Raw genomic sequence first — 68,662 nt, 5'->3', positions numbered from 1 at the left:
TGACCCTGAGGGCCTCCACGGGCTCTCCCAGGCCCAGGACCCTCAGGGATGCACACCGTCCTCCAGGTGCACAGGCCGGGAGGGGCTGGTCCCATGCAAAGCAGCTGCAGGCACCCTAACGGGGGACAGGCCATGGAAGGCCACACAGCCAGGGAGCTGGCCACGGTCTACCCCGCTTGCTGTCCCCCGTCACCTCAGCCAACCTGTGCTACCACAGGTCAGTGCCGGGGGGCCCCATCACCCAGGGTGGGCAGACCTGACGGGGAGACACTCCTGCCGTAGCTTCCGTGGCTGACAGGCCCCCTGGAACCAGGAGGCTCTGTGGGACAGCCAGGGCCGTGTGCTTGGGGCTGGTTCACCTGCTCAGCAGACACCACTCGCTCCCCCGCGCACACCTGGGCTCACCTGCGCTCACCTGCACTCGTCCACCTTCTCTCACCCATTTATTGCACAGTGTTTATGGGACCCCTCCCTCCAGCGCACACTGCGATTTGGGGGACAGACCGTTCACAGGTCGTAACACAGCAGTGTGAAGGGGAGATGCGGGGTCAGAACGGAGGGGCAGCAGGGCCCCCGCCTCAGGTGAGTCCTTCAGAGGCATGAGCCCAAGTTCTAGACCCCCACTGGGTCAGAGAGCAGGGGCTCACACCTCTGCCTGGACACCACGACTTTGGGTCTCCAGGGCTGGGAAGTCCTCTGTCCCTGGGGCAGGGGTGTCTCCCACCCCCGGCACACGTATGTCCCGGTTGCCTTCCAGGAAGCTGTGAGGATTCCATCAGCCCAGCCAGGTGGGGGTGGCCCAACGCCGGGACCAGAGCGGATGGGGCCAGATCACCCCGTCTGCACTGAGAAGCCCCTGCAGGCCTCGCCGGCCCCTCTGTCCGCTCCCCTCGGCATCACTGCTCAGAGAGTTTAGAAATTCCAACCCGAGGACAAGTGCCCAGCGGGAGGACTCGAGCCCCCCGCCCCTCCCCGCTGACTGGGCTCGTGGGAGCTGAGGAAGGTTGCCCTGGAGGGTTAGAGCGGAAATCAGAGTTCTAGGAGTGGGGGTGGGTCAGCGGGGGGCTGGAGGGTGCTGGGCCTCGTAGGAGAGAAGGCAGTGTCGTCTCCCCAGGCCAGCCCAGCCCAGCCTGGCACGGAGAGCAGCCGGGCCTGGGGCGGCTCTGAGGACACACAGGGCTGTACACAGCCCCTCACACGCTGCTCAGCTCTCGGTCTCAGCCGCCTTCGGCCCCGGGGTCAGGCCGAGGTGCACTGCTGATCTGAGGGCGGAACCTGGGGTTTTCAGGGACCCTAAAGCCCGTCCCAAGACCGTTGGCGGCTGACGCCGCCCCGCCTGGCTGCCCGCCCCGAGCCCACTGGCGGCGACTCACAAGGCAGCGGTCCCAGGGACTCTTCCCAAACTGGCAAGACGTCGCAGGCCGTGGCCCCGCCTGAGGGACCTGACCCTCTGCCAGTGGCTGTGCTCCCACTTCCCTGGGGTGCCTAGCAACACCTGGAAAGGCGCTTCCAGCAGGGCTGAGCACATCCAGCTGGGCCCACACTGGGGGCTGCAAGCCTGCTGCTGGGACCCTCCGTGTTTCTCGCGTGACCTTAGATCACGCCAGCCTGCTCGTTACAGAACGTCGGCCCCTTGCACACCTGTGTTCGCGGCAGTGCTACCATCACCAAGAGGTGGAGGCAGCTCAGTGTCCGTCCGTGGATGAGTGCGTCACAAAGTGTGGTCCGTCCACATCGTAGAACATCACTCGGCCTTAAGAAGGAAGGAGATCCTGACACAGGCTACGACAGGATGGCCCCTGGGGACACTACACTCAGCGAAATAAGCCAGACACAGAAGGACAAGTCCTGTCTGATTCCACTCCCAGGAGGTCCCTAGAGGAGTCCCATCCATAGAGCCGGGAAGTAGACGGTGGGACCCGGGGCTGGGGGAGGGGAGGGGAGTGTTTCACCGGGACAGAGTGTCCGTGTGGGAGGACGGAGAAGCTCTGGAGGCGGATGGGGGTGACGGTCGCACAACGAGAACGTGTTAGCGCTGCTGGCGTCTCACTTACAAGCGGTTAAGGAGGTGAGTTTATGTTGTGTGTATTTTGCCACAATTCAAAAAACTAATTTTAAAAATAACTCAACGCCCCCCTCCCCAAGCAGCATAACCTATAGGAAGCAGGGGCTCCCCCGGCGGCCCAGTGGTTAGGACTCCGCGCTTTCACTGCCGTAGCCCGATTCAGTCCCTGGCCCGGGAACTGATATCCCGCAAGGGAGGGAGGGAGGGAGGGAAGGAAGGAACTGTGTCCCGGCGCCCTGCTCCTGGCACAGACCTTGCCCCGTCCACACCGAAGGACTCGACCGTGTGGCTCTAGACCGGGAGGACTGAAGCCTTCCTGGGGGCTGCAGTGGACACAGGCCAGCTGACGGGGGGTGGAACCGTCCTTTCCTTTTCTCCTGCAGCAAACACTTGTCAAGTCCCACTGCGTGCAGGACACCGCTGTCTCCCAGAAACCTGCTGAGCAACCCAGGGCCGCACAGGGAGGGGCCCAGGCGGGCACTCCGGGAGGAGAGGACCTGCCCCGGGGATTAGTGGGGTGTTGCTTCCCTGAAGGAGGATTTCAGAACAGCCCTGACAAAGGCAGCTGCCTGCCCTCTGGGACTAATCCAGGATCGCTCAGCGCAGGGGCGGCAGTTCCCGTCGGGGAGCCTGAGTCACGCAGCCTCCCATGGGGCTCGCGGGCCAGGGAGCCATGCACTGGCTCGGTGGCAGTGAAAGGCCCGTCCGCTCACAGGAAAGGAAGAGATCCATTAGGGTCCCCTCCTCCCAGGTAGATCAAAGGCCCCAGGAAGGAGAGGAAGGAGGGAAACGCGGCTCAGAACGCAGCCCAGCACCAGGCCGCCTGCGGGTCAACCGGACGTCTCTGCAGCCACTGCTCCAGCCCTGTAAGGGGGTGCTGGTGGCAGCGGGGGAGGAACAACGGGGTTGGGGGCCTCTAGGTGCCCCACTCTTAAAGATCCCTCCTGGCAAACCAGGCTCTCTGGCAGCAGCTCCCGCGTCAAGCGAGGAGGCCAGGCTTCCCAGACGGTAGGGGTTCTCCTTACACACCAGCCCTGGGCGCGGGGCTACCCGGCGCAGGGTGTTCATCAGGGTTCCAAGGCCACTTCCAGGCCTGTGTGGGCAGGGGGAAGCCCTATCAATTAGCGACGCCGGCCCAGGCACCAGAGGACAGGGTGGCAGCCACCTGCAAGCTGGGGACGCGGCCTCCTCCAGCTGCCTGAGGCCCCCACTTCTGAGGGCCTCGGAGACCCTGTGCCTGGCCCGCTGCCCCATGGGGACACCTTCTTCTTGTTCCACAGCACATGTCTGCGGGTAGGGCTCGAGGGCCATGAGATGGGCACGGTCTGCCCTCCCAGACCTCACGGCAAACAGGTGGTGACCAGAGCGGTCAGCACAGAGTCTCAGATGACAGCCGCCCAGTGCCGGTGGGACGCTGGGCTCAGGGTAGTGGTCCTGCAGTCCCCAAGCACTTCCAACAGCCGCCTGGCTGGCCCACCCGGAGTGGGTGTCTGTGAATGGGGGATCGGCCCCCCACGGCTTTGCTCCCTCTTTGCCTTCAAGGCACCCGTGGGGCAGGAGCGTGGCCGTCCATTCCCTGCCCCAGGCAACATGCCTGCCCTCTCAGGGCCTCCTATGACAAGGCCCACAGGTAGGGCCTCAGCGGGCAGGACCTCTCCGGCCCCCCATCACCCTCAAGGATGCAGCATCGGCAGGACAGCTGGAGGCAGGGAGGCCGGAGGTTGCAAGATCGGGGTGTGAGGTTTGCAAGAGGGCTGAGGGAAGGGTTTGTACGCCCAGCCGGCTGTGCCTGCGCCCCACTGGGAGCACTGCGGGTCATGGCAGGTCCGAAAGCTGCGTGCCCTCTAAGGTCAGGTCACCTCCTCAGGGTCCCAGGGGAAGGGCGTGCGAGCAGGCCTGCCGAGGCCGGGAGGTCCTCTCAGAGGAATGGCTCCTCCTGTCTGCCCCCTCCCCGCCTTGCGACCTTGCAGGAGGGCTCCACGGGTCAGCCGATGGGGTGACGTGGCACTGTGACCCTTCCTCCTGGCACCCGGCCCTTCCCAGCAAGCCGTGAGACTGAGAGGCCCCTGGAACGTGGTGGGCTTGGCCCTGCCCGGCCCGTCTCCGGGAGGCAAGGAGACGTGCAGGGACAGATCAAGGTCAGGACAAGGCACATTGTCCCCAGCGGCGCTGAACACGTTCCCGCCCAAGTATCAAGGATGGAGGGTGGACATGGACGGACAATGGCCATGCCCGTGGCCGAACACCCCGCTGGGCAGCAGGCAGCTGGCAGCTCATGGTGGACAGAAATGCGGTAGCTCCCTGGCTCTGATAAGTGTCTGTGCTTTTCTGAAAAAGGCACCGTCATAAAGGGAAGCTCGGAAACCTCAACGTGCTCCCTGAGGGTCAGCGTGGGCCACGAGGCCACTGTGCCCCAAGTCTCCACACCCCAGGCTGGCAGCAGTGTCCCAGTCAGCCTAGGGTAATGGCAATGGCAGGCAGGCCTGTGGACCAGCCCACCCAGCATCTCTCCTCCTTCCCTCTCCTCCAAGCACCTGGGCTGGCCGGTCAAGCCTGTAATGGCTCCTCCCCCAGAGGGTTCAGGTGAGGGTCTGAGCAGGAGGGGTCTGGTCACGGGGAATGCGTCAAGGTGCGTCTGAGGGTCTGGGCGCATCCCCACTTTCTCCTCAGGAAGACCCTGGAGAATCCCAGAGCGACTGACAGCAGGCTCGCAGGCACTCATACGCCATGTTCACAGCAGCCCAGAGACAGAGGCAGCCCAGGTGCCCGTCGAAGGGTGCGTGGATAGATGCACAAAATGTGGTCCATCCATAAATGGATGTCAGCCTTAAAAAGGAAGGATATCCTGCCACAGGCTACATCCTGGGTGAACCCTGTGGACACGATGCTCGGTGAGCTAAGCCAGACACAGAGGGACAAATCCCATCTGATTCCACCCACATGAGGTCCCTGGAGGAGTCACACCCATAGAGACAGAAAGTGGACGGTGGGCTCGGGGCTGGGGGAGGGGAGGGGGTGAGTGTTTCATGGGGACAGGGTTTCGGTTTGGGAGGATGAACAACTTCTGGAGGTGGATGGTGGTGAAGGTTGCGCAGCAGTGCGAGTGTGCTTACTGCCCCGGAGCTGTGCACTTAGGCATGGCGAGATGGTAAATTCTATATTATATGTTTCGTACCACAAATAAAAATATTTTAAATTTCAATGGAGGTGGCTTCCCTGGGGGCCCAGTGGTTAAGGATCCGCCTGCCAATGCAGGGGACACGAGTTCGAGCCCTGGTCCGGGAAGATCCCACATGCCACGGAGCAACTAAGCCCGTGTGCCACAACTACTGAGCCTGCGCTCTAGAGCCCGCGTGCCACAACTACTGAGGCCCAAGCGCCTACAGCCCGCGCGCCGCAACAAGAGAAGCCACCGCAATGAGAAGCCCGCGCACCGCAACGAAGAGCAGCCCCCGCTCGCCGCAACTGGAGAAAGTCCGCGTGCAGCAATGAAGGCCCAATGCGGCCATAAATAAATCATTTTTAAAAAATTTTTTTATGCAGAGGAAAAGTGTTAAAGTAATAATGGAACGTTTTTCCCACAGTGGAAAACAAAAGGCCTCAGAAGGAAGGGACTCAAAGGCAGCCCAACAAGAGAGAAATGGAAAACAGCCCCTGGACACGACCCAGTGAAACGTCAGGAGGGCTGCTGGCGGAGACGGACCGTTCCAGGTGCTGGCCCAGCGCCGAGCTGGTGGAGCCCCCGTCCCGGCTGAGAGGACATGCCCATCGCCAGGACCACTCGGGAAACCGTTTGCCTGACGTGGGACGAAGCGTTTCCAAGAGAGACGGTGGCTGCACCACGCGAAACACTGTGCCAATGACCATTGCAACGTTATTAACAGTAGCCAAACACTGGGCACGGCCGCGAGCCCCGACTGCCCGAGGACAGGGCACCGGGCACAAGTGGCCTGATCAACAGAAGCCATTCACTCCGTCCTGGGGGCGGGGAGTCCCAGATCAAGGGGAGTGCGGGGCTGCGCCCCGCCCCGAGGCTCTGAGGGTTTCTGTCGAGCGCTCCCCCTCAGCTCTGGGGTGTTTGCTCCAGTCTTTGGTGTGCTTGGCGTCTGGAAGCATCACCCCGATCTCCACCTTCATCTTCACGTGGCATCCATCCTCCCTGGTGTGTGTCTGTCTACAAATCTCCCCTTTTAATAAACACCAACATACAGGATTAGGGTCCAGCCAAGTGACCTCATTTTAACTCAATCACCTCCAGAAAGACGCTATTTCCAACAAGTCCATTCCAAGGTACTTGGTGTTCGGACGTTGACATATGATTTGGGGGGGATACAGTTCACCCCACGGCACTGGGAGGAACCAGACGTCCACCAGTAGTAGGGTGAATAAATAATTGTGGTAAAGCTGCAACACAGTTCCACTCAGAAATAAAAAGAATGAACTTCTGCTACTCACAGCACGCCTAAATCTCACGGACAAAGGGTACCTACTTCCAGTTCTGTGGGCGTGAATCATAAGAACAGGGGAGACGGTGAGAGAAACCAGAAGGACCCTGCAAGGCACCCGCGGGGCTCCGGGTCCCGGGTCGGGGGACGGCAAATTCCTCAGGCCTCTTGCTACCAAGCCTCCATCGACCCTCAGCTACCAGGGTGCGGGGGGTAGAAGACGGTAGGATTCTGAAAGAGATGGGGTCGACCTTGAACTTCTCCATGCGCTCTGGTTACGGGACCGAGGAGTGATATGTTTAGATGCTGAAAGAAAAGAACTCTGAACTTTATTTGATATTTGAGCCGATAGTTGCTCCAAGTCGAGGGCATTAAAGGACCCTCGGGGTCGGGGATCCTGGGAGAGCTCGCCGCAGACGTGTGGGTGCTGAGAGCCCGCGTGAGGGGTGGGGGTTGTGACGCCCCGGAAGCACTCACCACCATCCTGGACACCGCAGCCAGATGCAAGGAAGAGCTAGACTCACGTGAGCTGCAATTGGAACTCCAGACCCTTGAGCATCGCGGCCAGCGGGCCGCTTGGGGCACCTCCACCCGTGGCCGGGCTGTGCTGCCCTAGGGGCCCTCACCCATCACCACCCCCGGACACCTGACGGGCTCTGGGCAGTGGCTGGAGATGCCCCCGGCACAGCCACCCAGGGGAAGCGACAGAGGAGACAGCCGTCCCCCACCCCACCGAGCGCCGGCCCTCAGGTTCAAAGGTGCAGTCGGCACTGGCCCTCCCGGCGAGCCTCTGTCGGGCCTCTCAGGAAAATATGGCAACACCTCACCGCCAGAAGGACGGGCAGAAGACCCCGCCCCGGGGTAACCTTCCGTGGTCTGGCGCTTGGCCCATCTCTGACCAACAGGCCCAAGGGCCCTGAAGTGCCTGCGGTTTGGCCAAGAGCTGCTGCTTGGGGGCTGGGTTTGTGTGAGCCCTGATTTCGCAGACGGGAGGCCGCTGTGAACACTGGTGTCCTCACAGGACGCCTCCCCCGAGACCCCTGTCCAGGCGTCGTTCGCAGGAAGAGTCCTGAAAGCTGACACTAAGCAGGGAGCACCCGGGGCCCACTTTGTGGGGTTCCCCCTGCAAGTTCTCCGTGTGGGGCCCCATCCTCAAGCAGAGGCGGTAGAGGGCGGCCCAGGCAGTGCTGGGGGGTGGGCGGCATGCAGGCTCCCTGGGGTGGGGTCTGGCCGGGCACTAGAGGCACGGCCTGCCCTGCAGCCTGGCCCAGAGCCACTGTCCCCCGAGCAGGAAGTGGGAAGATGACCGGCTCGCTCACTGCCCTGGAGATGCTGGGGAACGGCCGCTTCCTGGTCCTTGGGGCAGCCCAGGGACAGCCGAGAAGAGAGGACACTGCTGGCCCCGTGCCACCGGTGGGGGGCAGGCCTCCAATGCCAGGTGGCAACGTCCCCGATCTCCCTGGGGCCTTGTTAACAGGCCTGCTGACGCCAAGGACGTTGGGGATGGAAAATACCCAGCTACCCCCCGCCAGCCCATAGCACAGGAGGAGGTGGCCTGGCTGCAAGGCCTGGGTACCCGTTTCTCAGCCACGTGGTGCAAGGATGGCCGCGGGTCCCAGCTCTGCGGCGGGCGGGTGGCAACCCAACCACGGGAAGAGCGGGAAATCAGGGCTCGGAAGCACTTCCAGCCAGGACAGAGCAGGCGTTTTCTGTGGCATGACCGGGCTGGGAGGGGAGCTGGGGAGGCCCTGGCCTTGTCCCCAGGGCCCCCTCCCTCGCCCAGCCCAACCAGGGTCTCCGGGGGATCAGCGTGGTGAGGTGCTGCCTACCCCAGCTGCGTGACCCCCCGGATTGCTGGCCCACCTTGGCAGGTTTTGCCGTCTGTTAAATGAGGTGATAGTCAACCCCCCCCCCAACACCAAGATTGTCCCCTAGAGGAAGCTGCTTCACCCTCGGCCGGGATCACTGAGCCAATGACACCTCCCCTGTCACTCCCCGAGCTTGGCAGGGGGTGGACTCTCCGGGGGAACGCCAACAGGTGATGGCCCGAAAGCCCTATGTCCTCTCTGAGCGCCCATCCCGTCCACCTGGGTCCTCCCTCCGTGTAGCCGCAGGGTTGATCAGGGTGTGTTTCCTGGGGTGACTGGAGCAACATTGTTCGTTGTTTTTTGTCTTCAGTCCTGAGGCTGGAATCCCAGATCCAGGTGTGGGCAGGGCTGGGTCCTCCTGAGGCCTCTCTCCTCGGCGTGTAGACGGCCATCTCCTCACTGTGTCCTCACGGGGTCGTCCCTCTGTGTGTGTCTGTGTCCTGACCTCCTCCTCTTATAAGGACACCAGTCACACTGGGGCAGGGCCCACCCTCGTGACCTCATTTTACTTTCCACCTTTTTAAAGACCTCATCTCCAAATAGTCACATTCTGGGGTGCTGGGGGTCAGGACCCCTGTGTATGAATTTGGGGGACACAGTTCAGCCCACGACAACCTGTAAGAACAAAAGGAGAGAGAGTGATCAAAACTCACTGCACAGGGAGAAAATCCCCGACTCCTTTCAGGGACCGGCAGGCAGGTGGGGTTCAGGGAGCGGCCAGCAGAACCCTAAGCAGACAGGATCTGATTTGATGCCATCAGCAAACCCTGGCGGAGCTTCTCCTGAGGGTCCGAGGGCGCCATGAGGCTCTCAGAGCCCGGTGACGTCCGTGGGGCCCTGCTCCGGCCTCCTGGTCGCAGGCTGTGGGCTCGGCCTGGCTGGCTTGGGCAGGGAGGGACTGACCACACCGCCCTCAGCAGCCTGAGACCTGGGACGCCCTCCCCCCACCGCAGCACGTTCCCTGTGCTCCTGCCGCGGCCCCAGGGGCTGCGCTGGACGTTGCAGGGCCCACTCACCAGCTCCCATCCTCCCACCAGGAAAGATTTCAAACGTACCATCGAGAAGAGACGGACACATGGGCACCGTGTACCCGCCGTCCAGCTTCAACTAACATTAGCTCCTTGACCTTTGTGCTTCAGATATGTTTTCCATCGAGAAATAAAATCTTACGGGCAGAACCGGGTGCCTCTCCCCACCCACGCCCTCCCCAGAAGTGGCCACAATCCTGAATTCCATGGTTCTCAAAAGTTTTTATAGTTTCACCACGTTTGTAAGTGTGCAAGCTGTAAAGCAGGGATAACGCGCGAATCCCCAGTGATGCGATCAGGGTCAGCGCGAGCCTGCTGTGCCTCCGGTTCCTGCAGGTTTAGTGGCCGTGTTGCATTCTGGGGAAGGGTGGGGGTCTCACTCCTGGAGAGGGCTGTGACACCCGGCTCGGCCAGCGGCGGGACGGCCCAGGCAGAAGCGCCGGCGGGCTGACGCGGCTTCTCTCGCGCTTCCAGGATCCCTGTGGCCAAGCTTCTTGGCTTGCTGCTTATTTTCGTCATCTGTGCCTGAAGGAGGTGAGCTGCCCTCGGCCCCGAGGCAGCAGGTGGGCGCCCTGGACTCTCCGTCTAGGCCGTGGGTGGGCTCAGCCTCCCCCGTCCTCCCCTTCCCCTTCCTTCTCCTCCCCTCACCCCATGAGGGTCCAGCAGGTGGTGGACATCACGGGCATTCCTTAGCTCTTTGGACGCTGGTCCTCATGAGTCATCCTCACGGAAGCTTCCTTCCCTCTTTGGCCTGTATTTTCACTTTGTTAGGTTGTCTCTTTGCAAACAGGATATTACCAAGTGTCTCCATTGCAACATCGACGGCTTGGGATTTTACTGACTTGGTTAAGAAATCCTCCCCTCCCCTGAGGTCATAAACATCACGCCTTTAATTTCTCCTGAAAGTTTAAAAGTTTTGCTTTTCACATCTAGCTATTTAAGCCACTTGGTGTCTGATCTTAGTTTGGGGCGTGAGGTGGAGACCTCATTCCTACTTCCCCACTGAGAGAACGCTGTCCCAGCAGCTTCTACTGAAGGTCGCCCCTCCCCGCATATGAGGAGTCCCTCCCACCGCAGTCACTGTCCTGGCGTGGGGTCTGTTCCACCTGCCCGCTTGCCTATCCCTGAGCAAGCCCACTCGGCTCTGTGAGAAGAGACCAGCCTTCCCACCTCGTGCTTCTTTGAAAACTCTCAGCTCTTCTTAGCTCTTTGGTCTCACGTGGGCTGTTTGAGCAGCCTGACAAGTCCATGAAAAACTCTACTGGGATCGTGAAAGGCATTTTGTTAGGTTTATACAGCTGCTTGCCAAGAAATGGTTTTATTTTTCAAAATTGAATCTTATCATTCGTGAGCAGGGCATCTCTCTCCATTTAATAAGTTCTTCCTATTTGCCTTCCAGTAACTATAGTAATTTTCTCTTAATAGCCTGGGACATATTCTGTTTGACTTATTCTTAGGAATCTGCGTGGGTTTGTGGCTGTGTTAATTATTATTTTTTCTACTTGGTTTTTACTGGCATAAATAAATGCTACTGGTTTTGTGTACTTGTTTTCATTAACCTTGTATCCAACAATGTTACTGAGTTCTGATTGGCTTTTCCATCTTGATAATCACAGTATCTTTAAATCAGGACAGTTTTATTTTTTTCCAATCCTGATACTTTTTTTTTTTTCTTGTTTTGTTGCTTTGGCAAGAACTTCTAGACCCCATAGATTGATGGTAAAAGAATATGAAAAAGAATATATATGTATAACTGGGTCACTTTACTGTATAGCATAAATTAACACAACATTGTAAATCAACTATACATCAATAAATTTTTTTAAAAAAAGAAAGTAGTCATTGTAGACAGCCTCCGCGTCCCCTGACTTTCATGGAATGACCTAAAGCTCTAGCACTAAATCTGACGTTTGCTGCCGCTTTTTGACTGACACCCACTAACAGATGAGGAATGTTTCCTTCCAGTCTTAGTTTGCTTTAAAAAAAATGAAGACAAGCTGTTTGCTTTCATGGAGTGCTTTTTCTGCATCTCTTAATGGTTTTTCTCCTTTAATCTGTCCATGGAAATCGCCAAACGTTGCTGGCTCCCCTCCTGTTGGCAAAGCCACATCCCACATCCCAGCCCTGGCAGCTGGGATGACCCAGGTGACCCTCTGTTCTGAGGGTTTAGACACTGGGCAAGAGGCTCTGTGTGACAGACGTGATCTCTGAGATGACAGCTGCTCCATCACTTGAGGTCCTGGAGAGAAGATGGGAGCAGAGCACCAGTCCAGGGTGCCTGGAAACCTCTGCTGTCACAGGCCACCAAGATCTGGGGGCTCTTGTTCCTGCAGCACAGCAGAGCTATCCTGACTGAGACGTTACGTCAGTAGATCTTCTGCTGTTGAACGATACTTGACTTGCTGGGTAAGCCTCCTTGCTCACGGTTTCTGGGATCTTAGGGGAGCTTCATACACAGCCCTCCCCACCTGAAGGCTTGAACCAATTGAAAAGAAGGAAGGGGAGCTGGCGTGTGCAGGACAAAGCCTAGTTGCGTAAATTATAAATTCTTGGCCGGAGACCACGGATCGCGCTTGTGGGTAAGTCGGCTTCCTTACTCTGACCCCTCGAATTAAACAGACAGCCCTCCAATGGCCGGCCCTGACAAGCCCCCTCCTTGGAGAAGCAAAGGAGAGCAGGTCAGGCCCGGGAGGAAGGAAGAGAAGAGAGGAGGGATGCCCACGCCCTGTTTCTCTTTTCGGGTGTGGATTAAGCCTTTAAGCCACTGCGCTCTCTCTGAGATGGAGGACGTAAAGGACAAAGGGGCAGGAACAGAAGGACCAGCTCCTCATGGAAAGAGATGTGGCCGCAGAGGAAAAGGCAAGCCCCACAAGGACTAATACATGCTTCAGGGTGTCTGCAACTTCCTTTCCTTGGGCTGCCTTTGAGAGATTTTTGTATCACCGTTATCCTAGTTTCAGAAATGAGAGGCCTCGGCCTCCCACTTCTTCTGCCTTCTGGGAAAGTCTGTGTGACACGATGTGGTCCAAGGCCCAGCTGTTCACACCCCTGTATCCCATCCTCACCGATCTGGGCTTGCTGTGTCCATGGTAGTTATAGCCACTGGAACAGCAGTAAATCCAACACATGTGGAGGCACGAAAAGAGCTTGTGCCCTCGGGTCTCTCGTGCCTCTTGGGAACGGTGACCGCCATGGGAATAGCCACCTTCTTCTGGAGAAGGAGCGACTCATGGATACAGGCGCCAGTGACCCAAGCTACTCCGACCATGTCCAGTCCTGCAGACCCACCAGCTGACAGCAGACACGTGACAAGCAGCCTGATAACTTTTAGTAACTATGTGCAGTCATGTACTCACCACCAAAACCAAGATGGAGGAACTCAGAAAGCTTATTTGTGCCGTTTTGCAGCTGGTCCCTTTCCACATCCTTGGTCCCAGGAAACCACCGCTGTGCTCGCCATTCCCCCCAGTTTTGTCATTTTTAGAATTCTGTGGTACAAAGTCCTGCAGTCCTTTATACCTGACTACTTTCAATTAACACAATGCTTTTGATACTTACCCCAGTTGCATACAGCGATACTTGTCCATTTTTATTGGAGAGCAGTATCTCAACATACGGCTATATTGGGTTGGCCCAAAAGTTCGTTCGGGTTTTTCATGTTATAGAAAACCCGAGCGAACCTTTTGGCCAAGCCAATATTTCCATTCGTCTATCCATTCAGCAGTGGACGGGCAAGTACATCACTTCTCGTTTTCAGAAATCTTGAATGATGGTGCCTCAAACATTCACATACGTCTTCTTCAACCATGTGGTTTCTTTTGTCCTGGGTAAACATCTACGAGGGAAACTGGTGAGTCACATAGTAAGTATACATTTAACTTGGTAATGCTTTGTTTTCCAAAAGGCTGTACAATTCCACATTCCTTCCAGCAGCATCTGAGAGTTCCAGTTACTCCATGTTCTTGCCAACATTTTGTATTGTCTGCGTGTGGAGACCGACACACCTTTGTAGTTTGTGCATTGATTGGAGGACCAGTAACGCTGAACGTCCTACTGGCCGATCCTATATCATATTTTGTGATGGATCCTATAAATCTTTTGCCTATTTTTAATTGAGTTAACTTATTTTTATTGAGTTGTAAGAGTCTTTTTATATATTCTGGATGTAAGTTCCTTTTCAGACATATGTTTTGCAAAAATTTGGTAACCATGTCTTTCAAAAAGCAAAAGATTTTAATCTTAATAAAGTCTATTTTATTGGTTTTTTTCTTCTATACTCTGTGTTTTTTATGTCTGGTTTGAGAAATCTTTGCCTATTCCAATGTCATAAATATTTTCTTCTGTATTTCTTCTATAAATTTAATAGTTCTTGCTCTTGCACTTAGGTTATATTTGTATATGGTGTTGGCTAAGGGTCAAGGTTTATTTCTTTTCCACACAGAGAGACATTTGGCATTATTTGTTAAAAAAGACTACCTTTATCCTATTAATTACCTTTGTGTTTTTGTTTTTGTTTTTGTTTGCGGTAGGCGGGCGTCTCACTGTCGTGGCCTCTCCCGTTGCGGAGCACAGGCTCCGGACGTGCAGGCCCAGCGGCCATGGCTCACGGGCCCAGCCGCTCCGTGGCATGTGGGATCTTCCCGGACCGGGGCACGAACCCATGTCCCCTGCATCAGCAGGCGGAGTCTCAACCACTGCGCCGCCGTTCTTGGACTCTCTGTCTTGCTGCATTGATCTGTATGTCTATCTTTATGCCAATAGAACACTATTAATTATATAGGCTATATCTTTATAATAATATAATTAATATAATATAAATAATAAATAATATAAAACTGTATTTATACAACATTTTCCTGCAATCAGGTAATGCTAGCCCTCCAACTTTGTTCTTCAGAATTGTTTTGACTATACCAGATTGCCTTTCCATATGAATTTTAAATCATCTTGTCAATTTCTTCAACAAAGCCTGTTGGGGATTTGATTGGTATTGCATTGAATCTTTAGATAAATTTGGGAAGGGCAGCCATGCTCCCAATATTAAATCCTCCACCATGAGCATGGTATAGTTTTCCATTTACTTCAGCCTTTATGTTTTGCTTTGTACTGTTTTGTAGTTTTTACTGTGCACATCTCATACAACTCTTGTTAAATCTATTCCTAAGTATTTTATTTATGATGCTATTGTAAATTGAGCTGTTTTCTTTAATTTCATTTCTAATTGTGCATTTATACTATATAGAAATGCCATTGGTTTTTGTACATTGCCTTATATCCTGCAATGTTGATAAATTCACTTATTCTTTCTAGTAGATATTTTGTAGGTTCCTTAGGGTTATCGCCATACATAAATATATCATCTGCAAATATAGACATCTTTATAAAATATACCATTCAGATCTTTCCAACCTGAACATCTTTCATTTCTTTTACTTGTCTTATTGCACTGGCAAGGGCCTCTAGTTCAATGCTAAACAGAAGTGGTGAGAGCACACAGACTACTCTCCTACCTGATCTTGGAATAGGCTTTAATCTCTGAGTGTGATGTTAGCTTCAGGTTTTTGTAAATGTCCCCAATCAGGTTGAAGATGTTCTCTTTTTTTCTTAGCTCTCTGAGAGTTTTTATCATTAAAGTGTTGTGATTTTTTTCAAACACTTTTTCTGCATATAATATGATCATTTGTTTTTCTCCTTTATTTTATGAACGTGGGGAATTACACTGATTGATGTTCATATGTTATACCAATCTTGCATTCTTGGGGTAAACCTCACTTGGTATTAGCCTGTGTATGTATTGTTGGATCTGACTTGCTAATGTTTTGTTATGGATTTTTGCACCTATTTTCATGAGAAGAATTGATCTGTGATTTGCTTTACTTATGATATCTTTGGTTCTGTAATCAACATAAATACTAGCCCCATAAAATGAGTGGAGAAGTGTCCCCTCCTTCTTTATTTCCTGAAAGAATTTATGTAAGATCATATTGTTTTTTCTTTAAATACCTGATAGAACTCACCAGTGAAACCACCTGAACCTGAACTTTGTGGAAAAGTTTTTGAGTTTTAGTTTTCTAGAATCAACATAGGGCTGTTCAAGTTTTCAATTTCTTCTTGAACAAAGTTTGTTAACTTGTTTCCTTCAAGACATTTGTCTACTTAATCTAAATTATCAAATGTATTAGCATAAAGTAGCCATAATACTCCCTTACTATCCTTTTAATGTCTGTAGGATTTGTAGTTATGACCCTTCTTAATCTTGATATTAATCATTCATGTCTTTGCTCTTCTTTTCATGATCCACTAGAGATTTGTCAGTTTTATTTTTAATCTCTTCAAAGAGCCAGTTTTCTGTTTCGTTGACAATCTCCATTGGATTTTTGGTTTTGTTGTTTGTTTTGTTTTAAATTTTGTTTATTTATGCTCTCTCTTATTTGCTTCTTTCTATTTGCTTTGAGCTTCCTTTTCACTAATACAAACATTAAATGCATAAAAGTCCATCTAAGACATGCTTTAGCCACATTGCACAATTTTTGATAGGTTTTGTTTTCATCTGTATTCTATTTTAAATATTTCCTGATTTCTTGTGGCCTCCTCTGTCATTCATGAGTTAGTTAGAAGTATGTCTTAATTTCTAAATATTCGGAATTTTCCAGATATCTCTCTCTCCGTTGTTGATTTTTAGTTCAATTCCATGTGTCCCATGTGTGTAACATACTTTGTATGATTTTTACTGTTTTAAACATGTTTCCTTTTGTTTTGTGACTGGAGTACGGCCCATCTTTGTGAACAGTCCACGTGCACTTAAAAAGAACGTGCTTTCTGCTGTGTCAGGTGGAATATTCTATGTCAATCAGGCTCGTTTCCAGTTTAAGACACCGGGAAGTGTTTCCCTGGAAAGAGAAGCGAAGAGACAGCCATGGAGGGACTTGGGGTCCCCTGAGAAGGGAGCAGCCCTCCCCGGACCCCCTCCCTACTTGCCCAGAGCTGCTTCTCAGAGAAGGTTCTTTTCTGGAGTTCCAGCTGGAAAGCCAGGAACTGGTATATTAAGACTGTTCAGAGCACTGTCTGTTGAAGGAGGGGCCACCCCGGCCCCTCAGCACTGATGTCCCGCTTTGGGGAAGGGAAAACCCCAGGACCATTTCGATTGCAGGCGCAGTTTCAACACACTCCCACAAAGGAAGTAAAGTCACAAGATTTATTACCTATGGGCCCCAGAAACAAGGGGCGGCTGGTGCGCAGGGTCGTCTGTCCCAGGTCACAGTTGAGCAGCTAGTACTCACAAGGCTGTTGGGGCAGAGGTCACTAACTCTCACAGGCTCAGCTCTGAGTGGTCTTTTTAAAAGTGCCCCGGATGAGCAGGGAGGCCTGGGGCGGGCGAGTCCGCCAGGAGACTCAGCCCTTGGCTGCTGGCAGGTGGCCTTGACGGCTTCTCAAAGGCAGTGGCTCTGCCTGGGACAAGGCCCACGTGTCTGGGGCAAAGCGCCTTGGTTCGTTTGTTCACTTCCTTCATTCCATGAACCTTGTCTAAGGAAAACCCCACTCCTGCCAGTACTGCCCCCCCCCATGCCCACCCAGGGGCCCACTGAACTTCCAACTCGGGAGAGCTCAGGGGCCAGAATCTCTGCAGCCCAGACACCTGTCGGGGAGGACAGAGAAGGCTGGGCCACTCGTCCCCAAGGTACTGTGACCCTGTGCCTGGAGCCCAAAAGGGACACACAGCCCTGTGACGGCCTGTGGCCACAAGGTTCCCGCTCTGCCCCCACTTTGGCCATGGTGACATGACTGTGCCTCCTTTGTGTGCTAACTTTTCCCGTTACTACCTCGATATTCCCACTGATTTCCTTTCCTGTTAATGTCTTCAACTTTAAAATACTGTATTGAGAGCAGTTTCCTAAGTTACCCCGAATCCTATTCAGAACAAGCATGCTTCCCGAAGTTGGGATGGAGGGGAAACAGGCACGGTTGGGGAAGGCTTCTGTTCCAGAAGTGTGTGGGTGTGGAGCAGCCCTGCTCCACGGCGACTGGTTTTGTCCTGCTACGGTTTAACATTGAGGCATACTTGACATAACAAATGCACGGACTTTAAGCGTGTGGTTTGAGGGGTCGTGACCATGTCCACACGCGTGTGAGCATCCCAGCCAAGGCAGACGTGAACATAAAAGATTTCTATCCTCAGTGGTTTTTTTTTTTTTTTTTTGGTCGCACTGTGCAGCTTGCGGGATCCTAGTTCCCCGACCAGGGACTGAACCTGGGCCCCAGACAGTGAAAGAGAGCAGTCCTAACTGCTGGACCACCAGGGAATTCCCACATCTTCAGTGATTTCTGAAAAGAATTTCTGCTGTTAGAATGCGTGCTCATGGTAGAACACGCCGATTGTGCAGAGAAATCCAGGGCAGGATGTGACAGGGTCCCCTCCACGCAGCTCCCAGATAGAGGCTCCCCGCCTGCCTGGCGGCATCCCACCACCCAGACAGCCACTGCTCGCATTTCGGTGTATTTTCTTCTGTTTTTTGTCCATGCACCTATATACATATGTTAAAAAATTTTTTCTATGCATACTTTTTTGCATATGACATCGGATCAAATTTAGTATTTAAAAACTTACTGTAGGGCTTCCCTGGTGGCGCAGTGGTTGAGAGTCCACCTGCTGATGCAGGGGACACGGGTTCGTGCCCCGGTCCGGGAAGATCCCACATGTGCAGAGCGACTGGGCCCGTGAGCCATGGCCGCTGAGCCTGCGCGTCCGGAGCCTGTGCTCCACAACGGGAGAGGCCACGACAGTGAGAGGCCCGCGTACCGCAAAAAAAAAAAAAAAAAACACTTACTGTAGAACAAGCATTTCCTATATTGTAAAATATTCTGTAAATACGACTTTTGAGAGGCCTTTGGGGTTTACTTTGTGATCTTTGGTTCAGCTAGCGTCGTTGTGATAAAGAGGTGATGTTAGAGAGATAAATAAATAAATAAATAAAAGGTGCCCCGGGAGGGACTTCCCTGGTGGTCCAGTGGTAAAGAATCTGCCTTCCAATGCAGGGGACGTGGGTTCGATCCCTGGTTGGGGAACTAAGATCCCACATGCCGTGGAACAACTAAGCCCACGTGCCACGAGAGAGGCTGCGTGCCGCCAAGTACAGAGCCCACGCGCCACAACTAGAGAGAGAAAACCCTGCATGCCACAACTAGAGAGAAGCCCGAGCATCACAGCGAAAGATCCCGCATTCCTCAACTAAGACCCGATGCAGCCCCCCCCAAATTAATTAATTAAATACATAAATATTTAAAAATAAGTAAATAAAATAAAAGGTGCCCTGGGGAAAGCAAGGTGGGAACTCGTGATGGAAATCCTAAGTCCGGTCCTTATCTAATGTCCAGGCTCTGGGTGTGCGCAGGGCTATCACACCATGGGAGGCCCGGGCAGCATCTCAGAACGAGGCTGTGTTCTCACCACTGGGGTCTCCACCGCAGCCCTGCGATCGAGGGCCAGGCTGTGGGCCCAGGGCTCCCCTCACCGGTGGAGCCCCACAGAGCCCGAGAATTGTTGCCCCAGGGTTGACAACCTGCGATCCCGCAGGGTGCCTAGGAGACCCCATCCCTCCCGGGCCCCAGCAGGGGTCTTGGCTCTGCGGCCTTCCCCTGTGGTAGGGGGCAAGTGTCTGGGGGCGAGCGTAGCCTCTGGAAGGCCTGGGTAGCAGCAAGCCAGGCACTACCTGTCGGTTGTTATGGTCACAATCCCGCTGTGAAGTGAGGACCTGAAGGGGCACAGCAGGCACAGAGTGGCCTGCACAGCTGGAGCCCGAGTGGGCACCATGGCCATGGGCACCCCTGAAGGCCACGCTGCAGGCCCGCCAACCCGGACAGCGTGGGCCAGCCGGCATCCAGGGGTCGAGCGTAGCTGAGCTGCAGTGCCATGAGGCCTGGTGGGAACCTGTGGGCCTTGCCCTGGGGCCCGTCCAGCATCAGTGAGCTCGAGGGAACGGCGGGGGGTGGGGGGTCACCTGCTGGGGTGGGGCGGGGGGGGAAGGCGGCATGCAGCAGAAGGACCCATGGCCTGGTCAACTCTGCCTCGGGGTCCACTTGGTGGCCTTGGGATCCCCTTGCCCTCCAGGCCTGTTTTCCTACTGAAAACAGGGTTGGAGTGAACCCTGTGTCAGGGCCCTTGTAGCGTGAGGGTCCACGGGGGCAGCAGGAGAAACAGGCACTTAGCCAACAGTGAGGTGTTTTACTCTTACATAGCCTCCTGGCCAGGGGCAGAGGTGGGCAGGCTGCGGGAAGCGGGGAGGAGCTGTGACGACCCAGGGCGGGTGGGGCAGCATGGAGAGGGGCAGTTACTTTGTCCCAAGCCTGGCCCTGTTCCCACGGCACCCAAGACAGTGGCGGAGACCTTGTAGCCCAGCTTCCAGGTCCCCGGGGCAGGGCCGCCCACCTGCCTGACCTGGTCCTTGTCTCCTGTGCCCTGGGGGCACCCCAGACAGGGGACAGCCCACCATGGGCCGTGGGAGAAGCAGATGGCCGTGGCTCCAGGGGCGTACCCCTAGGGAGTCCTAGGAGGACACAGCTCTGGGTGGTGAGCCAGGTGAGGAGGAAGAGAGAGCAGCTGGAGGGGGGGGGGCTGCAGGCTGCCCGCCCTCCTCCCTCCCTGTCCCCCATCCTGACCCTCCAACGCCTCTGTGACCTGGGTGGGCCGTGTGCAGGGGGAGGGGGCAGGCTGTCCGGACAGGGACGCACCTGTTCTGCCAAGTCCCCATTTACAGAAGGTGTCCCCTGGGCCACCCAGGTGGTTGGGAACATCTGCCGCCTCTGCCCTGGCACAGCGGTGCCTGAGAGCCTGGGGGGGCAGAGGCGGTGGAGGCAGGTGGAGGCCTCTCTGCCTCTGGTCAGAGGAGAGATCGGCCCCAGAGGCGTCAGTGGAAAGGGGAGCTCAGACCAGAGACCCAGACCAGGAGAGGGGCCGCGGACTGGGGAACAGGGAACCACCTGTCGTCCGGGCTTTGCATCCATCGGCGGTGTGGGCCCGGCCTGGGGTCTCCATGGGGACCCCTCCCCAGCTAGAAACCAGGTCTGGAGCAGGCGGGGAGCACCTGTGGAGCAGCCCCAGGGCCTGGGGTCTCCGCAGGATCGGAAGGCTGAAGTGGGAGAGGGCCTGGGCTGGGAGCGCGGAGGGAGGGGCAGGGCCCAGGCGGTTGCTCTCTGAGCAGAGGGCCGGGTTGCCACCCACCGTACAGGTGTCCGGCAGACAGCAGAGCCCTCAGAGCCCGCATCTAAACAAGGGGGTGGGGCAGGAACCGTTGGCCTGACGGAAGCGAAACAATGAATCGGTACCTCCCCCCTCCGCCCCCCCCCCCCCCCCCCCCCCGCCTGGGTCTTCGTGGGCCTGGGGTCGTGCGCAGAGGCTGGCGTGTGGATGGCTCCTCTGCTCACGCGCTCCCTGGTTCATTCGTCCGTGAGCGCTCGACATGCGGGGTGGGCGGGAGGCGCCCGCGGGTTCCTCTCGGGGGACAGGGCCGCGGCCTCCCGCCATCTGCCGATGATTTTGTCGAACTATTTTTTTTAATATTTATTTATTTATTTGGCTGCACCGGGTCTTAGTTGCAACATTCGGACTCAGCTGCGGTGCGTGGGATCTAGTTCCCTGACCAGGGATGGGACCCGGGCCCCCTGCCCTGGGAATGCAGAGTCTTAGCCACCACTGGACCACCAGGGAAGTCCCTGTCAAACTATTTTTAAGCCAAAAACCTCTTTCCAAGCAAAACTTCATGGAAACTCCGTGTCCAAGAGAAAAAAGCCAGGGCTGTTCTGCTTAAATCAGCGGGCCTGGGGGCACAACCCACCTTTGCCCACCCCTGGTCACCCGGGAACCCCCGTTTCACAGCTGTGAGGCCAGGGCTAGTGGGGCAGCAGTGGGGACCTGGGAGGCCAAGGAGGATGCTGGCCAGAGCCTGACACCACCCCCCGACCCAGCGCCGGCCCCAGCGCCCTCCCCCCGGGCCTGTCCTACAGGTCTCGCAGCCGGGGCTGGAGCTGCCGGGCCTGGGGCTCGGGTCCAGGTCCAGGCAACAGGCCACACACTGAGTGAATGGAGCTCACAGCCTTCATGGCCCAGGAGGGACAGAGGAACAGCTGAGAGCCTGGAGTGGCCTCAGTGACCGCTTACCAGCAGGCCTGGCTCTGAGGCACCCAGGACCCCACGTGGCCACAAAGCAGGGGTGGGCAACCCCTCTGTCCCCTTAACAAATCTGCTTTAGGAGGGGACTTGGTGACTCCAAGTCCATCCCAGGCCAACTGACCACCGAGGAGTCCACGGGCTGGGCCAGGTGCAGTATGAGCTCCTGAAGTCACCAGGAGCCCGGGATCCAGGGTGGTACTGCTGTGCTGGGGTGTCCTGACCTGGTGTCAGGTGGGGGTCAGGTGGGGGAGGGGGTCAGGTGGCTGAGGGGAGGGCAGTGGCCTCAGCCCAGCTCGGCAGGAGGCAGGGGGTGGAGGGGAGGTAGGGGGCCTGGGTCCGCCCTGTGCAAGCACGGCTGGGCCCTGGGCAGCTTCATCCAGCACCCATGAGCCAGGTGCAAATGTGGCCGACAGGTATCAGGTATAAATGTGACAGCAGACTGTACCTGGGCCCCGGGGGCAGAGTGCCCTCCCCTTAGGTCTCCAAGGCTGCTCACAGGTTGGATTACTACACCTGGGGGTCCTCAGCCCAGGAACCCAGGGCCCCCACTCCCCCACCACCTGGTCAGAGAGAAGCAACTGCTCCCCTCCCAACCCCGTGGGTCTCCACGGCTGCCAGCCTCGCTCTACGGTAAAAGGACCAGAGGGTCCCTTCCCTAGAATTCCCATTCTGGTATCTCAGCCAGCGCACAGAGCAGGTCCCCAGACACACGTGGGCGTGTGGACACGTGGACACACGCACGCACACAGGGCCGCTTCCTGGCCTGGTCCCCAGAGCCAGCCGGAGGCCCTGCGGCCAGCTGCGTTACGGCAGCCCGGAAGGACCCATAAGGTCACTTTTTGTCAGTTTTTGCAGCAGGCGTCGGCATGCTGCCCCCGTCTGTGGACCAGGACCTTCTCTATTTTCCCCAGGGGTTGGTGCATTTCACACACACATGCAAACGTGTGCACATTCACACACAGGTCACATATGCGAACACACACTCACACGCACGCAAACAGGTGCACAGGCAGCATAACGGCTGCGAAAGGGACTGCGTCCTTCTTCACAAAATCGGGCTCGGGGGCTTCCTGCAGCGGGGGGCCACCTGCATCTCGGTGGCCCCGCCAGGGCTTCGTGCATGCCAAGGGCAGGAGAGGGCAGGACAGCGCCTTCCGGGGTTTGCCGAAGCCAGGCCAGGCCCCTGGGCACTGTGTCCCCCCGATCCTGTGTGCAGAGCCTGGTGGCCGGAGCCCACCCGCTCCCCAGGAATCAGCCAGACCTCGGCCGTGCACGGCGGCCCACCCGACGCCCAGCGTCTACTGAAACACAGCAGCGCAGTGTCTGCCTGAGTTTATTTCGGAAAAGCAGAGAATCGAACAAAGGCTTTTGGAGAATAAACATCTGCAGAGAGAAGGTCAGATTAGGAGGCGAGGAAGCTCAGAGGGTCAATAGAGGGGGTGTATGGACGGTGGAGGCGGGGCCTGGGTGGCCGAGCGCTCCCTGCTCACCCCAGCCTCGGGCCCAGGTCCCTGAGGCCAGAGCGCCGGGCCCTGCGCCAGGGGGGCAGTTCGCACATGGTGTCCTGGCACAGACAGCTGTCGATGTGGGTGTAGGTGTGCTTGAGCCCGCGCCCGTCCGGGCACTGCAGCGTCACCTCCCGCTGGCTGGTGCGCTGCTCCTTGCAACAGGAGCACCTGTGGTCCAGGGACTGGGCCTCGGCCGAGTACCTGCAGAGCAGCCGGGGTGAGGCGCCACTGCCTGCTGGCGCGGACGCAGCCCCCGCCCCCCCGCGGCCCCCACCAGGGCCACTCGCGGCCTGGGCCTCACATGGCGAAGGTCCCGCAGGATCCCCCCCGCCGCCCCCACCAGGGCCACTCACGGCCTGGGCCTCACATGGCGAAGGTCCCGCAGGATCCCCCCCGCCGCCCCCACCAGGGCCACTCGCGGCCTGGGCCTCACATGGCGAAGGTCCCGCAGGACCCGGAGCAGTCGTTCATGGTGACCAGCTTGGTGCAGCCGTTGTGTGAAATTTCCCTGACGACAGGGACAGTGGAGCAGGGGACCCTGGTCTCATTGCGAGGGAGGCCTGGGGAGAGGGGGCAGAGGCTCGGGGGGTCTCCACCATCCAGGGCCCTCTCACTCCCCCTCACTGCTTCCTCTCCCCTCCCCAAGCACCCCACCTCGGCCGCCCTCAAGTAAGCTGAGCTCTGTCCTGCTTCTCAGGAAGGGATTCAGGCTTCCTGGGCAGCCCAGGTGATGCCTTTGAACTCAGCGTCCAGCTGAGAGTGGCACAGAGGGGACGGGATTCCCGGGGCACCACCCCCTCGTGCTGTCCTCCCTCCAAGGGGCCCGGGTGGAGCCCGCTGCCAGGCTGCCGCGCCCTGCGCCCCAGGAGCCACCCGCCGGAACTCACATTTCCTGCAGCAGCCATTGGGCATGAGTGTGATGGAGCCCTGGTGGGAAGGAGAAGCAGCTGGGACTCGCAGGCCTCCCCGAGCAGTGACAGCCCCCCGCTTGCCACGGGGGTGCACGCGGCCGTTCCTGCATAAGGGCCCACAGCAGACCCTCCAGGCTGGAGGCTGCTGTCCTGGTGCTGGCGGGCCAGCCGCTCAGGAACATCGGGGACCCCCACTCCCAGCAGTGATGGGCCCGCTCACCGGGAGACAGGTGCTGGGGTCAAAGTCGGGGCAGGTGATGCTGGAGATGGATGAGATGAACTGGCCATGTATCTTCATGCAGCTGAAGAAGGTACAGTTGTTCAGGGGGTCTCTCTTCATGTCCCCGGGCTGTGGGGCAGAGGAGGGTCTGTGGGAGACCTGGCAGGAGTCCCACCCAGAAAGGCAACTGGAGACACCTGGCAGCTCCCCGAACACCCTGCCGAGTGCAGCCCACAGGCCCGGGGCCACCAGGCCGGTGGCACCCAGGAGGGGCCCAGGGACTACCAGCCTGTAGTCCACAGACGGGTCCACAACCTAACCCGCACATCCCGCAGAGGTGACCTGACCTGGAAAGGGTGTCTTTCAGAGGGAGCTGAGTTAAAGATCTCCAGGTGAGACCATCCTGGATTACCCGGGGCGTGGGGGAGGGACAGGGGGCCAAAATCCCATGGCAGGTGTCCTGATAAGAGACAGGACGTGGACAGCCTTGCAGCCCCGGGGGAGACTCAGCCTTGCCCCGGGCGGGGAAGGACAGGCATGTGCACCTTCAGGACCACGCTCTGGCTGCCGGGCTGGTTGATGACGATGCACTGGGTCTGCTGACACTTCTTGCAACACTCGCCGGGGACGTCCACCAGCTCAAAGCCCTGCAGGACACCCGGGCAGGCTGGCATCGAAAGAGGAAGGGCTGCGCGGGGACGGCGGTGGGCGGGCCGCCCTTGTCTGGGCACGGGGTGCTTACGCGGTTGCAGGAGGTGTTGCAAGGCACGTGGGTGCAGGAGATGACGTTGAGCTGCGTGGCGTTGTCCCTGCGGTCGGTGCACGTGCAGTTCTGGCACTTGGAGAAGACTGGAGAACCGGGCTTCGGGCACGGGGAGGGAAGGTGAGGCGGGGCCTCCAAGGCACCTCCCCTCCTCCAGGGCACCGCCCCCCATCACCAGCAGGTGAGCTGGGCGCCCGGGGCCGAGAGCCCCCAGAGCAGGGCCCCTCACCGGGCCAGCCAAGAGCCTGCCAAACCCCATGCCCTCTGTGCACCCGGCCCCACTCCCCGCAGCCCGTCAGGGCTCACCTGGTACTCAGCGTTCCGGAGAACACACACGCCCTTGGGCACTTGGGGGGAAGAAGAGGAACGAAGGTCAGACTGTCCTGCCTGAGCCCACGTGGACGCAGAGCCAGCGGACTGGGCTGGGTGCATCCGCTGGGCAGAACTTGAGCCCCCAGGCAGGGGCCACTTCAGCCCCACCCCCCCACCTCCCCATCCCCCCATCACACCACTGCCCAGCCCCAGCCCGGCTGCCCGGCCTAGACCTCCTTCATCCCCCACCCCGGCCCACCTACCACACGAGTAGAAGGGGCAGCACCTCCCAGGGACCATTTTGCTCTTCACCTCGAAGCCCAGCGGGCACGGCGGGGGGTTCTCCCTGCACAGGCTGGCGTTGCATTCTGAAAACGGGGGAGACACCCCAGTGAGCACGGCTGCTAGCTGGCCGAGCCCCGACGCCACCCTGCACAGGGCGGGGGCCTGCAGCAGAGGGACCCGGGGTCTGGACCCCCATGGCCCCACCGAAGCCCACCGTCCTGCAGACACGCCCTGAGGCCCCCACCTCCAGAAACCACAGCAGGGCCAGGCCCGCTCCCTGCCCCGCGGACGCCTTACTGCAAGAGGTGATGTTGCAGCAGACGTTGGCGGGGTCGACCTCTGTGACAGTGTAGGTGCCGTTCTCCTTGCACTCCATGCGGGGCCTGGGGTGGCATGTCTTGGGCCTGCAGATGATGCCGCTGCCCCCCTCCAGGCAGATGCAGTCCTTGCAGTCGAACTCAAAGTGCTCCCCAAACTGCAGGGAGGAGGGGCAAACAGGGGGAGAGCGGGCGCCGGTCAGCCCGAGGCAGCGCTGCACCCGGCGGCCTGCGGGAAAGCCCACGCCCTCCCCGCTCCGAGCGCACAAGGCAGCTCCTGGGCCAGGACACTCACATCACAACCGAGACCTGCTCACCAGCGTGTGCACACACAGGCCTGGTGCGGGGCAGACGCACCACGTGCCTCTGTGGGGCTCACACAGCGTGGAGCTAAAGAGCCAACCACGCGCAGGAGACACGCTCAACACTGCAGACGCCGCCGCAGGTGTAGACAGAGCATGAAATGGCTAGTGGGTGGATCCCCCTGCTAGCTCAGCCTTCCAGGACTTAAATCACTCATTACTCATTATAGCCTCCAAGGGTCCCAGGTTCTCATTCCAACCCATCCCACCTCCCAAAATGCAGGACTCGTGGGAGTGTCCAGTCCCAGCACCAAGGGTATCGGCCTACCTCTCTGGGCACGTTGTCGGGCCCCACGCAGCCTAGGAAGGAAGGAGACAGGCCCTGTGAGCACAGCCCCGTGAGCACAGCCCCAGCACGTGGGAGCTGGCCTCAGCCCCAGGGAGGAGTAGCGGCCTCTGGCAGGCAGCCTACCGCACAGGTCCACGCAGACGTCGAAGCCGGGCGCGTAGCTGGTGGTGCCCTTGGGACAGAAGCAGCCTTCCGCCAGGCGTGGGCTGTTTGCCTGGGTGGGGCTGGGGGGGAGAGCATCATGAGACGGCTAGGGGACAGACTGGACGACCAGCCCTGACACACCGGCCGGGAGCACGGTCAGAGGGACAGCCCACCGCCCCAACGCATCCACGGCTACTGACCTGGACCTGCAGGTGGGCTCCTCCACGGGACCACAGGCCCGGTACTCGCGGTGCGCCGGGCACGTCACCGCTGCGGGGAGGGGGCAGGAACCAGAGTCAGAGGGGGAAAGCCTGTGTCCCCCACCCTAACCCCCAAGTGACATCGTGCCCAGCCCCTCCCAAACAGGACCCGACACACCCGCACGGGCTGAGCGTGGCCTCAGCCCCCCGTGCTGTCCCGAGCCAGGAGGAGGGGGCCCAGCCCGCCGGGTGCTGAGCAAGGCGGCTCTTCTGGTGGCCTGTCCCCCCACCCCAGTCTGGCTCCCGGCACAGCGCCCAGCAGAGCCCGGGACGGGGCGGGCAGGCACTCACGGCAGGCCCCGCCGGTGCGGCTCCGCCAGTCGACGCAGATGCCCTTCTGGGCACAGAGGGCGGCGTAGGTCTGCAGGCTGGCACACTCCAGGCCTGAGCCGGGCGCGGCGAAGCTGTCGGATGTGCAGCCTTCGTAGTAGTGCCTGGGGGATGCCACAGCGTGGCACCGGGCGAACAAGCTGCGGGTGGAGGGCTGCAGGTCACGGTCTGGCCGGTGCCCCAGCCTCTCTCACAATACCCCCTGCCCAGCACCTCCACCCGGGCTGTCCCCCGGGGCCCGGCTCAGCCTGCACCACCAGACAGGTGCCCGTGGGCTGAGGGTGGGAGCAGAGCGGCGGGGCTGGCCTTGGGGTAGGGGGGCCAGCACTGTGGCCCGAGGATGAGGCGCTGTGCTCGGGCCGGAGATGGAAGCTTCGTGTCTAAACGGCCACGGGGTGCCAAGACCCCCCTCCAGCAACACCAGCAGGGAACCTCCCAGCCCCGCCTCGCCCACCTCTGGGGACAAGCTGCTCGCTCCCAGGGATGCCAGCTTTGGGAGCGCCCCCTCTCTGTCTAAGCCCAAATACCCCTCCCCAGCATCAGTCCTGGATGCGAACTCTGTCCCGAGTCAACTAGTCTCTACCCAGGATTCAAGCCCAACCGCCCCTGCACCAGCCCAGGAGGCAGGAGAGATGGGGGGGTCACAAAGGGCACAGGGATGCCTTACGGGCCACTCAGCCCCATGGAAATCAGGAGCCCGAGTCCTGGGCCCCACTGTGACCTCCTTCTGCCTCCCCAGCCCCAGGCTCAGCCCTTGTGGCCTCTTCTCCACAGACCAGCAGGGGTGCAGCTGGGCCCGGGCCGGGATCACCTGTCCTTGATGAGCTCGCAGAGCGGAGACGGAGAGCGTGTCCCGGTGGTTGTGCTGCTGCCCACCGACGGCCAGGCGGCCGGGCGCTCGGTGGTGAAGCCCCTGTGGGGACACTGCGGCTCCGAGGGGTCGTTCACCACCCAGTGGCCAGCCGCGACCTCGCAGCTGGCAACGGCCTCCCCACCGGGCAGCATGCAGTCATCCGAGGTGCTGTTGGTGCACGTGCCTGTGTCGGCAGGAAGGCCACGTGTCCCTGAGCCAAGCCCAGCCGTCCAGCAGGCTGGGCAAAGCCCCCAGGACCCAGCCCCTCCCAGCCCAGGTCCCTGGTGGCCGTCTGGCCGGGGCCAAGGGCACAGACTAGACTAGGCTCCTATTGGCTTCCCACAGGAGCCCAGCCCAAATAAGGCAGTGGGGGCCTGCACGGCGCTGAGAACCACAGCCGTGGGGGCAGGCGCCCGCAGCCAGCCGCAGCCCGGCCACCCTCCCTGGGGCAGCGCACGGGGGGCGAGAGGCTCACCACACTGGCCCTTCGTGTTGTTGCCGAACCGGTGGTAGGGCAGCCGGATGGAGAAGGAAAGGCTGTCGTAGGAGATGAGGGCACCCAGCTCAGGGATGTCCACCACATAGTTGATGCCTGACTGGTACACCTGCAGCCCGTACTTTCTATAGGGCAGCGCCACGGCCTGCCTGTTGACCTGCACCTGTGGCCGAGACATCTGGGGTCAGGGAAGGCCAGCAGGGCGGGACGAGCTGTGCCTCCGGAGGCACCTGGGGTCACCCTCCCCCGCCTGTCCTCAGGCTGAGCGCCCAGTGCAGGGATCTCTGCCCGTCCCTCTCCCCCTTCCCTCTTCTGATCCTTGTCCTGACTCGTCTCAGGGGCAAGGTGGCAGGGCCGCTGTCCTCAGAGTCCCCCGGAGACCTGGGGGCCCCCGTGCAGGGGGTAGGACTCCCCGGGCCACGGGAACCAACAACTCCGTGCAGTGTGTTCAGGGCCCCTCCCCACTCACCCCTGTCCTCAGGGAGGGGGCTTCTGCCACAGAGACCTGTGCCCAGGGTGGGTGGCAGGGGCATGAGAGGGGGAGGTCAAGAGGTCCCTGAATGCCTCCAGAGGGCCAGACACAGAAATGTGTCCGCTGAGCGCCGCCCTGCCCTCTCCAAGCCTGGCTCTGGGGGAGGAAGCCCAGCCTCCCACCGGCTAAGGGAGCCCACATCAGTGCGCCCCGCCGTGGACACCCTTCCCCAGCCAACGTACCTGCACCCTCATGGGCATCGTGTGCACGGTCTTGATCAGCACCTCCTGGGTCTCATGGCGCACGATGAGCGTGCGGGGGCAGGACACTTGGCTGTCAGTGTCGCAGTGCTGGTTGTCGATGTAGACCCCGAAGTTGTCCATGGTGGGAGTGATCTCCTCCACCAGCACGTACGTGCAGTTGCCCTTGTAGCTGTAGTAGAGCCCATCGAAGGTGACGTAGTGCGGGTCCCCCCAGCCCGTGCAGTAGCCTGCAGAGGGAGCTGGGGTGAGCCAGTGCCGAGCCATGGGCTGGGGGCTGGGACAGGGACAGGGTCAAGGACAGGGACCAAGGGTCAAGGGTCAGGTGGGAAGGGCAAGCAGAAACTGAGGGAAGCCCCGGAGTCTGGTTCCTGGGGCACGTGGGACATCTGGGCCCCAAGAGTGCCTTCCGCACTCAGCCCGCAGTGGCCAGGCCTCGGTTCCAACTCCAGCTCTGCCCCACCCCCACCCCAGGCCCCTCGGCGGTGGCCATGCTCCACCAGGCAAGCCCCTCTCTTCCCCCCGGACCCCTGGCCTGAGATGGGGAATAAGCAGGAGGCGTGAGAAACTGCTCCAAACGTGGGCCTGGCTCTCCGCGGGTGCTCAGCCATCAAAGCCATCACGACAGCCTGGGGTCTGCAGCCCCCACACACACAGTGGGGAGCAGGTGGGGTGGGTCTCTGCGGCGTCGGGCTTACAGTCACACTCCCAGTGCCAGCAGCACTTGTCGGGGTCCTCGACACGCACAGGCATGAGGCCGTTGGAGCAGGTGGGCATGGGTGGGGGGTCGCACTTCACCTCCACGAGCTCCACGGTGTTGTTGTACTTGCAGATGGCCATGGTGCAGTTACACAGCCACCAGGTCTCGTTCTCCTGCAGGTGGGGAGGGCACAGGGTCAGCGGCACCAGCCTGGCACCCAGGTTCACACAGGAGGGGTGGGCCGTGCAGGCGAGGCCCCAGGTGAGCACCTAAGAGCCCTGCCCAGGAGGCTGAAGGCGAAGGGCAACCCCGTCCAGGAGGGCAGCCAGCCACCTCACTACAGCAAGGGGCATGTGGGAGAGAAGGTAGGAGGGCCACAGCAGACCCTGAGCCCAGCAAGCTGCCTAAAGCCTTCGCCCAACTGGGGATGTGGGGCATAGGGGCAGGGGCATGACCAGCAGAAAGGTAGAGCCTGGGGCTTTGGATGCCCAGATAGTGGGGGGGTGTGCCCGAGGGGACAAAAGCCACCCACAGACACAGACCTGTCTGGGAGGATCGAAGTCCAGGCACGCAGGGGGCTTGGTGGTGGGCGGCACACTGGATGTCATGGATGGCTGGGTGGTGGGTGTGGATGGGCAGGACGAGTTGAAGATCTCAAGGGTGCAGTTCAGCGAGCAGTTCACGTAATAGCAGGTGTCCCCATGTGTGCTGTTGTACACCAGCTCACCTGCAAGGGGAAAGACCCAGTCCTTACCCCAACCACACAGGGCTGGCCACCAGAGTACCCAGGCGGGTCCCCACAGAGGCCACGAGAGAGAAGTCCACACCACCCTCACTCAGCCCTGATTTGCGGTGGCAGCACACGGGGCTGGCCATGGAGACATCCGCCCATGCTGGCATCCAGCTTCCCAAGCAAGCACCCAGTTTAGACCTTCAACTGACCCCTGGGCACTGGGAACGCAAAGTCCCGCCAGCCTGCATTGCCTGAGTCAGAATGAAAAGCTTGGATACCTGGGGCATAGTACGTGTTATTTAAATAGCAGCATTCCCTCTGAGTGCTGGTGGTGACTGGGACGATGCTCGTGGTGATGTGGGGTGAGGTTAATGGGATCACCGTAGGGGTGGTCACACTGGAGGTCAAGGTGCTGGTGGTCTGTGGCGTGGGTGGCATGGTCGACGAGTGTCCTATTGGTGTGGAAGCTCCCGTGGAAGTCGTTGACACAGTCGCGGGAGTGGGTGTGCGTGTGGAAGGGGGGCCTGTGGTGGATGAAGGGGGCCCAGTCGTGGTTCCATGGGTGGGAGTGGTCTTCGAGGAGGTGGGACCCGAGGTTGGCGAGCCTGTAAGAATGGAGGGTGCAGTCAGGGCTGAGGGCGTCCACCCATCGTAGATGCACAGGCGGCCTGGTGGCAAGTGCATGTGGGCAGCTCACTCGAAGGACGTGGTACCTGGCGTGGGAGGCCTCACATCCATTTCCCCAGCCCTCAGTCTCAGGGTTGAGCAGACTGTCAGGGCCCACAGTCTATGGTGTATGTAACAGGGGGGCCACGGGGGTGAGGCACCAGCTCCAGGCAGCACGAGAGCCACAGGACATTGGTCCATCAAGAAAGGCTGACCAGCGGCCCTCCAAAGCCCCAGGGAGAAGTGCAGCTGGAAGAGGGGGGACAGAGGGAGGGTGTCCCATGGCACCTGACTGGCAGCCTCTACTCCCCATGAGGCCACACATGCCTCGGTGGTCTCCCCTCAGGATGGCTTTGCCCACGTAGCCCATCTTACAGCCATAGGCTGAGGGATGTGGGCCACAGGCAGCCATGCCCAAGGAGAGACGTACTGTGGGGTCAGCAGCTTCCTGAACACTCAGCATCGGGACTTGGGGGGCAGGAGAGGCAGGCGAGCCCTCCTGGAGCCTTCTTGGGGACCGCTCTCACTGGGTAGGGTGGGGGGCACCTGTCTCAAGTCCCAAGAGTTGTAAAGCTCCCCTGGCGGGAGAAGGAACGGTAAGCGCATCACCAATAACCACACAAGTTCCATGGTCTCTGTGTACCTGGAGGGGTGGTGCCAGGTGTAGGTGGAGAGGGCGTGGTTCCTCCTGTTGTAGTGATGGCTGATTCTGTCGACGCTGGGGTCTGTGGTGTGCTATATGTCTCCACAATTGTTGGGGCAGTGGTCACAAGCGTGGTAGATTCCATGGAAGAGGGATAGGTGGACTGGGAGGTTGGAGGGGAAGACGTAGGAAGAGATTTTGATGTGCTGCTGGTAGTGCTAATGTTGGGAGGTGGGGTTGGAGTCTCTGTGGATGTGGCAGTGGTCGGGGAGGGGATTTCTGTGGTGGTGGATGCTGGAGTTGGGGCCTCTGTTATGGTGGGTGTAGATGTTGGGGTCTCAGTGGAGGTGGTGCTAATGGTGAGGGTCGGAGTGGGAGTCACCATGGAGCTGGTGGTCAGTGGTGGTGTTGGGGTCACTGTCGTGGTGGTTATTGGTGTTGGGGTCTCAGTGGTTGTGATAGTGGTGGGGATTGTCTCTGTAGTGGTGGTGGTCGGAGTTGGAGTCCCAGTTGAAGTGGTGGTGGGTGCTGTGGTTGGGATCTCTGTAGTGGTTGGAGTTGGAGTCCCTGTTGAGGTGGTGCTGGGAGTCTGAGTTGGAGTCCCAGTTGAAGTGGTGGTGGGTGTTATGGGTGGGATCTCTGTAGTGGTCGGTGTTGAAGTCTCTGTTAAGGTTGTGGTGGGGGTCGCAGTTGGAGTCCCAGTTGAAGTGGTGATGGATGTTGTGGCTGGGGTCTCTGTAGTGGTCGGAGTTGGAATCTCTGTTGTGGTTGTGATGGGGGTCGCAGTTGGAGTCCCAGTTGAAGTGGTGGTGGGTGTTGTGGTTGCGGTCTCTGTAGTGGGTGGAGTTGGAATCTCTGTTGATGTTGTGCTGGGTGTCGGAGTTGGAGTCCCAGTTGAAGTGGTGGTGGGTGTTGTGGTTGGGGTCTCCGTACTGGTTGGGGTTGGAATCTCTGTTGTGGTTGTGATGGGGGTTGGAGTTGGAGTCCCAGTTGAAGTGGTGGTGGGTGTTGTGGTTGCGGTCTCCGTAGTGGTCGGAGTTGGAATCTCTGTTGTGGTTGTGCTGTGCGTCGTGGTTGGAGTCCCAGTTGAAGTAGTGGTGGGTGCTGTGGTCAGGGTCCCTGTAGTGGTCGGAGTTGGAATCTCTGTTGTGGTTGTGGTGGGAGTCGGAGTTGGAGTCCCAGTTGAAGTGGTGGTCGGTGTTGTGGTTGGGGTCTCTGTAGTGGTCAGAGTTGGAGTCTCTCTTGTAGTTGGGGTGGGGGTCGGAGTTGGAGTCCCTGTTGTTGTGGTGGTGGGTGTTGTGGTTGCGGTCTCTGTAGTGGTTGGAGTTGGAGTCACTGTTGAGGTGGTGCTGGGGGTCAGAGTTGGAGTTCCAGTTGAAGTGATGGTGGGTGTCCCAGTTGGGGTCTCTGTAGTGGTAAGAGTTGGAATCTCTGTTGTGGTTGTGGTGGGAGTTGGAGTTGGAGTCCCAGTTGAAGTGGTGGTAGGTGCTGTGGTTGGGGTCTCACTAGTGGTTGGAGTTGGAGTCCCTATTGTGGTTGTGGTGGGAGTTGGAGTTGCAGTCCCAATTGAAGTGGTGGTGGGTGTTGTGGTTAGGGTCTCTGTAGTGCTTGGAGTCTCTGTTGTGGTTGTGCTGAGGGTCGGAGTTGGAGTCCCAGTTGAAGTGGTGGTGGGTGTTGTGTGTGGGATCTCTGTAGTGGTCGGAGTTGGAGTCTCTGTTAAGGTTGTGGTGGGGGTCGCAGTTGGAGTCCCAGTTGAAGTGGTGATGGATGTTGTGGCTGGGGTCTCTGTAGTGGTCGGAGTTGGAATCTCTGTTGTGGTTGTGATGGGGGTCGCAGTTGGAGTCCCAGTTGAAGTGGTGGTGGGTGTTGTGGTTGGGGTCTCTGTAGTGATCGGAGTTGGAATCTCTGTTGTGGTTGTGATGGGGGTTGGAGTTGGAGTCCCAGTTGAAGTGGTGGTGAGTGTTGTGGTTGCGGTCTCTGTAGTGGGTGGAGTTGGAATCTCTGTTGATGTTGTGCTGGGTGTCGGAGTTGGAGTCCCAGTTGAAGTGGTGGTGGGTGTTGTGGTTGGGGTCTCCGTACTGGTTGGGGTTGGAATCTCTGTTGTGGTTGTCGTGGGGGTCGGAGTTGGAGTCCCAGTTGAAGTGGTGGTGGGTGTTGTGGTTGCGGTCTCCGTAGTGGTCGGAGTTGGAATCTCTGTTGTGGTTGTGCTGTGCGTCGTGGTTGGAGTCCCAGTTGAAGTAGTGGTGGGTGCTGTGGTCAGGGTCCCTGTAGTGGTCGGGGTTGGAATCTCTGTTGTGGTTGTGGTGGGAGTCGGAGTTGGAGTCCCAGTTGAAGTGGTGGTGGGTGTCCCAGTTGGGGTCTCTGTAGTGGTCAGAGTTGGAATCTCTGTAGTGGTTGTGGTGGGAGTTGGAGTTGGAGTCCCAGTTGAAGTGGTGGTAGGTGCTGTGGTTGGGGTCTCACTAGTGGTTGGAGTTGGAGTCCCTATTGTGGTTGTGGTGGGAGTTGGAGTTGCAGTCCCAGTTGAAGTGGTGGTGGGTGTTGTGGTTAGGGTCTCTGTAGTGCTTGGAGTCTCTGTTGTGGTTGTGCTGAGGGTCGGAGTTGGAGTCCCAGTTGAAGTGGTGGTGGGTGTTGTGGGTGGGATCTCTGTAGTGGTCTGTGTTGGAGTCTCTGTTAAGGTTGTGGTGGGGGTCGCAGTTGGAGTCCCAGTTGAAGTGGTGATGGATGTTGTGGCTGGGGTCTCTGTAGTGGTCGGAGTTGGAATCTCTGTTGTGGTTGTGATGGGGGTCGCAGTTGGAGTCCCAGTTGAAGTGGTGGTGGGTGTTGTGGTTGGGGTCTCCGTAGTGGTCGGAGTTGGAATCTCTGTTGTGGTTGTCGTGGGGGTCGCAGTTGGAGTCCCAGTTGAAGTGGTGGTGGGTGTTGTGGTTGCGGTCTCCGTAGTGGTCGGAGTTGGAATCTCTGTTGTGGTTGTGCTGTGCGTCGTGGTTGGAGTCCCAGTTGAAGTAGTGCTGGGTGCTGTGGTCAGGGTCCCTGTAGTGGTCGGGGTTGGAATCTCTGTTGTGGTTGTGGTGGGAGTTGGAGTCCCAGTTGAAGTGGTGGTCGGTGTTGTGGTTGAGGTCTCTGTAGTGGTCAGAGTTGGAGTCTCTCTTGTAGTTGTGGTGGGGGTCGGAGTTGCAGTCCCAGTTGAAGTGGTGGTGGGTGTTGTGGTTAGGGTCTCTGTAGTGCTTGGAGTCTCTGTGGTGGTTGTGCTGAGGGTCAGAGTTGGAGTCCCAGTTGAAGTGGTGGTGGGTGTTATGGGTGGGATCTCTGTAGTGGTCGGTGTTGAAGTCTCTGTTAAGGTTGTGGTGGGGGTCGCAGTTGGAGTCCCAGTTGAAGTGGTGATGGATGTTGTGGCTGGGGTCTCTGTAGTGGTCGGAGTTGGAATCTCTGTTGTGGTTGTGATGGGGGTCGCAGTTGGAGTCCCAGTTGAAGTGGTGGTGGGTGTTGTGGTTGGGGTCTCTGTAGTGGTCGGAGTTGGAATCTCTGTTGTGGTTGTGATGGGGGTCGCAGTTGGAGTCCCAGTTGAAGTGGTGGTCGGTGTTGTGGTTGGGGTCTCTGTAGTGGTCAGAGTTGGAGTCTCTCTTGTAGTTGTGGTGGGGGTCGGAGTTGGAGTCCCTGTTGTTGTGGTGGTGGGTGTTGTGGTTGCGGTCTCCGTAGTGGTTGGAGTTGGAGTCACTGTTGAGGTGGTGCTGGGGGTCAGAGTTGGAGTCCCAGTTGAAGTGGTGGTGGGTGTCCCAGTTGGGGTCTCTGTAGTGGTCAGAGTTGGAATCTCTGTTGTGGTTGTGGTGGGAGTCGGAGTTGGAGTCCCAGTTGAAGTGGTGGTGGGTGTTGTGGTTGGGGTCTCAGTAGTGGTTGGAGTTGGAGTCCCTATTGTGGTTGTGGTGGGAGTTGGAGTTGCAGTCCCAGTTGAAGTGGTGGTGGGTGTTGTGGTTAGGGTCTCTGTAGTGCTTGGAGTCTCTGTGGTGGTTGTGCTGAGGGTTGGAGTTGGAGTCCCAGTTGAAGTGGTGATGGGTGTTGTGTGTGGGATCTCTGTAGTGGTCGGAGTTGGAGTCTCTGTTAAGGTTGTGGTGGGGGTCGCAGTTGGAGTCCCAGTTGAAGTGGTGATGGATGTTGTGGCTGGGGTCTCTGTAGTGGTCGGAGTTGGAATCTCTGTTGTGGTTGTGATGGGGGTTGGAGTTGGAGTCCCAGTTGAAGTGGTGGTGGGTGTTGTGGTTGCGGTCTCTGTAGTGGGTGGAGTTGGAATCTCTGTTGATGTTGTGCTGGGTGTCGGAGTTGGAGTCCCAGTTGAAGTGGTGGTGGGTGTTGTGGTTGGGGTCTCCGTACTGGTTGGGGTTGGAATCTCTGTTGTGGTTGTCGTGGGGGTCGGAGTTGGAGTCCCAGTTGAAGTGGTGGTGGGTGTTGTGGTTGCGGTCTCCGTAGTGGTCGGAGTTGGAATCTCTGTTGTGGTTGTGCTGTGCGTCGTGGTTGGAGTCCCAGTTGAAGTAGTGGTGGGTGCTGTGGTCAGGGTCCCTGTAGTGGTCGGGGTTGGAATCTCTGTTGTGGTTGTGGTGGGAGTCGGAGTTGGAGTCCCAGTTGAAGTGGTGGTGGGTGTCCCAGTTGGGGTCTCTGTAGTGGTCAGAGTTGGAATCTCTGTAGTGGTTGTGGTGGGAGTTGGAGTTGGAGTCCCAGTTGAAGTGGTGGTAGGTGCTGTGGTTGGGGTCTCACTAGTGGTTGGAGTTGGAGTCCCTATTGTGGTTGTGGTGGGAGTTGGAGTTGCAGTCCCAATTGAAGTGGTGGTGGGTGTTGTGGTTAGGGTCTCTGTAGTGCTTGGAGTCTCTGTTGTGGTTGTGCTGAGGGTCGGAGTTGGAGTCCCAGTGGAAGTGGTGGTGGGTGTTGTGGGTGTGATCTCTGTAGTGGTCGGTGTTGGAGTCTCTGTTAAGGTTGTGGTGGGGGTCGCAGTTGGAGTCCCAGTTGAAGTGGTGATGGATGTTGTGGCTGGGGTCTCTGTAGTGGTCGGAGTTGGAATCTCTGTTGTGGCTGTGATGGGGGTCGCAGTTGGAGTCCCAGTTGAAGTGGTGGTGGGTGTTGTGGTTGGGGTCTCTGTAGTGATCGGAGTTGGAATCTCTGTTGTGGTTGTGATGGGGGTTGGAGTTGGAGTCCCAGTTGAAGTGGTGGTGGGTGTTGTGGTTGCGGTCTCTGTAGTGGGTGGAGTTGGAATCTCTGTTGATGTTGTGCTGGGTGTCGGAGTTGGAGTCCCAGTTGAAGTGGTGGTGGGTGTTGTGGTTGGGGTCTCCGTACTGGTTGGGGTTGGAATCTCTGTTGTGGTTGTGGTGGGGGTCGGAGTTGGAGTCCCAGTTGAAGTGGTGGTGGGTGTTGTGGTTGCGGTCTCCGTAGTGGTCGGAGTTGGAATCTCTGTTGTGGTTGTGCTGTGGGTCGTGGTTGGAGTCCCAGTTGAAGTAGTGGTGGGTGCTGAGGTCAGGGTCCCTGTAGTGGTCTTGGTTGGAATCTCTGTTGTGGTTGTGGTGGGAGTTGGAGTTGGAGTCCCAGTTGAAGTGGTGGTGGGTGTCCCAGTTGGGGTCTCTGTAGTGGTCAGAGTTGGAATCTCTGTAGTGGTTGTGGTGGGAGTTGGAGTTGGAGTCCCAGTTGAAGTGGTGGTAGGTGCTGTGGTTGGGGTCTCACTAGTGGTTGGAGTTGGAGTCCCTATTGTGGTTGTGGTGGGAGTTGGAGTTGGAGTCCCAGTTGAAGTGGTGGTGGGTGTTGTGGTTAGGGTCTCTGTAGTGCTTGGAGTCTCTGTTGTGGTTGTGCTGAGGGTCGGAGTTGGAGTCCCAGTTGAAGTGGTGGTGGGTGTTGTGGGTGGGATCTCTGTAGTGGTCTGTGTTGGAGTCTCTGTTAAGGTTGTGGTGGGGGTCGCAGTTGGAGTCCCAGTTGAAGTGGTGATGGATGTTGTGGCTGGGGTCTCTGTAGTGGTCGGAGTTGGAATCTCTGTTGTGGTTGTGATGGGGGTCGCAGTTGGAGTCCCAGTTGAAGTGGTGGTGGGTGTTGTGGTTGCGGTCTCTGTAGTGGGTAGAGTTGGAATCTCTGTTGATGTTGTGCTGGGTGTCGGAGTTGGAGTCCCAGTTGAAGTGGTGGTGGGTGTTGTGGTTGGGGTCTCCGTACTGGTTGGGGTTGGAATCTCTGTTGTGGTTGTCGTGGGGGTCGGAGTTGGAGTCCCAGTTGAAGTGGTGGTGGGTGTTGTGGTTGCGGTCTCCGTAGAGGTCGGAGTTGGAATCTCTGTTGTGGTTGTGCTTTGCGTCGTGGTTGGAGTCCCAGTTGAAGTAGTGGTGGGTGCTGTGGTCAGGGTCCCTGTAGTGGTCGGGGTTGGAATCTCTGTTGTGGTTGTGGTGGGAGTCGGAGTTGGAGTTCCAGTTGAAGTGGTGGTGGGTGTCCCAGTTGGGGTCTCTGTAGTGGTCAGAGTTGGAATCTCTGTTGTGGTTGTGGTGGGAGTTGGAGTTGGAGTCCCAGTTGAAGTGGTGGTAGGTGCTGTGGTTGGGGTCTCACTAGTGGTTGGAGTTGGAGTCCCTATTGTGGTTGTGGTGGGAGTTGGAGTTGCAGTCCCAGTTGAAGTGGTGGTGGGTGTTGTGGTTAGGGTCTCTGTAGTGCTTGGAGTCTCTGTTGTGGTTGTGCTGAGGGTCGGAGTTGGAGTCCCAGTTGAAGTGGTGGTGGGTGTTATGGGTGGGATCTCTGTAGTGGTCGGTGTTGGAGTCTCTGTTAAGGTTGTGGTGGGGGTCGCAGTTGGAGTCCCAGTTGAAGTGGTGATGGATGTTGTGGCTGGGGTCTCTGTAGTGGTCGGAGTTGGAATCTCTGTTGTGGTTGTGCTGTGCGTCGCAGTTGGAGTCCCAGTTGAAGTAGTGGTGGGTGCTGTGGTTGGGGTCTCACTAGTGGTTGGAGTTGGAGTCCCTATTGTGGTTGTGATGGGAGTTGGAGTTGCAGTCCCAGTTGAAGTGGTGGTGGGTGTTGTGGTTAGGGTCTCTGTAGTGCTTGGAGTCTCTGTGGTGGTTGTGCTGAGGGTCGGAGTTGGAGTCCCAGTTGAAGTGGTGGTGGGTGTTGTGTGTGGGATCTCTGTAGTGGTCGGAGTTGGAGTCTCTGTTAAGGTTGTGGTGGGGGTCGCAGTTGGAGTCCCAGTTGAAGAGGTGGTGGGTGTCCCAGTTGGGGTCTCTGTAGTGGTCAGAGTTGGAATCTCTGTTGTGGTTGTGGTGGGAGTCGGAGTTGGAGTCCCAGTTGAAGTGGTGGTGGGTGTTGTGGTTAGGGTCTCTGTAGTGCTTGGAGTCTCTGTGGTGGTTGTGCTGAGGGTCGGAGTTGGAGTCCCAGTTGAAGTGGTGGTGGGTGTTGTGGTTGGGCTCTCTGTAGTGGTTGCAGTTGGAGTCCCTATTGTGGTTGTGGTGGGAGTTGGAGTTGGAGTCCCAGTTGAAGTGGTGGTGGGTGTTGTGTGTGGGGTCTCTGTAGTGGTCGGAGTTGGAATCTCTGTTGTGGCTGTTGTGGGGGTCGGAGCTGGAGTCCCAGTTGAACTGGTGGTGGGTGTTGTGGTTGGGGTCTCTGTAGTGGTCGGAGTTGGAATCTCTGTTGTGGTTGTGGTGGGGGTCGCAGTTGGAGTCCCAGTTGAAGTGGTGGTGGGTGTTGTGGTTGCGGTCTCTGTAGTGGGTGGAGTTGGAATCTCTGTTGTGGTTGTGCTGGGTGTCGGAGTTGGAGTCCCAGTTGAAGTGGTGGTGGGTGTTGTGGTTGGGGTCTCCGTACTGGTTGGGGTTGGAATCTCTGTTGTGGTTGTCGTGGGGGTCGGAGTTGGAGTCCCAGTTGAAGTGGTGGTGGGTGTTGTGGTTGCGGTCTCCGTAGAGGTCGGAGTTGGAATCTCTGTTGTGGTTGTGCTGTGCGTCGTGGTTGGAGTCCCAGTTGAAGTGGTGGTAGGTGCTGTGGTTGGGGTCTCACTAGTGGTTGGAGTTGGAGTCCCTATTGTGGTTGTGGTGGGAGTTGGAGTTGCAGTCCCAGTTGACGTGGTGGTGGGTGTTGTGGTTGGGGTCTCTGGAGTGGTCGCAGTTGGAGTCTCTGTAGTGGTTGTGGTGGGGGTCGGAGTTGGAGTCCCAGTGGAAGTGGTGGTGGGTGTTGTAGTTGGGGTCTCCGTAGTGGTCGGAGTTGGAGTCTCTGTTGCAGTTGTGGTGGGGGTCGGAGTTGGAGTCGCAGTTGAGGTGGTAGTGAGTGTTGCGGTTGTGTACTCTGTAGTGGTCGGAATTGGAATCTCTGTTGAGGTGGTGCTGGGGGTCGGAGTTGGAGTCCCAGGTGAAGTTGTGGTGGGCGTCGTGATCGTGTCCGTGCGACAATCATCCGTCACCAGGCAACAATAGACGCGTATCTCGTAGTCATAGCAGACTTCAAAAGGTCCTTTTCCAAACTGGTCTTCGTTCTTGCAGATGAACCCGAAGGAGACATTGCACTGAGCCTCCTGGCCCAGCTCCTCCCATCTGAGGTGCGGCTGTATGGCCACCCTGCACTCGATATCCTTGGGGGCCCTGCAGACATGGTTGAATGTCTCTCGGTCTCCACCATCACTGCCGATTCTGGGATGGTCATCGTTGATCCAGTTGGACCAGGAGCAGCATAGCCCTAGGCGAGCAAGACGCAGCGCTGGTCAGCCAGGCTGGGGCGTGCCTTTCGGGAGATCTGTGGGACTCGGAGAACCGAGACCCCTGGGACCAGCTGTCCCCATCATCACCAAAGGGCGCAGTGTTGGCTCTGAGGCTCTAAGCTGAGCCCTAACTTCCACCCTCCACTTCTCCCCTCCTTCTGCAGCTAAAAACCCAAGACCCCAATGCCATGCCAGTGACAGACCCAGGCCTCAGAGCGCCAGCCTAGCACCCCTTCCTCAGCTACCTTCAAATCCTTATGTCAAACCAATAAATAAGGAAAGGGCCACCCAGTCCAGCGAAGAAGCGCGCCGGCAGGGACTTGGTCTGGACTCTTGACCAATGTTTTCACCCTGAGCTGGTCAGGTCCCCTGCACGTGTCCCTGGGCTCAGCAAATCGGGAATCAAGTCACCAAAATACAGCATCTTTGGTCCGCGAGCCGCTGGTCCAGCCCACCCAGCCCAGCCCCGTGTCTGGGTCTCGAGGGAGGCGCCCAGCAGTTTTCTGCAGGTCCTCGCCCTGTATCATTGGGAACGCCGTCAATGTGACTTACTCTGAGTTGTTGAAGAGGGAGATGGCACTGCAGTAAAATGGGGGGGAAGAGAATGTCATTCTATAGCTCTGAGGTTTTTCAAACCTTTTAATTTTACCAGTTTCTTTTCCCAGTGGCTGGCGGCTGGCGGCTCGTTCAGCAGTAGCTGCAATTTCAGCCCGAGCAAATGCACAGGGACTAGAGGGTGTCTCTCTGCCTCCTCTAACCCTTAGGGGTAGTTTCCTGCGGGTCTGGGGAGACGGCCCCGAGTCGCCATCGCTGCAATCTGGGCTCAGGGGTGTGGTCAAGATGCTGGGAGGCAGGGGACACTCCCTGAGTTGAGAGGCATGTCGGCATCACACCCATCTACCTAGAAAGGCCGCCCTGCTGGGATCAGGGGAAGACCTTACCTGTACTGGCGGTCAGAGTGGTGCTCGTGGTGGTGGAGGGGGTGATGAGGGAGACAGAGGTGGTGGTGGCGGGTGTTGAGGGGGACGAGGGTGGTGGGGTGGGCTCGCATATGCCGAAGTGCTCCTCCACCGTCCCGTTGGGGCCACAGGTCACCCAGTAGCAGAAGGGGCTGTCCTTCTTAGAGGTGACATTCTTCCCTGGGGGGAGGCCGACGTCAACACGTCAGGAACAAGACAGAGACACACAAGGCCTTCCTCAGTCTGTCCCAATAAGGGGAAGACTGGTTTCCCCCACCTCCAACCACTGGCAAACCAGTGCCCGTCAGGACCCCATTCCCAGAATCCTAAGCGGTGCCCATCAGGACACAGAAGCTACACCACAGATGGGGCATCTGCTCCCCATCAGGAGAAATACAAACATTCAGGTGAGCCCGAGGGGTTGCTGCGAATCAGAGGCACATCTGAGCTGGGAGCCCCAGGGAAGCCACACGGAAGAAAAGGGGGAGGGGGAGGGCCAGGAGGACCGTCCAGGGGCGGGCAGCTTACCTACTTCCGGCCGGCAGACAACTTGCGAGGAGTTGTGACACACACTGAAAAGCAAGAGCAAGGCTGCAGGCCCGAGGAAACACTGGCCTCTCCCAGCCGCCTCTGCCGCCGGCCCAAAGCCTCAGGGCGCTACCCCAAAGGCTGAGTCCAGGAGCCCCCGCCTGGGTTCCCACTGTGGGCAGAGAGGGGACGAGGCAAGGGGAGCAGAAGGAAGGAGGGCCCACTTCTCCCCTCCCCGTGTTTCCTGTGTGCGAGCGGCCATGTGTCCACATGTGTGTACATGAACAGCACTGTGTGCCAGTGTGTGTGCGTGGATGTGGGTGCGTGTGTGCGTGTGCACTGATCTCCCCCGGGGCCCCTGCGACGTGAGCTTAGATACCAAGAGTGGCAGATCTGCTCCGTGGGCACAGGCTCTCCGGGTGCGTAGTGAGTGCCGTTGACATAGCAGCCGCATTGGTCCTGTGTGACACACTTCTTCAGGTCCTCGTCGTAGATGGGACTGTCCTTAGGGCACCGGGGGTAGCAGCCTGGTGGGCACAGGGCACTGGGCTTGGACCGGCACAGAGGACCCCACATCCACAGACCCTACCCATCTTCCCCACCCTGGCAGGTCCTCTTCTCCAGATGTCCTCTGGGAAGGCAGGGGCCTGGACACCGCCCCCTTCCTGGGGCCCTGACACGGCCCTGTGGCCAAAGGGACAGCCAGGCCCCGCCCAGCCTCCTGGGGGGCACGCCCACTGCTCCCTCCCCAGATCTCCGTGTTCTCGGCTCACAGACGCTGCAGAGGACTCCCTAGCCCCCACCTCGCCCTCTTCTGCTCTTTCCCCACAGCAGCTTCGCCCCCGACCTCACACGGTCTCCTGACCTTACGTGGCGTGTTAAGCTGCCCCTTTTCTGCCTCTCTCCTCTAGGGCGGGGTCTTGACTCAGGCTCCCAGCCCCCTGTCAGCGCGGCGAGCCTGGCCCACCCTGGCACGCAGGGTCCCGGGCCCCACAGGGCGCCTCACCCTCTAGGTGGGACACGGAGATGTTGGAGTGAACGCCGCTGATCGTCCTGCACGTCTCAAAGCTGTGGGTCCCGCAGGGTTCGTAGTGCCACTGACACTCGTTCGGGGGGTTGTAGTAGTCACAGAATATGGCTGGGGGAGGGGGGAGGGGGGTCAGGCTCGGGGAGGGCCGAGGCCGGGCGGGGGAGGCGGGGGGGGTCACAAACACCCCATCCCCCGGTGCAGCAGCCTCCGGCCCGCCACACTGGCACCCCAGGCCCAGGACAGGCGGGCACTCACGGCACAGCTCGGGCGTCCTCCAGAACACGCAGGCCCCCTCCTTGGTGCACTCCTGGGCGTAGGCGGCCACAGCAGAGCAGAAACACTCACAGTCCCCGCCCGTGTCGCAGGAGCACGAGTCGTGGACACAGGCTTCGTAGAAGGGCTTGGGGTCCACCTAGGGGAGGAGCCTCCATGTGCCCGGTGTCTACACCGCCCTCATGCAGACAGGCCTTCCCCTGTGGCCCAGGAAGCTCGGGACCCCAAGGCCGACTCTGCGCCCGGGACAGGGTGTGGTCACCCAGCCCTAGCCCCCCAGTGGGGCTGGCAGGGGAGGTCCAGCAACGGTTGCCCAACCCTGCCCACCTCCCCCCACCACTGCCGGGAGCTAAGGGCCATCTGGGCCTCAGGGGCTTGTGTCCTTTCTCCCTCCCTGGAAGGTCCAGAGGCCGGGGGTCCAACCAGGGGTCTCAGAGGGAAGGCTGGACCTCTGGTCACGTGTCCAAAGGACACAGAAGATGGAGCTGAAGCTGGAGAACAGATGGCACAGGCTGACGCAGCCCCGCCCTCGGCCCCGCCCTCGTCCACTCCCCGCCCACCTTGCTGTGGCAGACCCCGAAGACCGGGCCCTTGATGATGCTGCACTGCTTCTCGGCCCAGGAGAGGCGGTGCGGCCTCAGGACGCACGGCTCGGGGGTGGCGCTCACGTCCGGACAGGTGGGGGCCTCCTTCCAGCTGTTCCCGAAGTCCAGCTCACTCTCCACCACCATGTGGTCCCGCGTGGTGAAGTCGTTGCTGGATCGCTGGTCAAAGTTCCCACACAGGCCACACACAGTGCCCTGCAGAGACAAGCCGGCCGGGGGCTTTGCCGGGGGCTCGCAGGCGGGAGGGGCTGACCGCTCACGAGCCTGGGGGGCCCGGGGGGAGCACAGGCACGGACTGGCTGACGGGCAGGCGCCTGCGCACCTTGTAGGAGGGGGCGAGCTTGATGAAGACGCTGGTCCTCTTGTCCCAGATGACGAGGATGCCGACGCTAGCCTCCACCACCAGGTACTGGCCCACTTCCCGCGTGGTGTAGGCCACATGGTGGCCCACGTCACGCTGTATCACCATGCAGTGTTTGTCCTCCAGCTTTAGCTCCGTCCTCTGTGCCCAGGGGAGAGGCCCCGTCACTGGCCGGGTCTGAGGGTCCCCAAGGGACCATGCATGCCCAGGGGAAGGCAGCACTCACCCCCAGGAAGATCTTGATGGCCTTGGAGCAGGTGACGCCCGTGGTGCCACAGGGGACATTCTCGGTGATGACACTGAAGGAGCCCAGTGAGGAGTTCTGGCCACAGTAGTCCTGGGGGCCCACGGGCACGTGAGCCAGGCCGGCCCGGCCATGAGGGTCCTGGGCACCTCCCCCCAGCTGGACCTGGTCGAGCCTCAGCCCCTCATCTGTTGAGAGGGGCCTTAACCCCCCCAAACACACACGCCCCTCTGCACCCCACACCCCCGGAACCCACGGGAGGGTTGGAATGGGAGGGCCACGGAAGGGCTCCCGTCCCGCCCCAGACCCCTCCACTCGGAGCCTCCTCACTGGTCTGGAGCAGCCCAGGGCCAGCAGCGCAGGGGCCACGAAGCAGCGGCAGGCTCTGGCCATGCCCTCGGCCTCACCTGAACGGCCACGTAGGAGCAGCGTCCATCAAAGTCATAGTACTTCCCATCGAAGGTGATGTAGTGGCTGTTCCCATAGATGGCACAGGTGCCGTGGCACACGGACTGGGTGCATGCCCAGCGCCCTTTCTGGCAGGCGCTGAGGAGAGCGAGATGGGGGGCCTGGAGGGGCTGCAGGGGCCCAGGTCCCCCACCCCTGCTCAGCGTGTACCCTGGCGCTGTGCGGAAAGCCCTCCAGCAGCTCACAGAGCACACCTCCAGGCCCGCCTATCCCAGCGCCCACCCAGGCCAGGGCCCTGCAGACCCCGGCCAGCCCCGCGGAGGAGACCCCCGTGGAGGAGGCCTGTGGTCCAGGGCCGGCTCCCCACGGAGTGCTTGGGGGTCGGGGGCCAGGGTGCTTACCAGGTGTTGCAGTCCACCCTGATCTTGTCCCCGGGGGAGTACAGGTCCTTGTTGTGCACACACGGGCACGCCTCCTCCACCACGCAGCCACCCCGGCCATCGTCAATCAGCCCTTCAGGGCACACGCAGCCGCTGATGCACTCCATCTGGTACTGGCGGGCGGTTGGAGAGCGGGGTTCGGGGATCAGGTGCCAGGCCCAGGGTGGCTGGCCCCTCTTCTGTTGCTGCAGACACCCCTCTTGCCCCGCCCCCCCACCCTCTGACGCTTGACGCCTCTCCCTGGTCCAGCCTCCGGAGCCCTGCCCCCGGGCTCACCACTGGGCTGGGAGATGGGGGAGAGCAGCCTGCCAGGGGCCCCTACACTGGTCCCTGTGCCCTCAGCGGTCTGGGTGGGGACCCACAGGTGGTCACCTCCCACGAGGAACGGGGAGGGCCGGCGAAGCGCATGTGTCCAGAGGACCTAGGGACCAGAGCCGCAGGACCGGCCGTACGGGAGCCCGCTTGCACCCCCGTCCACAGCGCCCCCGCCCAGCACGCACATAGCCGGCAGCCAGCGTCTGGCAGCTGACGGGCCTGGGGTTCCGGGTGGCCAGCGCCGTCCGGTTGTTGCAGTCGACATGGATCTTCGGGGCCGGGCAGCCTGCGGGACGGAAGGGGCCACATCAGCTCAGGTGAAGTTGGGTGCGGGGCTCGCGCAGGCGATGGAGGGGGAGCAGGTTGGGGGGCGGCAGGCCATGCACAGGGCAGCAGCCACTTACCCTGGTAGGGCTGCTTGACCTGCAGGCAGTGCAGCCTCCCGTTCTGGCAAACGCTGTGAGGGAGAGGTGGGGGGTGAATGGGGCCCTTCGGGGGCGGGCCCAGTGGCTCTGTGGGACTGGGCGGGGGTGTGGGCGCCCCCAGCAGAGCCGGCCCTCCCTCCCTGACCCCAGGCCACACACCATCGCTTCTCCTGCCTCAGGATGGTCTTCCCTGCCTCCAGGTAGACGCCATCGTGGTAGCAGGAACACTTGGCCAGGACCACGCAGCGGCCCTTCTCGTCCAGGAAGGTGTGGTCGGGGCAGCCGCAGCCGTCCACGGGTGCGAAGCCCTTGACACAGTGGGTGTCAGGCTCAGACAGCGAGCGGCAGGTCGGCTGGCAGGTGGTCAGGTTGTACAGGAAGACCTGCGACCTGGGGCAGGAGCCCACGTCCTTGTCTGCAGAGGGGAGGGGCCGGCCTGAGGGGCGGGAGGACGGCCCGCAGCTCCCTTCCCCGAAAGCCAGCCCCGAGCCCCACATCTGGCCAGGACACCCACCCAGCCAGGGGGCCAACAAGGGCAGTCACCCCGGGACCCCTGGCCACACAGGTGCCCCAGCCCCCAGCATGCACCTCCCCTCTGAGCTAAGGCATCGTGGCCACAGTTCCAGGCCCCTCCCTGCAAGCAGAGTGGCCCAGGGCTGGTTTCCTGCTGCTTCCTAGCCGGGGAAGCTGGGAGTGAGGTCGGCCCCCTGCACCCTCAACCCTCGACGGCCAGGGTGAGCTGCCACCTGGGACAGCAGCGACCTGGAGGCCGGCCCGGGCCCAGGACACCTGGCACTCACTGCAGACGCGCTCCCGCCAGCCCCACAGCATGACGCCCTTGATGGTGCAGGCGCGGGCGTAGGAGGACAGGGCCGCGCACATGCAGTCCTCCGTGCTCTGACAGTTGCACGTGTCATATTTGCACCTCTGTGGGGGCAAACAGGGCAGTGAACGGGGAGAGCTGGCTGGGGGACATCACGCCCGTGTGAGCACACAGACACGCAGCACTTACGCCCGTGCACACACACACCCAGCTACACACATGTGCTCTGCACACACCCAGCTATACACATGTGCTGTGCTCACAGACCCAGCTATACACATGTGCTCTGCACACACCCAGCTATACACATGTGCTCTGCACACACACCCAGCTATACACATGTGCTCTGCACACACCCAGCTATACACATGTGCTGTGCTCACAGACCCAGCTATACACATGTGCTGTGCACACACCCAGCTATACACATGTGCTGTGCACACACCCAGCTATACACATGTGCTCTGCACACACCCAGCTATACACATGTGCTGTGCACACACACCCAGCTATACACATGTGCTGTGCACACACACCCAGCTATACACATGTGCTGTGCTCACAGACCCAGCTATACACATGTGCTGTGCACACACCCAGCTATACACATGTGCTGTGCACACACCCAGCTATACACATGTGCTCTGCACACACCCAGCTATACACATGTGCTGTGCACACACACCCAGCTATACACATGTGCTGTGCTCACAGACCCAGCTATACACATGTGCTGTGCACACACCCAGCTATACACATGTGCTGTGCTCACAGACCCAGCTATACACATGTGCTCTGCACACACACCCAGCTATACACATGTGCTGTGCTCACAGACCCAGCTATACACATGTGCTGTGCACACACACCCAGCTATACACATGTGCTCTGCACACACCCAGCTATACACATGTGCTGTGCACACACACCCAGCTATACACATGTGCTGTGCTCACAGACCCAGCTATACACATGTGCTGTGCACACACACCCAGCTATACACATGTGCTCTGCACACACCCAGCTATACACATGTGCTGTGCACACACACCCAGCTATACACATGTGCTGTGCACACACACCCAACTATACACATGTGCTGTGCACACACACCCAGCTATACACATGTGCTGTGCACACAGACCCAGCTATACACATGTGCTCTGCACACACGCAGCCGTTTCGCACAGGAGCCGCGCAGGCAGCGGGGAGGGCAGTGCCGGGGGCCGTTTCGCACAGGAGCCGCGCAGGCAGCGGGGAGGGCAGTGCCGGGGGCCGTTTCGCACAGGAGCCGCGCAGGCAGCGGGGAGGGCAGTGCCGGGGGCCGTTTCGCACAGGAGCCGCGCAGGCAGCGGGGAGGGCAGTGCCGTGGGCCGTTTCGCACAGGAGCCGCGCAGGCAGCGGGGAGGGCAGTGCCGGGGGCCGTTTCGCACAGGAGCCGCGCAGGCAGCGGGGAGGGCAGTGCCGGGGGCCGCCCACCTTGTAGTACTCAGCTGGGTCCACGGCAGAGTGACACTTGCTGAAGGGGCTCTCTGTCTTCTTCAGCAGGGAGCACCAATGCTCGGCGTAGTTGGCTGGAGAGGGTTCAGCCCGTCAGTGCGGACGGCCCCTCCCACAAGTCCCCCAGGTCAGGCTGCCCAGCCGCCCAGGCTGGGGCAGACACTGTCCCCTCGGTGGACCGAGCCCAAGCCCCTCCCTTCAGGGCAGGTCAGCACAGGACGGTGCCCCTTTGTAAGGCAAGGGCTCCCACCCCTCTCCTCTCTCCACCTCGTGGACGTGGCAGGTGACCTGGCAGGTGTTAGGGTGTCCTGTCAAGGCACCAGGCCAGCCCCCAGATGAGGGCCACCAGCCTGCGATTAGTAGCCCCGGCCCCTCTGCCATGTCACTGGGCAGGCTGCCACCGTGGGCCACCATAAACCAGCCGCAAGGCAGACGGCAGCAGGTGGACGGCTGGCTCTGTTGTCTCCACACGACACCCGCCCACCGCGTCCCACCAGGAGCCCTGTGTGCGCCGGGCCAGCTCCCCAGCGGCCAGGCCTCACCGCTCTCGATGCTGAGGGAGCAGGGGTCATCCAGCCAGTCCAGCTTGTTGCGGCAGCTCGACTGGGCCTTCCAGGAGTTGGCGAAGCCGGCGCCCGTGGCCTCCACCAGCCCACCGGGCGTCCTGAAGTCGTCACCTTCAAGGCCGTTGAAGTTCCCGCAGAGGCCTGAGGGGCCAGGACAGGGTTGGGAAGGGTCGGGGGTCAGAGTGCGCAGGCCCAAGGGTGGCCTGCGTGGGGGGCGCTGGGCGGGGCCGCTCACCCTGCACCAGCCCCTGGGCGGCATGGTCCAGCGTCAGGAAGAGCTGCATGACCGGCACCAGCTGGACCTGCAGCCTGAGGCCGAAGGCGGTGGTCACGACGATGTGGTGGGAGGACGGTTGAAGGATGGAGAAGCTCGCTGCAAGGCAGGGGAGGGGAAGGGCCGTGGAGGGCTCGTGGGGAGGGCTCCCCTCCTTTCCCATCCCCCTCCCCCGTCTCCCTCCCCCCTCCTCCCCCCACCCCGCCCCCTCCCCGGCATGGGCGCCCTGGAGCTGGACTCACCCGTCACGTGGGGCAGGTTCACCTTAAGTTCATTCAGCAGGACGCTGCCGTCCAACTTGAAGGCCACCACCTGTGGGCAAGGCCGAGTGTACACGGGGGCTGAGAAGGGCCTTGGGGCCCCCGGGGGTGCTGGGAGGGCAGGGGGCAGGGGCACCCACGTTCTTCTTGTTGTCAGCCAGCAGCACCACTGTCTTCAGGCAGGTCTGCTTGTCGGTGGAGCCACAGGGGGTCAGCTCGCCCAGGACGGCGTAGGAGTCATGGGTGTCCTGCGGGGAGGGCAGAGGGCGTTGCAGCCACACAGCGGGTGGGGCAGGGGTCCAGCTCCACCCACATGCCCACCCGGGTGCCAGCCACCTTGGTCAGCACGTAGTAGCAGTCCCCGTGGAACGTGTACTTCCTCTCGTCGAAGGTGGTGATGTGGGCACCGCCCTCCAGGGCACATGTCCCGGGACACTGCAGGTCCTGGCACACCCAGCGGCCGGCGTTGCAAACACTGCAGGGCAACAGGGCCAGGGTCAGGCTCGACCGCCACCCCTGCCCTCTGGGACCCCCAGCCCACCTGGAAACCCTCCCGCTGGGACCCTCAGCCCACCTGGACTCCCCTCCCGCTGGACTCCCCTCCCGCTGGACCCCAGCCCATCGGGACGCCAGCCCACCTGGACCCCAGCCCGTTGGGACCACAGCCCGTCGGGACCCCAGCCCGTCGGGACCCCAGCCCACCTGGACCCCAGCCCATCAGGACCCCAGCCCACCTGGACCCCAGCCCGTCGGGACACCAGCCCACCTGGACTCCCCTCCCGCTGGACTCCCCTCCCGCTGGACCCCAGCCCGTCGGGACCCCAGCTCCGGGACCCACCACTGCTCGCAGTTGTTGATGATCTGTTGGCCAGGCGCGTACAGGTGTCCATGCAGCTTGCAGTGACACTGGTTCACAGGGATGCAGCCGTCACCCTTGATGTCATCGTACACAGTGCCTGGGACAGCGCGGGACATGTTCCATTCAGCCGGCCCGAACAGCGCCAGCGTCCCCCCTGGCGGGGCTGCCGCTTCCAGGGCCACAGCCAGGGGCCGGCCTCCCTGAAGGGGTGCTGCCAGCCAGGCCTCCCAGCCACAGACACCTATGGTCCTTTGGGGACAACTGTGGTCCCCACACTGTATCAGAGGGACCTGCTTCCAGGCTCAGAGCCACAGGCTAGGCAGGAGGAGGTCTGTCCACGGGTGATGAGCAGGAAGGTGACACTGCTGTGTGTATGTTGGGGGGTCTTCAGCCCTTGTAGCCCTTCTACCTGGACCTTGTCCCCGATGTCCCTGCAGGGCCCCGAGCTGTCGCTCTCCCTCAGCATGGCTGAGAGCCGAGGCCCAGGCAGCGAGGCGGCCGTCCTGCCAGGCACAGGCGGCGGGCGGTGCTTCAGGGCAGCGCTCTCCACTCCGCTGCCTGCGTGCGTCCCCAGCACTCACCTTCTGGGCAGAAACAGCCGTCCATGCGATGTTCCTCACACAGGCTGCTGACCTCCAGGTGTGAGCAGGTGTCCATGCAGGGCGAGCCGCTCTCCAGGTAAACCATGGTCCTGGGGCAGCTCTTAGCTGGACAGGCAGAGGCAGGCCCCTGAGCCGAGTGCAGGGCGCAGCGGGTGCCACGAAGGGTCCGTGCCGGCCTCGCGCCCCAGCTGAGCTGGGCACAGCATGGCTCCCAGTCCAGGGCGCAAAGGGCACCGCGCTCCCCGCGGATCATGCCCCACGTGCCCCTGGTTCCTGCCCGCGCGGCACTTACGGCAGAGCGAGGCGGTCCTCCAGTTCCGCGGCCTGCCACCGGCGTGCGAGCACTGGCGGGAGAACTCGGCGATGGTGCTGCAGACGCAGGAGGCGCCATGCGGGCACTGGCAGCGGTCCTGCACGCAGGCCTGCACGTACAGCTCCAGCGGCACCAGGTCCCGGCAGTCCTCGAAGACCGTGTCTGTCAGCAGCCTCTCGCACTCGGCGCGCTGGCGGGCAGTGAATGGGGCTGCTCACGGCCTCCTCTCCCCTCCGCACCACCGGGGCGGGCGCGGGGTCCCCAACAGAGGCCAGCGGGCACGGCTCTGGGGGGAGGTGCAGGCTCTGCTCCCACGGCCCCCTCCCCCCCGAATGGCCAGCGACTCACATGCTCAGAGCAGGACGCGGGGGTCGGCACCTCCTGGGGGCCCTCGCACACCTCCTCAGGCTTGTTCACCTTCTGCATGTTCCCAAATTCGACGGGACTGAAGAGCACGCCTGGGGGGCACAGCCGTTCAGCGGGGCCGGGCGGGGAGCCTGCCCGCAGCCCAGCCGCCAAGGCCCGAGGAGGCCCTCACCATCGGAGAGGAACTCAGAGTAGGTCTGCAGGCCGTTGTAGTCACCGCAGAGGCCGCACGTGTGGTTCCGGAACTTACTGTCCAGCTCCAGCTGTCCGGGGAAGGGAGACAAGTGAGCAGGCCGTGGGGCAGCCAGGTCAGCCTCAGAACCCTGCCTGAACGGGTGTCAGCCGTGGTGGGAGAGCTGGGGTTAGCTGGGGGGAGGGGGCGGGGGAAGGGGCAGGGCCAGCACCACCCCGGGCCAGAGGGTCCCCTCACGGGGTGGACCGCCTGACCCCCGCTCTGCCTCCAGCCTCTCCACCCGCCCAAAGGCCACACAGCGCCCCAGCCCGCCCAGACCCCCTCTTGGTCCCCTGGGGTCCCCGAGGCCCGTGACACACCATGACTGAGTCCTCCCGGTTCCACATGAGCATGAGGCCGGCACGGGAGTAGACCTTGGTGTAGGCGTCATTCTGCTCGATGAGCAGTCCCGGGCTGTAGTGCGGGCTGCTGACCCTGGGGGATGGGCACCGGGGTCACGCCGGCCCACGCAGCACCCACGTGGCAGAGGGGCTGAGGCTGGGGGCGTGGGTGGGGTGGCTGGCTCCCATCCGGAGCCACAAGCAGTGTGGCCACCCTCTGGGGGCACTCGAGCCGTGGCCCAGCCCCTGTCCACCTGCCTGGCTAGGTCCTCCGGGCCGAGCCACACCCGCCGGCCCAACGCCCTCTCCACACCCCCTCCCTGGGCTCTGCTCTGGGCAGGGCCCCCAGGGAGCCCGTAAAGCCCTGGGAGGAGGGGGGCCAGGCTGGAGAGGCCCCACCCACCCCATCGCCCAGGGCAGGCGCCGCACCCACCCCACGCTGCCCCTGTGGGCCCTGTTCGCACCCCCTGCTCTGAGCCTGGGCTTCGGGGAATCAAAATCCCTTGGAGCAGGGGAAGGGCAAACCCTGCAGGTGGGGACGCCCCCTGCACCCCAACCCCCGCCCGCCCGGGGCAGCAATGAGCTCAGGGCCCCTTTGTTCCTGAGACAACGCGGGACAACGTGGGGGAAGGAGGAACGGGCCTCCCGTGGGCTCCTGTAACCCTAGCTTGGGCTGCCAGGCCACCCTGCCCAGCACGGTCCAGCCCAGAGCCTGGTGGGCTGCCAGCAGCGGGGCTGGAGGAGACTCACTGGTAATAAAGCTCTCTCCCCAACACTCTCCTTCTTAGCCGGCGGGGCAGTGGGGGGAGGTGGGGGAAGGGAGGGCAAGCGGGGGCACTGGCTCACAGGACGTGGGAAGGGACACTGCCTGGCCACTCACACGGCGCCGTTCACCACAGCGAGCTGGCTGGTGAGGTAGATGGCATCACCCTTGACGGTCAGCAGGATGTACTCGACCTGGGGGTGGCCCCCACTGCGGCCGGGGGCCCGTTTCAGGTGCACAGCGAACTCCTGGTAGGTGTCCCGGCAGTCAGAGGCGAAGTTGTAGTCGCACAGCCCGGGGAAGCGGAAGACGTCTCCGTCGAAGGTCTTGTAGTGGGAGTTGCCCCACGTGCTGCAGACGCTCTGGCCGTGGTTCCGGGTCCTGCCTGCTGGGGCGCAGCGGGTGGGCACGTGAGCAGCCCATGTCGCCAGGAAGCCCGTCCGTCCGAGGCTCTGGCCTGGCAGCGGCCCTCTGAGGACCCTCCAGAGGCGCCCCGCAGCAGCTCAGAGCCCGTCGGGGTCTCGGCCCAGGCCCCAGGGAGGGTCGTCCTGCGGGGGTCCTCTGCTGGACACTGGCCACCCCATCCACGCAGTCTCAGCCCCCTGAAAGGGCGTCTCCAGCTGCCGCGCCCTCCCACCCTGACCCTGCAGGGGATGCAGCTGTGTGCTGAGCGGGGAGCAGGGCCAGAGGGGCTGTCGGGCTCCCTGGCGCCCTGTCAGCCTGGCCCAGCTCCCCACCCCGGTCTCCACCACACTCCGTCCATCGACACCCCAGCCAGCACCCCAGCCCCGCTCCAGCCGCCCCTCATCCCGCAGAAGATCTGTGCCAGACCTCTCAGAGGGAACCTGCGTCATGTTCATCCGTATGGGGCCAGCTCCCCCTTCCCCCAGCCCCGCCACCACCCTGTCCCCAAGTGCCCTGCTGGGACAGAGATGTCCCCATCCTACATCTGCATGGTCTTCTCTGGCTGAAGCCACCCCTTGAGCAGAGACCCAAACAGCTGGCTCTGCTGAAGGGCCCAGCTTGGTCTTGACCCCCAGTCCCGGTACTGATACCGGGACTGGGGGCCTCCCCTGGCCCCGCCCCTCCTGGCAGGCCCCTGCCTCCCCTAGGCCCACAGGCAGCCACCCAGACCGGTGCGTCCGCCTGGGACTGTCCCCTGGATACACACTCTGGCCAGGCAATCACCTTCAGAAGCATGGTGGGAACCCAAGACCCCCTTCCTCCCTCCCTCCCTCCCTCCCTTCCTTCCTTCTTTCCTCCCTCCCTCCCTCCCTTCCTTCCTTCCTCCCTCCCTCCCTTCCTTCCTTCTTTCCTCCCTCCCTTCCTTCCTTCCTTCCTTCCTTCCATCCCTCCACCCAAAGTCAGCAGGGGTGGGGTTGCAGGAGGCCTGGCCCACGCTGTCCACCCCAAAGCCCGGGCCGAGGGAAACACCTCTACCCCAGGCAGGACCATGTGCCCTGGGCCGCCCGGTCTTCCTGCCCGCACCCTCTCACCTCTCCGGAGTTCTGAGCCCCCGGCCCAGGTCAGAGTCAGGCAGAGGGCCACCAGGAGGGCTAGTGGCAGCCCCATGGTGGCCAGAAACCTGGTGTGGGAGAGCGACCGGGGCAGGGGTCTGGGCCTTATATGGCCCCGCAGAGCAGTCGGAGGGTGGGGAGGGCAGGGGAGGGGCGAGGGGTGGGTGGGGCACTGCCAGATTGTCAGGAAAGCAGCTGCGGGGGCACCAAGGGCCCTGGTGGGGAAATATTGATTCAGGTTATCTGAGGTTTATTTTTTATTGCTCCCGGGTTAGAGCTGGCTCTGCCCAGAATGTGGCAGCCCCAATTACCCGATTCCAACACACACCCAAGGCAGACCTCCGTCCCTCCCAGCCACTAGCGGAACCAGGCCCGGGACAGGGAGGACCTGGCCCCCCATTTTTTTAATGTGGAATCTAATTTTTTTTTTTTTTTTTGGCCGCGTTGGGTCTTTGTTCCTGCACGCGGGCTTTCTCTAATTGCGATGAGCGGAGGCTACTCTTGGTTGTGGCGCTCAAGTTTCTCATTGCTGTGGCCTCTCTCGTTGCGGAGCACGGGCTCTAGGCGCGCGGGCTTCAGTAGTTGTGGCTCTCGGGCTCTAGAGCGCAGGCTCAGTAGTTGTGGCGCGCGGGCTTAGTTGCTCCACGGCATGTGGGATCTTCCCAGACCAGGGCTCGAACCCGTGTCCCCTGCATTGGCAGGCGGACTCTCAACCACTGCGCCACGAGGGTCGTCCAGAAGCACGTCCTGGCAGCCAACAGGCTCCCCGAACCCCACCCCACCCATTCAGCATCTCTGGCACGGCGAACGTCAAATGGGGTGCCTCCCAAGGGGCCCCGACGAACTACTGCCTGGTGTGGGCTCCCACTCTGGGGGCCTGTCGGAGACCTCCTGGACCTCAGCCTCCCCAGCCAGGGGCCCGAGCTCCGGGTCAGGGTAAGGGGGCCCCTGCTCTCCCTGAACCCCGCTGCCGAGGCAGGGAGGGCATGGGCTCCTGTGGGGTCCAGGCGGTGCCCCATTTCCGCACCAATTCCTTCCCATACCTCGTTGAGCTCGGTCAGGGGCCCCCGGCTCCGGCCCACCCTCTAATCCCCTCCTTTCCCAGGCCAAGCCAGCCTCTGGAATTACATGTAATTGGGACTTGGGGAGCCCAGCCAGGGGATGCTTTAACAGAATCACATCCTCTGGGACACAGGGCACCGGGCTCGAGGCTGAGAGTAGCCGTCCCCAAGGGGAGTGGGGCCGGGGCCGGACACGAGCACGGCCTGGCAGGCACAGGCCCGGCCCTGCAGCCTCCCCAGGACGGTGGGGAGAACCAGGGAAGAGGGTGGGGCAGCCACGCAGGTGCTCCCGGGCCGGGCCTCTGGTGGGAAGAGGGTCCTGCCCCAGAGAGGAACTATGGCCTCCAGGGCATCTCAGACCCTCCAAGTGAACCCGAGCACGTCTGGAAATGCCTTGAGGACGTGGCATTTGAGCTGCGCTGGCCCCAAGCCTTAGCAACCTCTGGGTGGGCACCCATGTCGCTGGTGGGTAAACCGAGATCGGGGCCTCCCCTCCCTGCATTCCTCCATTCTGAAAACAAACGTGCATCTTGAATTCGACTTTTGACTTTGGCCAGCGCAATTGTGGAGAACAGCTCTGATGGTCGGGGGGCCTCGGTCTCCAACCTCGGGGCCCCTGAGTTTCAGGGGCAAGTGGGAGAGGTTCATCTCAACTGTTACTCTGGACAAGGGGGCTGCCCAGTGGTGGGGGCCATGGGACCCTGAGTCCGGCGCCCCTGCAGAGGCAGTGACCAGAAGCTGGGGCCTTGGCCTGGCACCTCCCGGGGGCCCTTCCTCTGCAGACAGGCCCTCCACACCACTGCAACAGCACCCAGGGCCACGAGCTCTGCTCACAGCACCTGACGATTCCCGGGGTCCCCGCGGAGCCAAGACATCAAAGGACAGGTACCCCCAGGGTCAAAGAGAGTGACTGGGAGCCATGGTCCCCAGGCCTGACCCTCCTGGGGGCCTGAGGTAAAGCCCCTCATCCTGTCCTGCTGTGCTGCCAGCCCCAGGCCCAGGGTCCCAGGGACCCAGGCACGTGGGGGACAGCGTTCGGCTCGAGCCAGGAGGAGCAGGGATCAGGCAACCAGAGCAGCTGGCCCAGCAGGCCCATCGTGCCACTTCCTGTGGGGCTTGCATGGGCTGGCACTGCGCCCTGGGGAAACCCAAGGACAGGGCTCCCTCTGCGACCCCCAGGGGCAGTGATTTTCCATGCCAGGCTCCCTCTGCCCTGGTGGGAATCAGAGATTCCTGGCCAAAGACAGGACGCGCAGCACAGCCCCGAGTCTAAGAATGTGGGGTCCTCCCTGGGGTCTGAGAAGGTGGGGTTGGGTCCCCCCTGGGTCTGAGAAGGTCAGCCCCATGGACCCTCTGGGTGGGGAAGCCAGTGTCCCAAGGCCCACACCCCTCTTGGCACAGACGCAGGTTCTCGGGTGGGACCCGTGAGCAGTGCCATTAGGCGCTCAGACTGGGGTGGGCACGAGAGGGCAGGAGGGATGGGGCTGGTGGGAGGAGATGGGGAGGGCTTGGGGCCCCCATGCGACCTCTGGTCAGTCTCCCGGCCGCTGGGCAAACTCAGTCATGGCGGGTCCCTAGCAGGTAAGTCCCTGGAAAGTACCTGACTAGGACACCTGGGTGCTTAGACATGTCCATCCATCCATCACTTTAATTCTTGTGGATGCAGGAGGAGGCCCCTCGGCCTGTGACACTCCACTCAGTGCGCTGGAGCCCCGTTCCCGCCCTACCGGGACCCCCACCCTTCACTGAGGCAGAGTTGAGGAAACTGCCCAGCGTCCCTCTGTGACAAGGCTGTGACGCCCAAAGGCCACCAGGACACCACTCTGGCCAGCCACAGTCGGGGGCTGCTGAGGGGGCTGACTGCCTGCCCACCAGTCAGGTGGACCCCCCCGGGGCACAGACCCACACACACACATGCACACCGGCCTGGGCAGCCCCGGGCCTCCCCCCGCCAGGGCCCACACCCAGCAGTGTTTACCCCAACAGGACACTGTTCCCAGGACTACAGTCTCGGAAATCACAGTCTTGACCACAGGGAGGAGGCCACAGAGACGTCACGAAACGCAGCCTAAAACAATTGGCCACGGCGATCTGTCCACAAACCCTGCCTCATCAGGAAGGGGGAGGGCGGGGAACGGGGGCAGCGGGGGAGGGCGACTCATCAGGGAGTGGGAGGGAGGAAGGGCGGAGGGGGTCTGTAAAAGAACAAGGATCCATATGTGTAGACCCTTCTCAGACCCTGGGCCCAACCCCAGGCCGACGGCTCCGGTGGTCCGGCCTCGGTGGGCAGATGGAGGGTGTGCCCAGGGAAGCTGTGGGTTCCTAGCCCTCGGGACACCCAAGGGAGCCCACAGCCCCAGCCAGACACCGGACAGAGTCCCCGGTAGGTAAGTGTCTGAGGACTCGGAGGCAGGCAAAGAGAACACCAGCCATGCCCACCGCCTCCCCATGTGCTCCCTGAGGCAGTGGAAAGGGTAACTCAGACCTGGCCAGCACCCTCAGAGGATCTGAAAGACCTGGGGGTGTGCAGGCCCAGGCCTCATACCACCTCCCCTGGCCTGCAAGGTTTACAGTAGGACATGACGTATCTGCCCCTGCCATGCTTGAAGAGTAGGTGGGTTAACACACAAAGGTGTTTGTTCCCAAGCAAGTGGGGCGGGGCCAGGTCAGCGGGCTCTGCTCCGCAGGGCAGGCAGGCACAGGCCTGGCCTCCTTGGGGGTAAAGGGCCACTGCACCTCAGGAGACCGGTCACCTTCCAGCAGTCATCCCCGCCTCGAGACCTGGTCCTTACACTGACCATTTTCCTCACCAACCTGGCTGCACTGTGTGACCCCTGTGGCCTTCAGGCTGTGAGCACCTCGAGGGCAGCAGCCTATGTGGGCTCCTCTGTGGGCTAGCGTCACAGTAGTCACTCAATAACTTTGCTTCTGGGTAGGTATGTGGCTAGGTGGATGGGTGACTAGATGAGTGAATGAGTGGATGCATCTGTGGGTAAATGATGGATGGGTGGATGGATGGATGGGTGGGTGGATGGATGGGTGGATGGATGGGTGGGTGGATGGATGGATGGGTGGGTGGATGGATGGGTGGATGGATGGGTGGGTGGATGGATGGATGGGTGAGTAGATGGGTGGGTGGGTGGGTGGGTGGATAGGTAGATGGGTGGATGGATGGATGGATGGATGGATGGATGGATGGATGGATGGGTGTGTGGATGGGTGGATGGGTGGATGGATGGATGGATGGATGGGTGAGTGGATGGATGGGTGGGTGGATGGGTAGATGGATGGATGGGTGGATGGATGGATGGGTGAGTGGATGGATGGGTATATGGGTGGATGGGTGGGTGGATGGGTAGATGGATGGATGGATGGATGGGTGGATGGATGGATGGGTGAGTAGATGGGTGGATGGGTGGGTGGATGGGTGAGTGGATGGATGGGTGGGTGGATGGGTAGATGGATGGATGGGTGGATGGATGGATGGGTGAGTGGATGGATGGGTAGATGGGTGGATGGGTGGGTGGATGGGTGGATGGGTAGATGGGTGGATGGATGGATGGATGGATGGATGGATGGATGGATGAGTGGATGGGTGCATGGATGGATGGATGGCTAGATCGATGGGTGAATGAGTGGACAAACAAAAAATCTCTAGGAGGGGTGGGGTGTGCCTTTTGTAGTAGCTCCACAGGGCTCCCACCTCATGAGGGTTCATTGTGTTTGGGCGATGGCCAGGTACTCAATCACCCCCCCTTATCATTAAAGTCCTCCACAACCTTGGGAGGCAGATGCTCACACTACTTCATTCTAGAGACAAGGAAACCAATGATCGGAGAAAGTGAAAGAGCCCCCTGAGCTCGCCCAGCCAGAGGCCACTCACAGTGGTCCTCTCTGCCCCCAGCCCACGCTGTCCACCACTTGGCAATTGTGTGACCATTTTTCAAGAAGGTTGACTGTTGCTCTTTGCGGAAACCAGTATGAGTAACAGAAAATCAGGTTCCTGGGTGGTGTCATAGCCCCAGGGGAGGAATCTGCTTCTCCTGCCTTCCTGGAGTGGTTCCCCAAGGACAGAGCACCTCCCCCCATCCCCCGCTTTTCCTGCACCCCCCCACCAGTGAAGCTGATTCATCCATTTGCAATACAGTTAGATTGCTTTGTCACATTTCTGCACGCCATCCTGGGATCCCTCAACCTCCTAATTAGCTCTTGTATTTTGCATGCATTAAGGTTCACTATTTGTGCTGCAACGTTCTATGGGTTTTGACAAATACATAGTGTCATGCACCCCCATTATGTATCAAATCTCCTTTCACCTCCTCAACCCTCCCCACCAAAACCCCAGCAAGCACTGATCTTTTCCACCATCGCTATAGTTTTGGCTTGAATATATTTTTATGATTAATTTTAGATCTCTAACTGCTAAATTAATTCTAGAACGTCATGCAGCCATTATAAATTATGGCTATGATATTCTGTTGCAAGAAGGAAAACACTTAGGATTCACTGGTCTGGAAAACTCAGGACAAAATTTTGTCTAACAGAACCAATCTGAAATATTTTTTCGAAGTTTTACAGAGGTGAAATTGATATACAATAAAGTGTTGATTTGATCAGTTTTGACATAAATACACACCTGAAGCCATCGCCACCATCAGGACGGTCAATGTATGTACAGCAGTCGCCCAGGAAATCTCATACCCCTTCCCCACGTACTGCTTCCTGGCCCCAAGGGTTAGCTTGCACTTTCTAGAATTTTATGTAAATAGATCCATACACAGGTACTGGTTTTTGGTTTGGCTTCTTTCACTCAGCATAATTTTTTTTTCCAAAAAAAGGTGACTTTTATTTTGGAGAGATTATCGAAGCAGACAACCCTTAGGAAAGCACCACTTCCAAATCAGTGGAGCAAAAGCCTTTGAAACCCTGGCCTATTTTCCAGATATATCCATATCTTTTGACTATTATAAATTCTGAGGTCTCTTCTGTACTTTCGTCTAAACTTTGAATTTTTCCCTCTTATTTCCGCTCACTGGGTCAGCCCGTATTCCTCACACACGTTGCGGGGGAAGAGAAAGCTTACTTTGTGGGGATCTGCTTTCTGGACATGGGTGGTCAGTTTCTCAGGGGATCATCAACTGGTTTTTTTTTTTTTTTCCTATTTTTTGGCCGCGCTGCACGGCTTGCTGGATTTTAGTTGCCCGACCAGGAATCAAACCTGGGCCCCCTGCAGTTGAAGCGCGGAGTCCTAACCACTGCACCGCCAGGGAAGTCCCCATCAACTGGTTTTTATTCTGATTTTCCAGCTTCTGGTCTCTGGCTACTTCCTCTGTTTGCCATTATTGCCGCTAGCTCTTCACAGAATCAGCATAATTATTTTGAGATGCATCCACAATGTTGCTTGCAGGAATGGTTCATTCTTTTTTATGACTGAGTGGCTTTCTTTTGGGTGGAAATAAAAGTGTTTATTTCTTCAGCTGCTGATGGCCTTTGGGCTGTTTCCAGTTTGGGACCATCACAGATCACACTGCCATGAGCGTGTGCACAGGTGTCTTTGCACTGACCTGGGAGCGGAGTGTCTGGACCGCACAGCATGTGCGTGTTCCAATTTCTCTGAAACGGCCAGGCTGTTTCCAGAGGGGTTGTGCATCACATCCCCTCATCGGTGGATGAGACCTCCCCGACCCCGTCCCAGCCATGCCTTTGGCCTTTTCCATTTTGGCTGTTCTAATAGGTGCATGGTGGTATCTCATCCTGGTCCGAGTTTGCATTTCTATTCACTAATGACGTTGAGAACACTTCCGTGTGCTTATCTGCCACCTACCTATCTTCTTTGCTGAAGTGTCTGCTCAGATCTTTTGCCAATTACTTATTGGGTTATTTGGGTGGTACTTTTAACTGAGATCTAAGAGTGGTTTATCTATTCGAGATAGCAGTTCGGTACTAGAGATACTCTTTGCAAATATTCTTCCTCTCTGTGGCTTGTTTTGTTCAGTCTCTTAACAGTGTCTTTGGAAGAGTAGAAGGTTTTCATTTTGATGAGGCCCAGTTCATCCGTTTACTCTTTTATGGATGGTGCCTTCCGGATGATAGGGTATAGGTAAGAAGGCTTTGCCCAACCCAAGTTCACAAATATTTTCTCCTGCATTTTCCTCTAGAAGTATGATACCTTTAGGTTTTACACAATGCATTCCGAGATTATTTTTGCATATGGCGTGAGGCATGGCCTGAAGTTTCCTTTCCTTTCCCAATTGTTCCACCTCCTTCTGGACAAGGCTATCCTTGCTTCCCTGTGTTGCTCCTGTGTAAAAATTTAGTTTTTTATACTTGTGAATTTATTTCTGGACTCTCTCTTCTGTCACATTGGTCTATTTGTCTATCTTTGTGTTAATACCACACTGTTCTGATCACTGTAGCTTTGCAATAATTCTAATATCACCTAATGCTCACCCTCCGATTTTTTCTTTTCCAGAATTGTGGGTTTTGTTTTGTTTTGTTTTGTTTAGCTATTCTCTGTCCTCCACATTTCCATCTGAATTTTAGAATCAATTTGTCAATTTCTACCAAGAAAAAGTCTGCTAGTAGTTTGACTGAGATTGCATTGAATATATAGACCAGTTTGGGAAGAATTAAATCTTAGTAATACTGGGTCCTCCAACCCATGAGCAAGGTATATCTCTCCATTTATTTAGATCTTTCATTTCTATCAGCAGTGTTTTATAGTTTTCAATGTATGGGTCTTTCATTTCTTTTGTCAGATTTTTGTCTAAGCATTTCATGTTTTTTATCATATGGTAAATGGTCTTTTTATGTCAATCTCTGATTGTTCCTAATATATAAAAATACAGTTGATTTTTGTGGCACCTACAACCTTGATAAACTCACCCACTAATTATAGTAGCTTTTTTTGTATATTTCAGGTTTTCTACATAGAAGATCATGTTACCTGTAACTAAACTTCTTCCTTTCCAGTCTAGTTCTTTTTTTTTTCTTTCTCTTCCTGGTTGTACTGGTAATGATTCCCAGCACAATGTTGATTATGATAAGAGCAGATATCCTGATCTTGTTTCTGATTCCAGGGAACAGCGTTAAGTCTGTAAGTATGACTCCAGCTGTAGGCTTTTTGTAGATATGCTCTTTATCAGGTTGAGGAAGTTCTCTTCTATTTTTAGTTTGCTGACAGATTTTATCTGGAAGTGGTGTTGAAATCTGTTAAATGCCTTTTTCTGCATCTATTGAGATGATCCTATAATTTTTCTTCTTTAGTCTGGTAATATTGTGAATTATAATGATTCATGAATGGTAAACCCACCCTGTATTCCTGGGGGAAAAAAATTTAGTCATGATTTTCATATGTTGCTGGATTTGATTTGCTAAAATTTTGTTTAGACTCTATGTTCATGAGGGAGATGCTCTACAGTTTTTTTCCCCCGTGGGGTGTTTTTGTGTGGTTTTGGCATCAGGGTAATACTGGCCACATAGAAAGAGTTGAAAATATTCCTTCTGGGGCTTCCCTGGTGGTTCAGTGGTTAAGAATCCGCCTGCCAATGCAGGGGACACGGGTTTGATCCCTGGTCTGGGAAGATCCCACATGTCACGGAGCAACTAAGCCCATGCGCCACAACTACTGAGCCTGTGCTCTAGAGCCCGCGAGCCACAACTACTGAAGTCTGTGCGCCTAGAGCCTGTGCTTCACAAGAGAGGCCACCGCAATGAGAAGCCCACACACCGCAAGGAAGAGTAGCCCCCGCTCGCCGCAACTAGAGAAAGCCCGCATGCAGCAATGAAGACCCAACACAGTCAAAAATAAATAAATAAATTTTTAAGAAAGAAAATATTTCTTCTTTTTCAGTCTTTATGGAAGAGTCTGTGCAGAGTTGGTATTATTTCTTCCTTAAATGCTTGATGGAATTCACCACTGAAGTAGTCTGGGCCTGGAGCTTTCTCTGTGGGGAGGTTTTTGGTTTTGTTTTGTTTTCTATTTCTTGAATATATAAGCCTATTCAGTTATTTCTTCTTCTTGAGTGAATTATGTCTTTCAAGGAATTTGTCCATTTCACCCAAGTTGCTAAATTTATTGGCAGAAAATTGTTCATAATATTCCCTTATTATCCTTTTAATATCTGTAGACTCTGTGGTGATGTCCCCACTCTCATTCCTAATACTGGTAATTTGCGTCTTCTTTCTTTTCCTTCTATCAGTCTGGCTCGAAGTTTATCTATTTTATCGACCTTCTCAAAGGCCCAGCTTTTGGGTCCTTTTTGCTTTTTTCTCCAGTACTTTGTTTTCTGCTTCATCTTATTAACGATACTCCTTTCTTCCACTTACTTTGGATTTAATTTGCTCTTTTTCTTTTCTAATTTCTGAAGGTGGACTCTGAGGCATTGATGTGCGACCTTTCTTTCCTCATTGCTATTGCAGCTGCTTCGTGCCTGACAGGTCCCCCCAACACTGCCTTCACGGTATCCCCTCCTCCCTGGGGCTCTGTCTCTAGGGTGCCCATCTGCCCTCCAGTCTTTTTCCTGACTTTGGACCCTGGACTGACCTCGGAAGTCCACCCGGTACCAATTACTGTCCCATCAGAAAAATGAAACCACAGAAGGTATTTCAAACAGACAGGATTCAGCACAGAGCTAGTTACGCAAGTGCTGGAAGTTGTGAGGACAAAAGGAGGCCCTGAGGGAGCGGCAGGAAGTGGCTTCCACCCCCAGGGCTGGGGGGAGCAGAGAGGAGGGGCCTCTGGGGCTAGGGCGCAGCTGGTAGTGGGACCACCCAAAAGCCACCCTCTGGGACAGCAGGACTCCAAAAGAAGCCAGAAAGGGGACGGGAATTCCTCCTCCCTCTCTCCTCCCCACCCGCCAACAGTGCCTTCCAGGGAGGCAGCCGGCCAGGGAGTCCCCAGCCACAGGTATAAATCAGCCATCACTCACAGCACAGCACCTCAAATCCAGCGTGTTCAAACCATAAACACAGGATAGATGATAGATACATAGATATATAGATGATAGATAGATAGATAGGTGATAGATAATTATAATCGTGATAATAATAATAGCTAGATAGGTGACAGATAGACGATAGATAGATGATAGATAGATAGATAGGTAGAGGTAGATAGAAAGGTGATAGATAATAGATAATAATAGACAGGTGATAGATAGATAACAGACAGACAGATGGGAGATAGATAGATAGATAGACACACGGGTGATAGATGTGTATGCAGTTGGTGTCTTCCTAGCGCTGTCCACCGAGAGGGCCTGCAAACAGGACACCTCACGAGCAATGACCACCCAATGTGATGCAAACCCCTCTTGGTTCTCAACACCATCCTCCCATAAAAGGCGCCAGGGTTCCCTGGAGAAGTAGCTGAGCTTCTGGGCAAGAACATTGAGATGACCTGGAGCAGCATTTTGTGACGTCCGAAAATAAGCGCCCCACTAAGCGTCCACCGTCAGGAGCGAAGGCCTGCTGCCCCGCCACCGGGCCTGGATGGATGAAGGGCCGTGAGGCTGGACCCCAGGACAGCCCACAGCCGTTAAAAATCAAGTTCTCAGCGAATATCTAACGTTTGATTTCATTTCCCCGATATACTGTTGGGAGAACAAGCCCATAAAACAACCTAAGGTGACAGCCAGGGAAAGAGGGGAGCGCCCAGCGGGCCAGGGCACGAGGAGACCCAGCAACGCCCTTGAAGGCTCATCACACCCAGCGAGGGTGTCGCCAGCCCCGCAGACCCGCCCCGTTCCTCCAGGACGAAGGTCCCCGTCAGCCCGCCCACCAGCTGCCCCTGGGCCAGGCGGTGGGCGCCCCTTGCTGAGAAGCCCTGTGGCCTCCAGCTGGCCGGGGTGTCCGTCTTCATCCACCGCTCACCGCGAGGGAAACGCAGGCAGGCGCGGGAACCCTTGCCTCCGGGCACCGGGGGCTCAGGGCTCCGAGGCAGGGGCGGGGGAGCCGGGGTGTGGCCCCTCTGTAGGAGACAGGACGGCGGTCTGCGTGTCCAGCTCCTGGGCTGGTAGAGCACGGCCGGCACTCAGAAAGGATCAGCGTGTCTGGCGTCTCTCCAAACCCCTGCCACGTGGGCGTGGGCGGGGTGACGTCACACCACTCACAGTGACGCCAAGGCCAGGCTCGCCCAAGGCCACAAACACCTGCTTCCTGGCCCTCGGGGACCTCCTGACGCAATCACACAGAACAGTAAAGATAGGACACCGGAAAGACAGGCGAACGTCAGTCCCCGGGCCCACATCCAGCATCCCACCCCCGGGGCTGGGGGCTGGGGCCCTCCCTGACAGGACGGGAAGGCCTGGGCCTGAACCCCAGCTGCTCTCCAGGCCTCGGCTCTGAGACTCGAGACACACAGACACCTGGGCCCCGGGGGAAGCTCTGGGGGCCCTTCTAGGGGCAGGAGACCCCGGGACACCCCATCCTGGCAGGACCCCTGGGCCTCTGAGCAGACAGGCACCAAGGACAGGGGCTCCCCAGGGAAGAGGAGGCAGCAAGGGTGGGGCGCCGGAGCGTCTGGCAGGTGGCAAAGGGGCCTGGTCTGAGCCCTGGGGCCCGCCAGGAATGGACCTCAAGCTAGAGGCCAGGACAGCACACGCACCAGGCTGCCCTGCTGTCCAGAAAACAGACAATAACAAGTGCAGACGAGAATGTGGAGAAACCAGAACCCCGTGCGCTGTTGGTGGGAATGTAAACCGGTGCAGCTGCTGTGGGAATGGTACGGAGGGTCCTCAAAAAATTTAAAACAGATCTACCATTTGATCCGGCAATCCCACTTCTGGGTACGTCCCCAGAAGAAGTGAAAGCAGGGACTCAGACACTTGCACACCCGTGTTCACAGCAGCTAAAACATGGAAGCAACACACGTGTCCACTGACGGACGAATGGGTACACGAAAGAAGGCAATTCTGACACGTACTATAATGTGGATGAATCTTGGGGACATTGGGGACACTTGGGGACACTCAGTGAAATAAGCCAGAAACAAAAGGACGAATCCTGTTTGATTCCACCCACATGAGGTCCCCGGAGGAGTCACATCCATAGAAACAGGAAGTAGACGGTGGAGCCGGGGCTGGGGTAGGGGAGGGGAGTGAGTGTTTCATGGGGACAGAGCATCAGTTTGGGAGGATGAACAAGTTCTGGAGGTGGATGGAGGTGAAGTTTGCACGACAACGCGAGTGTGCTTACTGCCCCGGAGCTGTGCACTTAGACGCGGCTAAAATTGTCAATTTTATGTCACGTGTACTTTACCAAAATAAAAGAATAATTTTTTCAAAAGAGAGAGAAAATTTATTTGAAGTAATAAATAAATAAATACAGGTCAGGGAAGCAGCCCCCAGCTGGGACCCCGGGGAGGGGCGGGTCTATCGTGGGTTGCTCCGGATGGGTCAGCACCTCTGCATGGGGGCAACATTGCCACTCCCCAAGGTCAGAGACCCCCCTAAAAAGGAGCATGCATTGTGGTTGGCAAGAAGGGGGTCCCCAGCAGGACAGGATGAACTCCTCCACCTGAAGACCCTTTACACCTTGAAAAGCATTGAGAGCCCCCAAAGAGCTTCGGTTTATGACGGTGCTATCTCTTGATATTTGCCATGTTAGGCAATAAAACTGAGAAAATTTTTAAATGTTTATTTCAGTTAAAAATAAAGATAAATACACCACATGCTAACATAAATAACATTTTTACCCCAACAAACTATATTTTCAAAAAAAAAAAATTCAGTAAGAAGAGTGGCATGAATACACGTTTCTGCGAACCTCCCTGACGTCAGGCTTCTCAGCGGCAGCTGGACGTCGTCACCGCGTCTGTCTTCGGTCAGTTGGGAAATATCGTCTTGGTCGAAGCATCCAGAGAAAATCCGGCCTCACCCAGACTTGCAGCTGGAAAGGCAGGAGCACATGAACAGCCTTTTGGGATCCTCGCGGACTTTCTCCTCTGCTCCGACACCAAACCCCAGCACGTGGCATCTCTCGGGGCGGTTGCAGTCTGGACCGGGAGCCCACCCCGTGCACCGCTCACTGGGGCCCCGTGGACCCTCGGTCCATCTCGCTCCGTGGACGGGTCTCTGGCCGCCGTGATGCTGTAACATGGCGCATCGGTCGTTTGGAAAACGCTGGTTCAGAGTCTCCCATTCCGTGTCCACGTGGAACTCACACCAACATCACAAGCTCGGAGAAAGGCCTTCAGGTCGGGAAGCCGTCTCGCTGATGCTGGCCGGTTCCAAAATTCTCATTCCCACTAGAGAGCTCGAGTTTACCGTGGCAACAAGGACTGTCTGCTGTTTTTCTCATTTTGGAGAAAACGTCTGCCGAGAACCCCGGTGTGAACAACGACGGCCCGTCGGTCAGTGGTTCTCACCCCTCGCCCGGCACCCGAGCCCAGCGCAGCGGGACGCTTGCGCCACGGCCCAGACTGAGGTCAGTTAAATTCGGAGCGTTTGCTGAAAGCGCTTCTTTCCCTGGGAGAGTGTGTGGGGAAGACGGGGGCCCTGCCCCGTGGCCACCCCGGGATCCTTGCTGAGCCAACAGCTTCACCCACTGGGGCTTTTGCGCCATCTGTGCCACGGGAGCCCAGTGAAAACGGCAGCTCACCTGGTCTTCTTATGAAAATAGTTTAGAGCTCTCAGCCTCCCCCCAAAAAATGTCTCGGGGACCGTGCTGGGGAGTGGCTGAGACGATGCATCACCTGATAATATTATTAGAATCACCCAGGTGAACACTGATGCCTGGGTGGGGACCCTGTCCAGGGGCAGTCAGCAAGGAGCTGGAAGAAACACTATATCCTCCCCCAATGTGGCCTCTTTCCAAACTAAAATATGAAAGTGATC

General features: G+C 58.7%; 1 protein-coding gene across 1 annotated transcript; it reads right to left on the bottom strand.

Annotated features, from left to right (window-relative positions):
* Positions 1-22,970: 22,970 nt before the first annotated feature.
* MUC2 (mucin 2, oligomeric mucus/gel-forming) lies at positions 22,971-54,820 on the bottom strand. Its single transcript, XM_067747884.1, has 49 exons — positions 54,745-54,820; positions 53,366-53,636; positions 52,465-52,579; positions 52,079-52,175; positions 51,895-52,004; positions 51,526-51,736; positions 51,213-51,338; positions 50,611-50,728; positions 50,109-50,247; positions 49,913-50,020; positions 49,755-49,824; positions 49,474-49,611; positions 49,215-49,379; positions 48,652-48,746; positions 47,150-47,276; positions 46,509-46,764; positions 46,329-46,381; positions 46,110-46,210; positions 45,571-45,722; positions 45,169-45,307; positions 44,744-44,854; positions 44,479-44,658; positions 44,112-44,351; positions 43,534-43,690; positions 42,628-42,775; positions 42,249-42,292; positions 41,703-41,900; positions 40,564-40,760; positions 35,712-35,874; positions 32,094-32,366; positions 31,063-31,389; positions 30,594-30,778; positions 30,050-30,224; positions 29,334-29,581; positions 28,599-28,782; positions 28,082-28,307; positions 27,232-27,410; positions 26,881-26,950; positions 26,660-26,760; positions 26,516-26,547; positions 25,866-26,043; positions 25,547-25,651; positions 25,278-25,318; positions 24,951-25,070; positions 24,754-24,855; positions 24,209-24,337; positions 23,965-24,004; positions 23,511-23,637; positions 22,971-23,278 (listed from the first exon to the last, which is right to left on the bottom strand). Exons 1-49 carry the CDS (start codon positions 54,818-54,820, stop codon positions 23,056-23,058), a joined length of 7,170 nt encoding a protein of 2,389 aa, XP_067603985.1. The 3' UTR covers positions 22,971-23,055.
* Between the last annotated feature and the right edge of the window lie 13,842 nt (positions 54,821-68,662).

The sequence above is a fragment of the Pseudorca crassidens genome, chromosome 9 (assembly GCF_039906515.1).
Source record: "Pseudorca crassidens isolate mPseCra1 chromosome 9, mPseCra1.hap1, whole genome shotgun sequence".
NCBI lineage: Eukaryota > Metazoa > Chordata > Mammalia > Artiodactyla > Delphinidae > Pseudorca > Pseudorca crassidens.
Note: the sequence above shows the minus strand (reverse complement) of the source record. Positions and strands in the feature narration are given on the sequence as shown.

Coding starts and splice junctions, on each gene's coding strand:
- MUC2 (XM_067747884.1), bottom strand. CDS start 54,820: ATGGGGCTGCCACTAGCCCTCCTGGTGGCCCTCTGCCTGACTCTGACC. Junction 48,747..49,214: donor CTCCCTCAGCATCGAGAGCG/GTGAGGCCTGGC, acceptor AACCCTCTCCAG/CCAACTACGCCGAGCATTGG. Junction 25,071..25,277: donor TCCGGAACGCTGAGTACCAG/GTGAGCCCTGAC, acceptor CCGTGCCCGAAG/CCCGGTTCTCCAGTCTTCTC.